The sequence below is a fragment of the Carya illinoinensis genome, chromosome 3 (assembly GCF_018687715.1).
Source record: "Carya illinoinensis cultivar Pawnee chromosome 3, C.illinoinensisPawnee_v1, whole genome shotgun sequence".
Lineage (NCBI taxonomy): Eukaryota > Viridiplantae > Streptophyta > Magnoliopsida > Fagales > Juglandaceae > Carya > Carya illinoinensis.
This window is the reverse complement of record NC_056754.1, coordinates 17,335,867-17,393,453: the sequence shown is the minus strand read 5'-3', so window position 1 is coordinate 17,393,453 and position 57,587 is coordinate 17,335,867. Positions and strand designations below refer to the sequence as shown.

General features: G+C 35.4%; 2 protein-coding genes and 1 long non-coding RNA gene across 5 annotated transcripts; 2 read left to right on the top strand and 1 right to left on the bottom strand.

The window, feature by feature from the left end:
- Positions 1-6,888: 6,888 nt before the first annotated feature.
- Positions 6,889-7,735, top strand: LOC122303043. The gene is made up of 2 exons (XR_006240591.1): positions 6,889-7,369; positions 7,477-7,735. It is a non-coding gene; the product is annotated as an uncharacterized LOC122303043 (long non-coding RNA).
- Positions 7,736-11,577: 3,842 nt separating this feature from the next.
- LOC122303544 (protein ACTIVITY OF BC1 COMPLEX KINASE 8, chloroplastic-like) lies at positions 11,578-32,621 on the bottom strand. 3 transcript variants are annotated; one of them, XR_006240757.1, is made up of 22 exons: positions 31,997-32,621; positions 28,558-28,693; positions 27,445-27,611; positions 26,563-26,683; positions 26,267-26,367; positions 25,693-25,791; positions 24,545-24,655; positions 24,361-24,440; positions 24,182-24,251; positions 23,702-23,775; positions 23,517-23,586; positions 23,309-23,397; positions 22,980-23,104; positions 22,152-22,232; positions 22,003-22,063; positions 21,858-21,912; positions 21,668-21,766; positions 21,494-21,583; positions 13,438-13,497; positions 13,223-13,346; positions 12,718-12,819; positions 11,578-12,013 (listed from the first exon to the last, which is right to left on the bottom strand). XR_006240757.1 is itself a non-coding variant. In XM_043115371.1 (21 exons), the coding sequence occupies exons 1-20, from the start codon at positions 32,456-32,458 to the stop codon at positions 13,230-13,232; spliced, it is 2,268 nt and encodes a 755-aa protein (XP_042971305.1). In that variant the 5' UTR covers positions 32,459-32,619; the 3' UTR covers positions 11,578-12,013; positions 13,223-13,229. The 3 variants fall into 3 exon arrangements, 2 of the variants coding, with proteins under 2 accessions (XP_042971305.1, XP_042971306.1); XM_043115371.1 differs by lacking the exon at positions 12,718-12,819 and having other exon boundaries at positions 31,997-32,619; XM_043115372.1 differs by lacking the exons at positions 12,718-12,819; positions 13,223-13,346.
- Positions 32,622-44,630: 12,009 nt separating this feature from the next.
- LOC122304566 (cysteine-rich receptor-like protein kinase 25) lies at positions 44,631-45,525 on the top strand. The gene is made up of 4 exons (XM_043116828.1): positions 44,631-44,728; positions 44,802-44,946; positions 45,058-45,112; positions 45,479-45,525. Exons 1-4 carry the CDS (start codon positions 44,631-44,633, stop codon positions 45,523-45,525), a joined length of 345 nt encoding a protein of 114 aa, XP_042972762.1.
- Positions 45,526-57,587: the final 12,062 nt, after the last annotated feature.

Here is a 57,587-nt window from a genome sequence, read left to right as displayed (position 1 = left end):
AGAAGTGGAACACAGCTCAGCGACATGCATATTAACGCCGTTAACTGCTCGGTGGCGTCAAGGTCTTCTGTCTAAAGAATTTGATTCGGCACTGCATGTGATGGATATGCATCACTCCTTATAAAAACAATTTTATTTTTTCACTCAGAAAAAAATAATATACAATTTCAAAAAAAAAAAAATGAAAATTTTTATTTATTATTTATTTTACCATCATTTTTAATGTGATTGACTCGTAAATTAGGTATAATAAATAATATTTAATATTTTAATATTTTTTACATTTCATAATGTGATTGACTCGTAAATTAGACATAATAAATAATTTTTAATATTTTAATATCATATAATATAAATAGAAATTTTATGTGTAATTATTTTTATATATTCTCTATGCACTTTACTAATTTGATTAATTACATTATTTTTTTAATATAAAATAATTATTTTAATCAATCACATAATAGAATACATAAAAAATATGTAAAAGTAACTGTATATAATAAAATTTATAAACAAATTAGTAAGAATATGATAATAAAAAGAATAATGAATAGTATTTTTCTTTATTTTTTTAAGTACACATATTTTGATTGGTCCAATTTAATGTTATTTCGACCCCCTTGGCCCTTTTGACTCTCTTCATGAGACGTTTAAACACCAACAAATTAAATCATTTGTCTTTGTTACGTAATACATACACAAAACAAAATATCTCAAGTTGGCAAGTTATTCCTAGCCTGCATTAAATTCGTATTTCTTTTAAAGTATCTTAAAAAAATTAAATATTTAAACTCATGCCTTTTGGATACTCTAATTGTGTAAATGATCCTTAAAATTATTATAGTGTCTTTAAGAATGACAAGATTGATAATCTAAATAAGGTCACGAAGCATATCTTTTTTGAGTAATACTATTATATTTTTTAATTTATATTATTCACTTTGTCTCATTAATATATCATAACGTGGTGCCACATGACTTATTTAAAATATATATTCAAAATAAAATGGTGTTTAAAAATACAAAAAGAGTAAGACAATTTCTAGATTTCCTCTTTCTCTTGTATCTTTGTGTTTTTTATTTATTTTTAGTAAGGCATGTTCAAGAGGTCAAAGTAAATAATATAAATTGAGAAATGATACTTACAGTCATGAGTTCGTAAGTAAACACCACAATCACTTTAAAAAAATGAATAAATATGAAATCTGCATGAAAAAAATTAATTTTTTAATAATAAATTCTATTTTTCTTCAAAAAGACTACATGATACGTACACATTTTATAATTATATGTAGCATTATTATGTTGAATCTCCAACAAATTAAATCTTCAACTTACTCATACGCTAACAAATCTCAAACATATAAGCTATTCCTCGTTTACATTGAATGAGTTTATAGATACATTTTTTAAATCTCAATCATTATTTTCAAATTTTAATTTTATATGCTAACTATGAATAAATACTAGAAGAAAATAATAAATATTTGAATTTTTTTAAAAAAATGAAAACGATGGTTGGTATTCAAAGAAGAAAATCTCATGGAATGAAAGTTTAGTAGAAAGGATAATTTTTATTATTCATTGGCTATCTCATTGCCATAGTTAATTTAATTTTTTATTTTTGTTTTTGTTTTTGTTTTTAAAGAAGAAGATAATAGTGAAGGTGAAGTGGGTGGTAGGGTAACAATTGAAAGGTTAGGGAATAAAATTGGATGGAACCCCCAATCCAAATAAGAAGTCGCCAGCCTTAGGGATTGAGGGGTCCCCACGTCTGGATTTGGGTTTTCTCGTACAATTTGTCCCAAAGAAGTAGTCCTCTGTTTGAACGGCTAAGATTCGCTAACAAAGTATGGCTCAACACATGGCATATCGAAGTCAAGTCGTGGCAACCACCATTAATCCTTGTACACGTTGGTAATGTCCTTTGCCTGTGCTTTAATTATTATTATTATTATTATTATTATTATTGTTATTGTTATTATTATTATTATTATTAAAAAAATGATTTATATACAATGTTTGGACCATAGGAGAATTTTTTCTCATAATTTTATTTTTAAATATTATTTAAATAGAAAATATTTTTTAATTTTAAATAAATATAAATTTTAAAAACTTCAAAACTAAAATTATATTTAAACAATTTTTTAACTTTATAATATTTTTATTCAATTTTTTTTCTATTTTCTCAAAATCTAATAAAATATCTTCATTCAAACTATTTCACTATTATTTACAAAATTCTAAAATAATCCAATTGTCCAAACATGCCCTTAGACTAACTAGTTCTATGTACTTTTTCTAAAAACAAAAGTATGAAAAATCTAGGATCTATATATAAAAAAAAATGCTAAATGTACTTAATAACAATTTACAAAAAACTTAATTCTCTATATATCAGTTATTGATATGTTAAAAATGATGAAATATAAAATTCAAAATTTAAATTTTAAAATAAAACTAACAAAATGAATCTGGTAAGTAAAATTATAAGTATATATAATACTATTCATAAAATAAATTTAAAGTCCCTTTTTTTAGAAAAATACGTAAAATTTGTACACTCTACGACTGTATCTATTACTCTTTTTTTCTTATGGAGATAAAATATATTTTCGTCTTTCACGACAAATGGGATATATTCGTAGGAAATTCAATAAAGAGGGTGGAGATGAAATCGGTTACAAACAAGAAGTAAAAATAGAATAACTGGGATTCTTTTATGTCAGCTTGAGATTCAATGCAAAAAGGTCCTTGTATGGACTAAAGTGATGTGCAAAGAGACAATGTTGCGGTGGAGGTCAGCATGAATCATATGAAGTGGTGCTGAAACTACGTCCCCATCAATGATTCAATGGTTTATATTAGCATTTTTGTTGTTGCTAAGGTCATTTGTGAAGGTAGAAGATGGAAAAATGACCGGCGACTATACTAATTTGACTTAAGTGATATCACAAACTTAACGGTTGATTTGATGTACGAGACTTAAGTTTATAAAAGAGTTTTATTATATATAAATAAAGTCACGTATTAATCTACGTATTAATATTAATTTCTTCATATTTAAGATTTAAATTATCATTATTTTCAATAAAATTTAATTTTTGTACCAATCATATTAACTTAATACACATATTAATGCGTAATTATACTTGTAACTAAATTTTTTCTTATAAAACGGAAAATATTAATATGTCTCGTGAGTTTACCTTCTCAACCGTTAATGATTAAAGAAGTAATTTTTAATATATTTTTATTTTTTTATTTTTTAAAAATATTTAAATATGTTAAAAATATATAAAAAATAAAAAATAAGATTTGTATTAGTAAACAAATCCAAAAAGTCAAAGCTGAGAAGCATGCTAGTACTATCCTTGTAAAATTGTTAAGTTATAAATTGACAGTGCTCGATCATTTTAAAAAAGTGGATCGATATAAATATTTTTACGCAATTTTAATATTCATAGCAAAAATTATGATCAAAATATTATTATATACACAACGTCCCTCCAATCCAAAATATTACGCCTCTAAAGAAAAAGGAGTAGCGGAAAATTAAAGAGTCATTTTCATGATTGCAGGTAGGAGACAATGCTGGGGAGCTTTTATTAGGAATGCCTTTTGGGATCCACAAAAACTAAGTACCATTTGCCTATGCATTTATTTGGACAATCTACTTATGGGACCTACACATTGGCTTTAGAAAAAAGGAAGACGGCTTTTGCTATTTACTTTGTAATTGCCCACTAATAAAACCTACTCTCTCAAGCTTTATTTTTAAGCCTAATCGGAGTCTGATCTCTGTATAGTTTCGTTTCTGAATGTCGAAGCAATTGTGTCAATGATTCTTCTTTATAGTTTCACGTGTACCTAAATTTTAGGTGTTGGGTTTGTAGAGCATTATTTATTCTTATAGCTATCCGATTTAATGATTCAATTCGATAATGGTTCGTTACAGTTTTTTTTTGTAAAGTTTCAACGAGACTTAGACCATAGAGAGCAGACTTGGGCTCTGAGAAATGTTTTTGCTTTGTGACTCGACAAACGTCAAATAGAAATTTTATTTGACGTTTGTGTGACAGATCGCTCAAACAAAACTCAAGCAAAGAGTTCGCTCGACATGTTACTTGAACGAATATTAGACAGAAATTTCGCTAAATGTTCACTCGAGCGAATAACACGATAATTGTGAAATTAGAATTTCCACCGCACAACTCTATAAATATGTTTATTATGAACAGTATAATCATTCTAAGCATTGTTAGTTCACCTCATAGTGTACTTTGACATTCCTTAAAAGAATAAAATCTTTTGAAACTCCGTGAACGTAGGCATGTTGTCGGATCACATAAATTTTTGTATTGTATGATTGATTTTTTATTTTGTTTAACTTTTCTATCATTATTTTTCACAACACTAGGAAGCAATAATCGTAAACTCTAGCAATGCGTGAGTTGGGATAAAGATAAATGGCCAAAATCATATCTCAACTATACAGTCATAAAACTCCAAAATTTCAATGATGCATATAACTTACTATTTCAAATCAACTACTCCAATATAATTAATCTAAATATTACAAAATCTCAAAATAAATATCAACCTTCCAAAATATCTAGTCGAGTCGTCGACAGAGCAAAGCTAAATTGCTGAATAAAATTCTACAATACCCAAAGTACTCTCTTTCTATTTAATCCACTGTGCTCACGTTGCCTTATACATACTTTCTATTCTTGATCCTATGTTGAAACATCCAAAATATCTGAAAAATTGTAAAGATAAAAGGTAAGTTATTAACAAATCAGCAAACAAAAAACATATACTAGTATATAAATATGAGCCTTTTCATAGAGTTTAGAATGCTGAACAAAACATTTTCACTTTAGAATGTAGATCCAAAAATATATTATCAGAATATCAAAGCGACGGTTCAAAATGTTCATATTCAAAAATCTTTTGGCATAACATAACTGAACATCATCATCTTATAATATCATATCATATTATATCATAGAATCTTATAAGAACAGAGATCATATTTAACTCTCGTGGTAGAGTATTGTTATCCCCAATGGCAAAATCAGGCAATATTAGAATCATTCATTCTCAGAATCCTGAGTGGACACACAGGAAAGGCCACGCAAAAAAATTACTTTGCTTCCAAAGTGGATGCACTCATAAATAAAGATGTCAGTACCAACCATAAAACATAATCAAAATCATCGGATCAAAACCAGAAACATAATCATAATGCCACACCAAAGGTTTTTCAAATGCCACATCATATTAAAATAGAGTACTGAACAAATTCATATTATTTTCACATAATTAAAACATATTAAGAGTATCTTCATATAACATGCACAAATTTTTCAGATTTCATATTCGCTCTTTTGTACCGTTCAGAAACAGAATGCCAAAATATTGGTCATGTCTACACCAATTAAGACAGAATATACTTTCCTATTTTATATTTCATGAGAAATGCAAAAAAAAAAAAAAAATAACTAAGGTTGTTTCAATTTTTGTTTCTTAACAAAATATGCATATTTTTCTAAAATCAACCTCAATTCATTTCGTTTATGTAAAATTTAATATAGGAACCCCACTTAGCTGAACTCTATTTTAATTTCTCTGAATTTATGCACAATCGTACCAAACAAACATCAATTGTTACCTATGAAGATTTCTAAACGTTACTAAAACTCTATAAAGACGTGCTAAAATTATCATTTAATTGGATACATATTAGGGAAATAACTTTAATAATTATTTTGTTATTACCAAAATTAATAGATTCTAATATTATTTAAATTCTATAATAACCTATCTACACTTTGAATTTACAACTTAATAAAATAATTATATCAAATTCAATTAACGTGAAAACTCGTTTAGTAATATAGACTTAAATCAAATTTAAAGTACTTAAAATAAAAAGTTAAATCTTATTATTTACTAATACAATTAGTTTTAAAATACTTAGTAATCTAATTTAACTTCGGTAACTATTTTCTGTATAAGTTCTCATATTTAAAAAAATAAAGCCCACAAAAAGAAAGTTTAATATAAAAACCAGGTCTAATATGGAACCAGCCTAATGGCAAGGGCATTTTGGGGTTTAAACATAAAGATGCATGGGCTCTTTGGGAATGCTGAAAATAAAAGGAGTCTGAAAATACAAACCTCTCCAGACCAACTTTTATACGGGTGATGATGAGGTTCATTCTAATATTCTCGAGCATGACATGACTCTTATTCGGTAAGGGTTTTGGGGCTTTTTCCCCCATATTTGCTTGTTATAATGCTCCCTTGTCTGAGGATATGAAGGACAAATGGGTTGTAGGTACCTTGGAGCTTTTCAATGGCTACCCCAGCGCAATCAATTTCAGTGTATTGTTTCTTATCATAGATTCAAAGTAAAGCAGATAAAACGCAATGGTCAATAAAAAAGCTCAACATAATAAAGCTCATTGGTGTAATTTAAAATAAAGTAGTTTTTTTTTTTTTTTTTTAAGTTTGAAAAAGTTGTAATAATTAGATAAAAAAAATTAAAAATTTGAAATTAAAAAAATATTTTATATTTGAATAATATTTTGGAAAGTAAATATCCGAGAATAATTGAAAATGTTGCAACAAAATCTTGTTTATTTTTTTAGATGAGATGAGTTAAGATAAAAGTTTAAAGTTGAATAAAATATTGTTAGAATATATTTTTTTAATACTATTTTTGTTTTGGGATTTGAAAATGTTACATTTTTTATTTTAGTTTGTGTAACAATTTAAAAAACTTACAATAATTAAATAAGATGAGATGGGAATAATTGTGAAAACAAGCATATGACTGCGGTAGTAAAATATTAGAGAGGCCAGGAGCAGAGAGAGAGAGAGAGAGAGAGTCTAGGGAGAAGTCATGTGGTAGACCAGACAAGTGACAAGTAGCAACTTCCTTGCCTCTCCCCCTCATTTTTCAAGTATATTTAGTGAGAAGATACCAAGATAGGCCAACCCATGCTCTTGAGGATTGAGCTTAATGCTACGAATGAGGAGACAGGCCAACAGAAATCACTTCAAAGTACATATATAAAACATTGGATGGGATTAGTTCAATTACAGAATATTGCACCAGGTAGATTCCAAGATCATGTCGGTTCTGTCTTCTTCTTAAGAGCCTCGTACATAGTAGAATTAGTGTAAGCCTGTTTTCACACCATTCACTACAGGGTTCAAAGTCAGTACCATGAGATTTTCAAAACGCTCTCTCTTTCTCTTTTTGGTTCTCTTTTACTGTTTGATATTTCTTGTTCAAGGGGAACCAAAGGCCAACAGATTGGCGGTGGGCTCCGCAGGGACTTCTGCAAATGTAGTGAGCTCTCTCTCTCTCTCTCTCTCTCTCTCTCTCTCTCTCTCTCTCTATCTCTCTCTCGCGTTTCAGTTGTTAACGACACTTTGATCATGGGTATGATGCAGGGAAGAGTTGGGTGTAGCATGGAAGTTGTCGAGTGCAAACAAGGAAATGAGGGGCCAGAAGATCAGAGTGTTTTTGAGAATGAGGATTATATCTACAGCAACTCTCTTCCTTAGATAAAACACCTCCTTTTAATGTAAATTGCTTTGAATGGATCATTCTGTAGCGTGTACTCCATTCTTGTCTGTCTTTGTTTTTACTTAGATTTGAGTAGTGCTGTCAATTGATTAAGACAATTAATCATATTTAAACTTGGTGTGAGCTTATGTCTACAGTGGAGTCTATTGAAAAATAGTCAATTCCTAATACACTAATACTCACTTCCTTAATCAATAAGCAAAAAAAAAGAAATTAAAAATAAATAAATGCATAAACATTGAGCGGTCAAAATGAGGGGGCAAGAGAAAGGCATAGTAGTATTATTCTTCTATATATACCCACCAAAGCATGACATCTGAAGAAGCGTATCCTGCTCCGATCACTCATCAAATGGGGTGATCTTGCGTAGAAAGTGATTATATAACTTTGTAGTTTCTAACTATGTCAAAAAAATGAACACTAGTAGTAAATTCAATAAAATTTGACTAAAATTTGACTAGAAAATTTACTTTTACACATTTAGCTAGTTATTTTTTAACAATACTAAATAACAGACTCAATAAATCTATCACTATTATATTATAAATATTAATTTTGACATTTTCACCAAATAACCCAAAAGCAGAATATTCAACACATCATACTCTATTTCTTGCCAAGAATTTCTCAGGAACCATACGAAAGGGAGTATTAAAGACAAAAATACATAGATCAACAATCGCGTACACGCAAACAAGTGTACATCGAGACACATATCCAATTACCAAAAGCACAGGAGATCACATCGCTTTAAAGAATAGATCAATGCAGCAAATGGATCTGGCGCATGAGACCGGCTTACATTGATCGACGCGCAACAGCATGTGGGAGAGGGAGTTTTATGCAATAATATAGCTTTATTGAATCCACTACAGTCTCTTTTTATGCAATCTAGTTAAACCTTGGCCAAATTTTGACTTTGTTGGTCCACTACTGTGCTCTAATGCCATGAGATAATCCTGCAATCTCTAAAATAGGGATGAAAATGTTACACAACATCCTACACCACACACTTTATATATTAAAATATTATTTTTTATTTTTTATTTCATTTTATTTTTATTAAACTAATTGAATTATTCTATTTATCATCTACACACTTCATATTTATTATTGAAAAAATAAAAAATAAAATAAAATAAATATGATGTATGAAGTATAAAAATGATAAGAAGAATTTTCGTTTAAGTTTGAGGAATGCTTCAAGGACTTCAGATTTTAGAATAAGAGAGTAAGTACTCTTTTCTGTAAAATGCACCGCTGCAGAGATCTAGATTTTTGACACGTGTGCAGAAGGCATATTCACTATAACCATCATAATGTAATTGAACTATTTTAATAAGTTTTAAATTTTTCTTTTAAACCCAATCACATGGTTGGATAGTGGAGAATGAAAACAATCAATCATATCCTGTCATGATGCAAGCATGACTTGCTGAACATTAAAATTACAGCTTTTGTGATGAACTGAACTTCTATTATTCAAGAGCTGCAGTCTAATTACAGGTACAAAAAATAATCAACTACTGAAAACTTTTAATGATCACGAGCCATTCTCTTGTGATTAACAATGCATGAAAAAGAAAAATGTCTGCACTTTCTTCCACTGATGGATGAGGTTTCTTCAGTTCTTTGGATTGGTTCTAATATGAGTCAAAGAGTGGCTGCTGTGGACGTACATGATATGCTTGTAGTTGCAGTAATAGTTTCTATTCGATTAATGGAAACATGTGAAGTCGTCCTATTGAATCACAGAAATTAATGAAAATTTTCCCAACATGTAGATTTGGCTCATCTTGAAGTTAACTCTAGCTGTTTGCTTTGGCCACAAAAATGTATTCTTAAAATACATTCTGCAGAAACAAGAGAAACCTAAGGCTTTTCCTATCTTAATTGCTCTTCCAACATATTTCTTGGTCGGTGTGAGTTAGGAGATTAATAATACAATATTTGTCCTCTCGTTTGGGTCCAGCTGACCTGGCTCCAAGCACTATGACAATGTTATGTCCTTGAAGATTCCCTCCCTCTCTCTTTCTCTCACACACCCACAGAGAGAGAGAGAGAGAGTTCTTAATAGGAAGAGCATGGGAACATGACCATCTGGGAATCTTTTGGATTTATGTACTTCTTTAATTGCATAAAGGACCCATTAAAACACTTTGGCCATTCATTCTTACGACTTGGGAATACTAACGTTTTTTTCTTTATTTAAAATTTCCATGAATGAATTTCAGGGTGATTAGAACATGTCATTGCCCCAATACCACTCATTTTTTTTCGTTTTTTAAAAAATATATATATATAATAATAGCAAATGCATGTGCCCTAAAACGGCTGAATACAGTCATTTTAAGACAAATGACCTAAAGGTCAGATGGTAGATTTGGGTGTTGTGATACTTTCGGTTTGAGATATACATTGGTAGCTACGCACTCAGTCCAGAGGTTGGAGGTCAAATGCCAGTTCTTATACTGAGCAGGTTAAAAGACAGTTCAGCGACTTCTACATATTGGCACAGCTCACATATCTGCAGCCATGTAACAGTGCGCTGGGTTTTTTTTTTTATTTGGATGAATTGAAACGTAAAGAAAATAGAAGAAAATGTAGGAGTTCAGAGAAAAAAATAATAATGGCCAACTTTGAAGGCGATCGACTTCCAAGAAAGATAAAATGTGGAAGACCTGAAATTTTCGTTAAGCTAATTCTCTCAATGAATATATTTACGTGACTGGAGCTAATTTTTACACAAGGTAAAATGAGTTTGATGGATTTGTATCTCCAGATTTTGGTTAAGGATTAGAATAAGATAGAGATATACATATAAAAAAATCTCTTGTTCCGACGAACGAATTTTTCGACTAATATTATTAAAAGTAATAAATATTATAAGATTCATTTGGTGTGTTTGTATATTCTAATTTTTATAGGTTAAACAAAGTCCATGAAAATCCAAATCCGAGCTTAACAGATTTTTAAGAAGTTAGTGCTAAAAGACAAGGACTGACTGGCCTCCAATAACAATCGGACAGCCGTCAGCTATGACGAAAAAAGGAAATTGCCTAGTTTGACATTGAGAACGTCAGTAGAAACAAGAAACGTAACGTCTTGTTCTTGCTCTTCTAAGATACCCCGCATCTTCACCAAATCAGCCTTCGATTGTGCTAATTTGTTTGGATAAATAGAAACGTAAAGAAAATGTAAGATTTTAGGGAGAAAAGAATGATAAACTTGGAAGATGATCAATCTCCATGAAAGAGAGAAAAGAACTGAGTTTTTTCATTAGGACAGAGTTTGGAGGAAAACTGTGCCCTTTTCATTAAACGTTGTGAATGAATTTTTAAATGGCTAAAGCTATTTTTTTACATAAATGAGCTTAGCTACTTAAAATACTACTAAAAAATCGGCTAAATTTTTAAGGCTAAAAGACTAAGGATTAAGTGGCCTTAAATCACAATCCCATGGACCAACGGTCCACTATGCATTTCAAGCCGACATTACCTTCATACTAATGTTGGATCAAGGTCTTTCAAAGACTAAAATATTTAATATCGGATGAATTTAATTCAATGATAAAAGATCATGCAACAAACGTTTATGACTTTTTTAATTCCATTGCAAAATTCATACCATTGAACTTTCAGAATTTTGAGAAATCCACCGAGTGGGTATACCAAAGAATAATTACAAAAGATCTTCAACTTAAAAGGCTGTGCAGCTGCAAGCAAGGGGAGCTCAATAAACAGACACTTGGCCCCAACTTTCAGATAAGAGCTCATGTGGTTGCCTACTTGACTGTTCGTAAAGAGTACTATTCTTTCCAAATGACATGAAGTATTCAGTGCAAGAACTCCATTTTGTTGCTGAAAGACTAGGGTAGCGAGAATAAAAGTTTTTTCAGCTTCTCAAGCATCATCACAATTCCCATCACAACCGTAAGTTGTAACTACAATTTCCATCAGAGAAGGTTGAATCAACAAAAAAGGGGGGGCGCACATTTTATTGAATCATTTTCTTATCTTACAAAATTATATAACACTGGTAGTCAGTAGATATCCATCCTGTAAAATATGATGGGGGGCTTCAATGCCAACATCTACCATTGAAATTGTTACAAATTTAACTCATTGGGGCTGAAAGCTGTCATTTATGCCCATCGGCTTTAGCTGACCTAATTACAATTTTGAATCTCCCTATAAGTAAGCATTTGAAGAATAAAGCGCAAATGTTCAGCCTTCGGTTTTTCCTATTTTAACATAAATCAAGAAGTCGGAAGTTCTAGCTTGTACTGATGGTAACATAAACCTTCATGATATGCTCCTTTAAGCTAACGTTCTTCTGTCGATTGAACAGCTGACTTGGGTAATCAGAGAACCTTATATGAGCTGGGTCTCCACTCTACATCTGCGATGAGCCAAACCAAAGGAACAGACGGCTTTGGTTCAAAGGTGAAGGTTGATAAAATAAATAAATAAATAAATAAAAAACATAAACACTTCACAGCAGTATCTATAATATAAGTCTAAAAATGTAGCCAGTAAACTGCTTCACACTTTAGTTGAGATCAGAAGAATGATTATAAAAAAAGGTCAATATGCATAGGCACATTCAAATAGCCATTAGAAAGTTTCTTTATCATTCATGCTGCGGTAAGGAAATAAAAATGAATTTACACTTCGTCATTGCACTTGTTGTTGGCAATGGCCAATTTTTATGATAATCAATAGTGGGTGAGTTGTCAGTAACAGATTTCTCAGGCAAAGAATGCTAGTAGATGATGGTTCTATAAGTTAAAAAGTTCAGGAAAAAAATAGCATCTTTGATGATCTATTTTAGTTGAAACTGTTTTATTCGGTAATATAATGAGCTGACTGCTTTACATCAGTCTTCAGTTTGAGAATGAATGACTACAAAGTAACTTGCTGTTGTTGAGGAACCAAATCTACCAGGCAGAGGTTAAACTCTACGGTAATCCAAATTAGGTTCACTTGATCTGCAATCTAACATTGCACAACGTTCTATAACGTAACATCGTGGGAAAACGAGATATTATATTTAGGAAATAAATTATCTCCACCCAGTTTGTCCACTTTCGTGCTAGATCTTACATGGTATGGTCTGTATACACAAACTTCTCCCATAAGGCCATTATCCCATGTGTATTCACATTCTTCCATTCCGTCCAGGTACTTCCAGGTACTTCCAATATGCTAATTTGCACAAATTCATACAACAGACAAAATGTCAAGAACGTGGAAAAAAGCCATTTAATCATTTCCTAGCTTAAAGACGCTCCCCCGTACAGCAATTAATGTTTTAAATACAAGCTCACAAGTTGATATCAAGGAAGTTGGTTATGAATCTAGATCTTGTCAAAGTTTGGACTGTTTGGGCACACATTACCGACACTCACGTATGCAACTTTTAAACTGCCTAGAAAGAAAACAAAAGGTAAAATTAAATAAATAAATAAAGAGAGGCTTCAATTAATATTAAATCATTTGCATATTTTGCATAAGAAATCAAGAAGATGTATCAAGGGAATTGCAGGTTGGAGATGATGCAAAGAACTGACATGATATACATACTATAGGATAAATGGGATTCACCTACCAGTTGCCTAAGCAGTTCCTGTCACCAACCTTTCCTGTTCGTCTAGTTTTCTGACCTTTATAATACCAAATAGAACTTGAAAGCCAAAAAGTGCACAGAAGGCATATGCTATAGTTGCAGGCACCTAAAAGAGAACAATTAAAGCACTGAATAAAAACTAAGCACACAAAGACTTGTTTTTCCGTAAGGAACAAAGATTAAAAGGTATAGCTTACTCTTATGGAGTTTAAATACAAAATTGTTGCAAGGTTTATCAGGCTCCCAGCTGCTACTGCCTGTTAATTAGTCAAAAGGAGATATATTCATAGAGTGATAACATTATATAGAGAGAATATGACAAACTTTTCTTCTGATTCATATTAGTCACAATACAAGATAATTCAGGTAAACTGACCATACAGGAAACTGAAATGTTTTGTTGCTATTTTAAATTGTCAGCCTTAAACTCGTTATCGTTACTTTGTTTTCACAATCTGTACATATTTTCTAGTGATATCATGCAATTATTACCAGTACAAATTTCCTCTTTTATCTTCCTTTTTTTTTTTCCTCCATGATAAGAATATGAGGTGAAAGGTAAGGACTACCATTACAAGAAAAAGCTTAAGCATTTTGCAAGTACACAACTTTCCATCTCCACGCACAGAATTATCTTTGATACAGTTTTCGATTTCCCCTTCAAAATAAACAGTCATTACCACATTTTTGTATCTCCACTGAAAGTTACATTATAATACCAATCAACATAGTGGTTGAAAAATGTTAGTAGACGTCCTTAGTTTGAGCTGCCAAAAAAGGGTGAGATTTTGAGTATGAACTCAGATACATCATTTTGATACTATGTTCAACTCCAATTATCCCAAAATATTGATTTTCGAAATTGACACACCAACTGGAAACTTCAGTTGCAATGTGCACACTGTGCTACCTGTGTCACAATCCGACTATCAAGATTGTATCATGTCATCCATTCTTTTGCCTATCTTAACAGCTGGATATAAAAGATGATTCGAATTGCAACTAAATTTTCGAATTGGGGTAGGGGTGCTTACCCGCACCCTACGGGGAAAAAAAACACAATAAAATATATAAAATAAAATAAAAACACACACACACAAAAACCGAACAATAAACAAAATACAAATAAAATCCACAACACAATACCTCCCTCAATGATTGGAATCCAAAACAACTTTTTTAAACCTAAACTACTAAAAAATAAACTCAATGACCCATGGATTCGGAGAGGAGCCAAGGAGAAGGAGCCGTTGCAGAGGAAGACAACTGCAAGAGACACACAGAGAGAGAGAGAACTGGGAAGGGAGGCTTCTGCACGGGAGGACGAATTTAGGGCTAACTTAATCCCCCACCCAAAAAAACCAATGCCGTTTCGGCATTCATTAAAAATAAAAAATAAAAAAATAAAAAATAAAAAAACTTCTTTACCAAAATGACGTCATTTTGGTAACAAAATTCTTTTATATATATATTTTGGAGGGCCAGCTCGGGCGGCGGGGTGTGGAGGGGGCGAGCCTCGGCCTAGCCCACCCCTGCCCTCGTTTCCCCTGTGGGGTGGGGTTTTCTGTGCAGCCCAGGTAGGGTCAGGGCGGGGGGCGATGAGGCAGCAGTAGGGCGGAGCCCCACACCCTGCCCTAAATTTGGGTGTCATTTGTCAAAATTGGTAGTTTGAAGGTTTCATTGCCAAAGAATTAATAGTTGGAGGTAGGGCTATCCACTAGAATTAAACTTCTAAATCAACTTTCCATTCTCAACTGATTCTTGGAATGCTGACAAGTTGGTTAACTACAAAAAATATATTTTCTTCTTCTGATGGAAGTTGAATCGGAATGAGTTTCTTCTTCTGTTTTCTGACCATCCTTAGTTTAAATATTTAAAAATCTATATATAATATATAGATTCCAATGATACTTGGTGGTTGTCGTGCCTTGATTATCATATCATTCTAATGACCATCCTTAGTTCAAATATTTAAAAATCTTGGTGGTTGTCGTGCCTTGGTTATCATATCATTCTAATGACCATCCTTAGTTTAAATATTTAAAAATCTATATATAATATATAGATTCTAATGAACTTGGTGGTTGTCGTGCCTTGGTTATCATATCATTCTAATGACCATCCTTAGTTTAAATATTTAAAAAATCTATATAATATATATATATATATATATATATATATATATATATATATATTATTCAGTTTGTTAGATTACTCTCATGTGGTGGATTATGGAGATCATATTTTGTATGCATTCACGTGGCTTCTAGCCAGATTGTCTACTTTAGTTTCTATCATGAGTTATCGTCGTATTCCAGTTGATTTCACTTGTTCATTTTTTATTGCTTCTTTGGTTGGTTGCAATGGGGTCACGTTGAAATTCCTTATCGATCACAAGTTATTCGAGTTTAAAAGGGAGAATGAAAAGTGGTGGAGAACCACTAAGAGAAGTCAATGTGTAGTGAAATATATTTCTATCAATGTTGAAGCAATGGCATGGTTGGTTTCAACAGTGACGGAATGTGCAGCCTCTGTGGGTTCCTCTGAGTTTCTTAAAACTCATGGGAAAGGGAATCAAGTGTTGGTGGTGCAAAGGTGTCACAATTACTATGGCAGGTTTTTTTGGTTATCAAAGTTTGGTCACAAGAAAAAGCACGGCCTGATTGTGGTACTAGAAGGGGGGAAGGGGGGAAGGGAAAGGGTTGGAGGAAGTTCGGCGAAACCTTGAAGGAGATGATATCACCACCCTCTGTTTTGAGTGAGAATAACATAGACAAAGCAAGGTCAGTCCCTGTTTCAAGGGCAGTAGATGGTTGGAAAGGCTCCTACGCAGAGGTGTTGAGCAAGTCTCAACCATCGGTGCAAGTGGCGAATAGGGAGGAGCGTGGGGGATGCAGGGGTGTCTTGGGGAAGAATCCACAAAATTTATTACAAGAGTATGTTTGTATTCCAAAGGGAGATGAATAGTCTTTAAAGAGGGTGCTATCTAGGGAAGGGGAGTTGATGTCGTGGAGGGCCATGCAAGAGTTGTTATTGGATTTAAACTTTAAAGTTGATTGTATGCTTAATTGGTTGGAATCTGGTAAGGGTTTGGGCCTTTCGGGCTATGAGTTTTCAAGTCTGGCCCAAGTGGATCGCATGGGTGGTGAGTTTCTGAAGTGGGCCGTAAGGGTGTAGTTTGAGAGGCAGGATCTTCGAAGGGTATTGGGTTGGGCTATGGTAAAGGTCAAAATGGGTCTAAGGGTTATGTATCGCCCAAAATTTTAGATCACATTCTCATCCACTTGTCTTCGAAGCCGATACATGACTTGCCAGCTCTATTTCCGGCACAGAAAGTTTCATCGGTAGCCGATGAACCTCTTGGTGGATCGGTGCAATTCCATTGGCCCGAGGAAGTAGAGGAAGGGGAGTTGGTAGAGTTTCATGATGGCAGGGAAGATTCAAATCGGGGGATCCGTAGGCCTCTTGTGCTCATAAACCCTTTATCTGTTGGTGTCTCCACGAGGGATCTATTTCCAAGCTTGGTAGAATAGATTAGGCCAGTGGAGGAGAGTCGACTACTGAAATTGGGTGGTAAGGTTGATGGAGGTTTCGGGGTTTCATCAGAGGAGTTGATTGGTGAGACGCAAATGGTTTGTTCTCCACAAGTTGTGGTGGAAGATTCCAACTTACAGATGGTTGTCAGTGAGGAAGAGGGAGACAAGGATGATTGGGTAGTCTGATTCCGTTATGTACTATTCCCCCTAAGGAAGTCCCTAAATTAACTTCGGATTGGGTACTAAAAAAGGTGGAGGAATTACAGGAGTGTGTGGGGATTTCCTATGAAGGTTTCGAATGGCAGTTTAAGGCCCTTCTTATCTCTATTGAAGCAGTACGAGCAACTGCTTTGAATTCAATAGCTAAAAAGGAAAGGGAGTTGAAACAATTGATATGTTCTATTAATTACGATAACAAGTAGGGAAGTGTTGGGAGGGACGGGTTGAAGGGGCGGGGGTCATGTTCATCATATGAAGCCTAGAATCCTTTCTTGGAATGTAAGGGGGATCAATGATGTTAACAAGCATCTTTGCATTAGATCCCTTCTTCGTAGCTAGAAAGTTGATATTGTTTGTCTTCAAAAGACTAAGCTGAGTCATGTTGATAGAAATATTATTCGTAGTTTGTGGGGTTGTTCTTTTGTAGGGTGGAGTTATCTAGCTCTGTTGGGTGCTTCAGGAGGAGTATTGTTGATGTGGGACAAGAGAGTGATCGAGTTGGTAGAGGATTGCATTGGGAATTATTCAGTGGCTGGTTCTTTCAAGAATATTGAGAATGGGTGGAGGTGGGCCCTTGCAGGCGTTTATGGGCCTAACGTAGATAGTGATAGAAGTTTTTTGTAGGAGAAACTAGCAGGTCTGTATTATTTATGGGAGTTACCTTGGTATTTGTGTGGGGATTTTAATATTGTTAGGTTTCCTAGTGAGAGGGCGGGAGAATCTACTTCAACTGGGGCTATGGAAGAATTTTCAGAGCTTATTTTTTATCTAAATCTCGTGGATCTCCCTCTGGTAGTCAGGACTTTTACTTGGTCTAACAGTAGAAAGTGGTCAAGGTTGGATAGATTTCTAGTCTCTTATCCTTGGGAGACGCATTATCCAGATTTATGTCAGAAGAGGTTGCAGCAGGTACATTCTGATCATTTTCCCATATTGCTAGATTGTGGTGGCATTCATGGGGGTAGGCTTTATTTCAAATTTGAAAATATGTGGCTTAGAGCTGATGGATTTGTGGAGAAGGTAAGGAATTGGTGGGCTTCTTATTCCTTTCATGGTACCCCTAGTTTTATTGTGGCAGTTAAACTTAAAGCCCTTAAGACTGATATAAAGAAGTGGAATATTGAAGTCTTTAGGCATACGGATGAGCAACAAAATCTTCTTTCGGATGAGTTGCATACTCTAGAGGTTAGGGAGGCTAATGAGGAGTCTTTGTTGAGAAAGAATGAGATGGTGTCTGAAATAGAAAGGTTTTGTTGATGGAAGAAATTTCATAGAGGCAAAAATCAAGGGTGATTTGGTTGAAGGAGGGGGACAAATGCACTAAGTTTGTTCACAAGATGGCTAATTCTCATAAGCATAATAATGCGATTGAGGTTCTTCATTCCGGTGCTAATGTGTTCCAATCCCCTGATGATATTCAAGATCATATTTTGAATTATTGTGAAGATCTTCTCAAAGAGACAGTGGGGTGGCGTCCTAAGCTTGATGGCGTAAATTTTGATCAGCTGGATTTTAGTGCAGCAAGCTGGTTGGAGAGACCGTTTGAAAAATCTGAAGTGCATCCGGTGGTGAGAGGTATGTGTAAAAATAAAACTCCAGGCCTAGATGGTTTTTCTTTGGCTTTCTTTCAAGAGTGTTGGGACATAGTGAAGGAAGATGTGATCCAGGTTTTTCATGAGTTTCACCTTTGTCACAAGTTTGAGAAGTCCCTTTATGCTACTTTTATTGCCCTCATCCCAAAGATAGCTGGTGCTAATGAGTTGAAAGATCTCAATCCTATTAGTTTTGTAGGCGGGATTTATAAAATTATTTCAAAGGTGTTAGCTAATCGTATGAGTTTGGTGATGGATAAAATTATTTCTAAACCTCAAAATGCTTTTGTTCGGGGTCGGCAAATATTGGATTCAGTACTAATTGCGAATGAGTGCTTGGACAGCCGAATGAGCGAAGGTATTCCGGGAGTTCTTTGCAAATTGGATATGGAAAAAGCATATTACCACGTGTGTTGGGATTTTCTTTTTTATATGCTAAGAAGATGTGGCTTCAAAGATAGGTGGTGTGGTTGAAACACTGTGGTTCGACTGCTCAGTTTTCTGTTTTAGTTAATAGCAACTCTTGTGGATGTTTTCAGAGTTTGAGGGATTTGAGACAAGGGGATCCATTATCCCCTTTTCTTTTCATTATAGTTATGGAGGCGTTGAGTCACCTGGTGGAGGTTGCTATGGGGGGAGGTTTTCTTGCTAGTTTCTCAATGGAAAATAATAGTAATGGTGCTTTATCCATACTTATTGTTTGCGGATGATACTCTTATTTTCTGGGATACTGATAGTGGACAGATTCAAGCTTTAAGGGCTATCCTATTGTGTTTTAAAGCAGTTTCGGGCCTCAAGGTGAATTTGGTAAAGTCGGAATGGGTTCCAGTGGGGGATGTGGAGAATATTAACCTTCTAGCGGATTTGTTGGGCTGCAAAGTTGCTTCACTTCCAATGAAGTATCTTGGGCTTCCATTGGGGGCACATTTCAAAGCAAAGAATTTTTGGGAGGGTGTTGTAGAGAAGGTTGAGAAAAGATTGTCGGGTTGGAAGCGGCTATATCTATCAAAAGGGGGGAGATGAACCCTTATTAAAAGTACCCTTTCCAATCTCCCTACATATTTTCTTTCTTTATTTCCATTACCGGTGGGTGTGGCAAACCGGATTGAAAATTTGTTTAGAACTTTTTTATGGGGTGGCATGGGGGAAGAGAATAAATTTCATCTTCTGAGTTGACAAAGGGTGAGTAGTCCAATTGTGTTGAGAGGCTTGGGGGTGCGAAATTTGAACATTTTTAATAAAGCTCTATTAGGAAAGTGGCTGTGGAGATATCAATTGGAAGGGAATTTGTTTTGGAGAGAGGTTGTTGATCGGAAGTATGGAAGTGATTGGGGATTGGAGTTCAAAAGGAGGGTAAGGGGACTTATGGTGTGAGCCTTTGGAAATTTATTAGAAAGGGGTGGAACAATTTTTAAAAACATATTAAGTTCAAGGTTGGAGAGGATGCAAGAATACGTTTCTGGTTTGGTGAATGGTGCAGTGAGAGAGCTCTTCATACTGTTTTTCCGGATGTCTTCAGCTTGGTTGGAAATCAGCAGGCTTCTGTCTCAAAGGTGTTGTGTCGTGCTAATGGGACTGTGCATTGGAATGTGATTTTTACTAGAAATGCACAGGATTGGGAAATTGATGAGATAGCAGGTTTTTTCAGCTTTTTGCATTCCCTGAAAATAGGAGGAAATGGGAGAGATCGAATATTGTGGAAACATACGGGGAGCAATAATTTTTCCGTTAAATCTTTTTATAAGGTGTTGACAGATCAACAACATATCTCGTTTCCGTGGAAGAGTATATGGAGGGTTTCTATGCCATCTAAAGTTGCTTTTTTTACTTGGACAGCTACTCTAGGGAAGATTTTGATGGTAGATAATTTAAGGAAACGTGGGATGATTGTAAGAGAGTGGTGTTTCATGTGTAAGAAAAATGGTGAACCGATTGATCATCTACTTTTACATTGTGAGGTAGTTAGGGAGTTATGGGTTGGCATTTTTAGTAGAGCTGGATTGAGTTGGGTTATGCCAAAGAGCGTGGTGGAGCTCCTAGCTTGGTGGAATAGGCATCATAATAGTTCTCAACCGGCAGCGGCATGGAGGATGATTCCTTTGTGCTTAATGTGGTGTTTATGGATGGAAAGGAATGAGAGGTGCTTCAACAACAAGAAGCGGTCTGTGGAGGAAATCTGGAATTTTTTTGTATCTTCTTTGGTTCAGTGGTTTTCTGCTATTGTACTAAAGGGAGGGAATGTTCATGAGTTTTTGTTTACTTTTCAGCTTTCTAGAATGTAATTAGGTATCTCTTTTGTATACTTCTTGTACAGGGGCTTCGCCTAGTTTCATTTGATCAATAAAGTTCTTATTTATCAAAAAAAGAGTAATTGATTATTTCATGAGGGCTGCAAAACACAGGCCCAAAAAAGTTGGGCTGCAGACTGCAAAAAAAAAGTGGCAAGTGCAAGGAACAACCAAGAAATTATTGTTGGGTCGCAAACACCCAAAAGTGGCCAACACGAAAAAGCCAACTCCAACAAACTTCCGAGCATATTTATTAAAAAAAAAAAAAAAAAAAAATCCTTTAGGTCAGAATTGCACATTGGAAATTTTATTTCTACTAAAATTTCCTATTTACTGATCAAAAAAAGAATTGGAATGCAATTTCTCTTTCGACATTGAAGGTACACTCCTAGTTGGAGGGGTTTGTGTAGTTTTCCCTTTTTAGTTTTTTTAATTTTTAGTCCTTGTTTTTGGTGAAGTAGGACTTGGATAACCAAGCACGGCAACAACCAAGTTTTATAAATTCTTCAGTTTATATTTGATGAGAACTGCAGATGAAGAAAAAATAAACAGATTCCTGTAAAAGTTGGTGTTGAAGACTTGTATAATTCCCCCAGATGATAAATTAGCTAAACTCACATTCCCTATTGTCCTCTGAACAGCTGCAACACGCTGGAATGCCCGCTCAGACTCTAATGTGCGAACTCGAAGTTTCAGATCACCTTGCTCCTGTAATAGATGGAGTAAGGGAGATCAATTTGAAATCCACAAGATCAACGAAATATAAGAAATCAAAGAACTCTCAATATATACCAATCGTTGGATAATTTCTGCAAGCTTTTCAACTCTGTCGGCCTGTCTGAATAAGTTGTAGAATGCACGGGATTGTCTATCCCATCTCTTTCTGACATCCTGAAATATTCATAAGATTCACAAGGAACTTGAGAAACATGCTATATCATTGTACAAGATAACAAGAGAATCAAGAGATTTTTAAGGTTGCCTTCAGGATAACTTCAACTCCAGCTTCCTTAAACTTTAACAACTCCAGTGCATAGCTACAAGGTAAAGCATCAAAGGAACGTCAGATGTATGGAAGATATAGCTTGCTAAATCTCAGAGCTGGCAGAGGCTAAGCTCAAACTCACGGCTTGGCAATCTCAGTGATATCAAATCGAGGGTCAAGGCCCTTCCCAATGCCATCCAAAACTGCAGAGATGATAACAGTTTACTAGTTGAGGTTCATGTGGCATGTACAATTCATACTAATCAAGCCATCAAGCTCTAATTATATTACCTGAAAATGCTCTAACAACAAATGTGAATGTGGCAGGAAATCGAAAAGGTTGATCTGCTGCAATGGCTAACAAATCTTCCCCTGTTAGGAAAATGCAACAATTAGCACCTCATGTTCATAGGGAACAAGTGAAAACCCTAGCACTTGCTTCTGAAGTAGATATTCAAACAACTGAGATGAGGGTCGAAAGTTCAAACATCAAACATAGGGCACAGCTATAAATATTTATATTATTGCATTCATACATATCCGGGCGTGTACACACATTATAAAAAACAAGGATGCATTACATAATCTTCGTTTTCATGTTAGCCACAAATAATTTGGATTTCTACAACAAAACCTCAAGCATTAATATGCCGAAGTACAGTTGCACTTGTATGCATCAAACAAGCAGAAAATTTCCTTATTCCAACACCAGAGTATGCCTTTATTCCATGTCTCAAATTCAACAAGACACAATTGACGGTACAGAACCTTCTCTAAAACCCAAGACTCCTCGTAAGACAGGGGACCAGTCTGGGAAGAATATTGAGGGAGTGGGGGATTGGTATTGAGGAGAAGCCAACCAGTTCTCATCTTATATGAGGGTAAGAAGCATAAGAGGTATGATAATTTATTGCTATCCCTGTGAACATGCCTACAAATTATAGGACCAACTTATTACTTGGGTCTTTACTAAACCAAATAGCCTGACATGGATTGTATTGATCAGGCCAACCGCATGCGCTTGGCTCTCAAAATCATTTCTCAAATAGTTAATACATTAGATACCTAGTTAACAAGTATAGAATCTATCATAGAAAAGATCTACACCAGGTGCATTACCAATTGCAGCCAGCCTTTGTTTCTTTTTCATTACTCTTTCCTCCTTGCTCAATGGCTTTTTAAACCCAGGCTCTATTGTTGCTAGCTCTCTTTCTTTTCTTTGTGCAGCAAGCCGCTCTTCAAAACTGCGAAACAGTCAATTATAAATTTACGGTCAGAGAGACTCAAATCAGGAAAAAATTTAGATGAGAATTTGGCAGGTTTGCTTTGTTTATTTGAGACAGGCTATGAATTTGGCAGGACTGCTTTGTTTAGTGATGCCTCAAGAGCTCACCAAACTATTAAAGAACTGGAAAAGTTTATACTCTCATAATTCTTCTCTACAGCACCTGTTGAGGAAAAACAGTGCTGTTCGTCTGACAGCAGTCATATCTCCAGTTGGCACAAGAACTCCCATTTGAATCATTGCCTGAAGGACCTGCACTAGCATAAGAGTTTCCACTAAATAGGTACATCACAACCAAGGATAGGAATGGCAATATCATTAACATATAGTAACTGTAATGATGGCCACCACCCTTGAGGAGAAATGATTACCTTATCTGGATTTTTTTCATAAACTCCGTAGAATGTTTCAAGCAAACCTTCTCTTATATTTTTACTGATACTGTAAGATACAGAGATAGAGTAAATGCACAGAACATCACCAAGGAATGTTAGAGAAATAGAATAAATCAGTGTATTCTTACAGTAGGGAAGACAATACAGGGTCCAGAAAATACCTTCCCATCATTCCAAAATCATAAAAAATCAACCTTCCACCATTGACATCATCAACCGCAATGTTTCCGGGATGCTAAAGAAAGGAATCAAAAAAATTTCGGGTCACATCACTGATAAATACATCAAATGGCAGGATCTTAAAGTATGTAAACATGACAAACATGCAGACCACAGCTTCCTCATTTGTAGATAAAAATATGCTTACCAGAACTCTCTATTATGATACTAGATTGAGACAGTCTATGAAATAAGGGCAAAAGACAAAAACAGAGATGTTCCAGACAATGCCCCAAAGTGGCAGCCGAGGGATTAACAAAACGATTTTCAGATGTTCTAGTACAAGGGTATTCTTGACCACCTCTTGTAATGCTTCATATGATTCCAATATTAGAATCCATTGAAATTCCATATCCTACTTAACTAAACATGCACTTATTCGCACCATGCATGCAATGAAGAGCAAACATGCAGGAACTCACAGGATCAGCATGGAAAAAACCATGAGACAGAATTTGTTCCAAGTACGATTCAACAGCATAGCGACCCAACCTAGAGAACACAGCAATAGAGTCATCAGGTGTTGGAAGTAAATCTTCTTTTCATCTGAGAAGCGCAAGAGTCGGTGGTCTCAATGCGAAAAGCTTGTATCTTGTTTAACCTTTGGCGATCAACACCCAGCTGATCCAAAGCTTGTATCTTGTTTATCTTGATCCCTGGAACATACTCCATTGTCAAAACCTGCATGCAAAAAGTTAAATGATAATAGTTGAAGGAAGTTAGATATTAACAGGAAAAAACACTAGCTTTAACTGGTTGAGGATATGATTACTGAAGGAATAAACCTGTGGTGTCGTATACTCCCAAAATATTGATGGAACTTTCACATAATCCATATTTTTGAAGTTACTTGCAAATAGTTCTGCATTTGCAGCTTCCTTGGTGTAATCAATCTCCTGAAAACTCAAAATTCTGGTTGCTAATTGAACAGAAAAAGAAGAAAGGAAAGTCTTAAAGAATGAGAGAGAGAGAGAGAGAGAGAGAGAGAGAGAGAGCTAAAACTTGAGAATAAGTTGCATCAATGATCTATTAGGGATGGAGTGACTGCAAACGAAGCGATGATCACAAAATGTGTAAAATGTTATGCATTTTGAATTGTAAAAGAGGTGAACTAAAAAGGCAAACAATGAAAACAATGTATATGTCCAACAAACTATGTCTAAAGCAGAAGTAAACCTGCTAGCTAAAGCTAGCTAACATCAAAAGATGAGGCAAGGACAAAGAGGATTCTTGTCAGAGTCAGTAGCACATTCAACTTGCCTTGTTGAGGATATAGGAAATCATAGAGCCATAGCAAATTTTCTCATCACTTATCCTGTTTTACCACAGCACTCTATGATACTTACATACCAGCATTCATTCACAACCTCAACACAAATTCTACCTTTTCTTCCACTTATCTTTGTCACATGATGGAATCATCTCAACCAATTTGCATCAAAGTTATCCTCAACACTGTTTCTAAAATTCTCTTGAAATGATTCGGGTTGGTATTACTATGGCGTATCCTTTCCTGGCCACTACTCTTCCATATCAATATCCTTGTCTCAGATTCATTTGGCATTATTTTTCTTTTTTTTGATTGGCACGGAGTGTCAGGGAACATCTCAACTAATCCCAGAGGTGCACAGGCCCTTGGCAAGGAGTTTCCCGCAAGTGTACATCGGGTGATTCAAAAGAAAAATCTCCCAGTCCGATGGCCCCTAGAGCTTGTTTGCACCCAATGGGATTCGAACCTTGGACCTTGGATGGAGCATACCACCAAAACCAAGGCCTTTACCACTTGAGCCTTTACCATTTGGCATTATTGATTTGTTTTTCCTTTAAGCATAGCAAACATCACAGCCATCCTATGAGCTTTAAATTTAGGAGAAAAGTTACGGAACTCCAAAACCCTAACTTAAGAACGATACAATTAAGGGAATATGACTACCTGATATAAGACACTAGCACACTCATCATAGATAGCAACCCAATCCCTCTTCGCGCCATCTGACTTTGGGTCAACCTTTTGGAGATATTCTGCGATTACCTGGAATATTAAAAAAAAAAAAAAAAATGGCCATAGTATTGATGCATGTCAGAAGAATCTAAACCCCTTAACATGTGTGAATACCAAGAAATAATCTAAACCCCTTAACATGTGTGAATACCAAGAAATAACTTTCAAACATATACATGCGTACTCCTTTTTTTCAGGATAACAGGGCATATCAAGTTGAAAAAAGAATCCAAATTATGAATGAGAAAACAAAAATCGCTTAGTTTAATACATATTTAAGCATGCTCATGTAGACTCATATGACACAGACACGTAGAATCCAAGTGTCGTTGGTTGTATTAAGTAATAATCTAATGAAAATTGTAAATTTCGCGAGACCAAAGAAAGTGAGGAAGGAAATGTATAGAAAAGAGGACCAAATCAAATATGATGAGTAGTGGGGATTTCACAATTATAATAACCCCTGAAAGAATAAGCATAGGATTTTAAGCCAATAAAAACTAACCCTCAGGTTTTTAAGGTCAATGTCAAAAAGATCCTTGAGACCAGGCCTTTGTACTTTAACAACAACTTCCTCTCCCTTCAATCTTGCACGATGAACCTGACCTGCATAAAAAAATTGTATTTTGATACTTTTATTTTTTTTATAAGTGATACTTAAATCTTATTAGCTTTTGCAATAAACCTGGAAAAGATTCTACTGTACATAAGATAAAACCACTTATGGAACACTTGAGCTAGGTTCATTTACTTTTGCACAAATTTCCCAATGACAAAGCATCAAAAGCAAATTAAGGTTACCAAGACTAGCAGCAGCTATTGGTTCATAGTCAAAACGATCAAAAATGTCATTCAAAGGAGCTCCAAGTTGTTCTTCAACTATAGACAAAGCAGTCTCCGAAGGGAAGGGTGGAACTTGGTCCTGCAGCAAAAAAATAATTCAGTTTTTATTCCTTGATAATTTGATAATACATGAACACTCATTTATATAGAGAAGCAACACACACAAATATGGAATTACAATAAATGAGGAAAGAAAATCAAATCTGTCCTAAAATCATATCAGCCACAAGTAATGCTAAATACAGTCATGTGTTGTGCAAGCACTGCATACTTCTTTTGAAAAAGAGTGTGGTCCACCATTAAAAAATTAATTTTTTCACGCGGGGCCCATATTTATTCACTTTTTTCAAAAGGAGTACATGGCGCTTGCGCACAAGCTCTCCTCTTCCCACCCTTCCCGAAAATTAGAAACAAGAAAAAAATACTGATGACACTCTTGCATGCTTCAAGTTCTCATACTACCCACATCAGTTGCTGAATTCTGTCAATATGAGGAGCTTCTATTGAGATAGTACTGTTGGAACGGGTGACCCTCTTCCCTAACCGTAAATTGCTACTACCTAGCTTTTCAAAGTTTGTAGCTTAGATGAGATCGCTAAGAGGTAAGCAGTAAGCTATCTCAGTCTCAGAAGGCTACAAAAGAAAAACTCAATTAAAATGCCAAAAAAAAGTGTTGTTAATGAAAATGTGTTCATTAATATGAGCAATAGAGAATAAAAATAAAAGCTTAAAAGCTGCTAGTAAGCAGCTAGAACCAAGATGGTTGATTCAGTCAACATATATTATCGAAACACACTATGGCACACACATGAACAACATCTAAAATAACACGACTTCAACCTGAAGTTCTGACAACTGATCAACATATTCTTGAGCAAGAATGTCCACCCTCGTCGAGAACTGCTGGCCAATTTTGATGAATGTAGGACCTAATCTCAAAATACTTTCTTTAAGCCACTTGGCAAGAGCCTGCCGCCTTGAAGCTTTCTTCTTTTCTGTCATTCCTCCTGCAACTCCACATCTTTCAAATCAGATCTAGATTAAACTACAAGTATTTTCATTCAATGACGGAAGATCAGAAAGTTCTGCATTACTTTTCAAATCATTGAGATCATAGGGTATGCCCTCACCATCTGGATTGACCCACATGACCTAGAGCTGGTAGTAGTATTTTACAGCCATCCCAACCAGAACAGGGTTTCAACAACTAGATGCACAACAGGCATACTAAGGTCTTCTTTTTATATGAAGTCTTGGGAATTTTGGGATGAATAGTGAAAAATGAGATGAAGTTAAAGGTCTATAGCTTTTTGTGAAAGTTGTGGATCCCACCTTGAAAAAAAGTTTGGATAGTGATTTGTGAGAAATAATTTAGAAAAACATTGTTATTTAAATTAAAAATAGAAAATAATAATTGGGGTCATCAACATTTGGCTTTTTTTATTGTTACGTATTGTTTTAACTTAATGGTATTATAATGTAATAAGTGAAAACATGTTGAGATGAGCAGTGGAATAGGTGTCTCTCTTGCATACTTCTTGTATACGTGGCTTGCACCTCTTGTGCATTTTAATAAAAATTTCTTACTTCAAAAAATAAAAACGAGAGAGAAACCAAGTTTGGTGATATAAGCCCTTGCAAATGTTGTACCATCTACCATGGGCTTCTGAACAGCTTTCTTGTCCTTGAGACTGATGAAATATTTACCATCAGTCATTAAACATTGCAAAAACCCGCACATTATTTATTAACTTCAAGTCATAGATGGATAGGTAGGGACACAATTTTTAAAGATATTATCAGGGTGACAAAATTGAAGACTTGTTTATGCCTATCATTATTTAATAAAATCATTTACTTAAAATAAAAATAAAAAAAAGGTCTTATTTATGAACAGAGCCTAAAATATATGCATTCAATTGTTTGAAAATTGATCCAGTAGTAGTGCCTGACCTCGATAAGAAAACTTTTGATTGTTCAGCCAAGCCTTAAAGATAAATGTCAGTACGAATCCCCATATTTCCAAGGTCCTCTGTATTGTTGAGTAGGTTTTAAATCTACTCCAGCGGCCACCAGGTGCAACAGAAACCTGCAAAACCCATATTTTGCCAAAAGATTATTCTCAATAGATGTGAGTCTAGATATCTGGAATCTTGTGAACTTATGTATATAAAAGCAACCTAAGAAAATAAGTAGTTATGCAACTGAGGTGAATATGAAAACCTATGCCACAACCATATAAAGTAGGCTCTGCCTACACATCCATGCACACAACATGGGTCCTGTCTTCCTTAACGATTCTGGTCATCTAATCAGCCAAGCCTTTCATACTTGCAACCGTTTTTCTTATTAAAGAGAATTCAACATTCCAGAAAGTCAAACTTCAGATCATGTGGATTTGAACAGATCACTTATACCTTACCACAGCATTACTCTACTGCTGAGTTAAAAGGGCCCTAACTTAATCTTCCTTAACCGTTATGGTCACCTTTTGTCCAATATAGTTGTTATAGGTTACATTATTTAATATATTTATTATGTTCCTTCCCAAAGAGTGTATAGCATAATTTGTATAATAATATTTCATACAACTAGAACCTTTGATTTATTATATTATCTATTTATACTAAATAGTTTAGTTTATTACATTTATCTTATGTGTTAGTATTTTTTAATTATAACTATAAGTTAATTTATTTTTATAAAAGTTATACCATAAGAATTTTTTAATCAAAACTATTTGGTTGAATAGTTAAATGGTTAAAGTTTTTTTTGTAAAATTTAAAAAAAAAAAAAAATATTAATCAAAAGATAAGATTCAGAATTTAAAAAAGAAAAAAAAAAAGAGTTCAAGCTAGATTAAATTTTACAAAAATAACTATAACCATAAATAGTTTTGATTAAAAAATTCTTATGGTATAACTTTTATAAAAATAAATTAACTTATAGTTATAATTAAAAAATAATAACACATAAGATAAATGTATTAAACTAAAGTATTTAATATATATATAGATAATATAATAAATCAAAAGTTCTAGTTGTATGAAATATTATTATACAAACTATCCTATACACACTTTGGGAAGGAACATAATAAATATATTAAATAATGTAAACAATAAATAAATTAATAATATATAATTAAGTACATAAAATATAACTAACATATAATAAATATAACACATACATATATATAACACATTAAAAGGTTCAAAACGGGCTCAAACAAGTCAAGTCAAGCTAATAAGAGTTTTATTCACAAGCATAAACCGAGTCGAGCCGAGTTTATACGAGTTTTGAGCGCTTAATATTTGAACCTACATTAATTGGTTTATTCACGAGCCTAAAGGGAGTTGAGCCAAGTTTCACAAACCTATATTTACTTTGGGCAATGCCTAAGGATGTGGTGGATCTACTTGTAGGTTGGTATGGATTGAAGGGAAGAAAGAATGTTGCCGATATATCGAAGATGATTCCTTCATGTCTGATGTGGTGTCTCTAGCTCAAAAGGAATGGAAGATGCTTTGAAGACAAAGAACGATTGATGGGAGAACTTAGGGATTTTTTCTTTAGTATTTTGTGTTTGCGGGCTAAAACTCTTGTAATGGATGATTTTAACTTCCTGAATTTGTATTAGCTTTTCTTTTGCTTTTAGAGAGATGTAGGTATTTCTTTTGTATACGTTCTATGTACTTGGACTTTGCCTATTCTTGGGAATAAATTTTCTTATTAATTAAAAAAAAAAAAAAAGAGTTTGCAAACATCTCGTTTATTAAATGAACCGAGTATACACGAGCCGAGCTCGAGCTCGAGCTGTTCACAAGCTACTCTGTTCATTTGCAGCCCTACTTAGGAGTTAAAAAGCCTATGTAAACTTCACGTGAAAGACAAAGAAATGATTTTTTAAATACCAGCTATGTTTCGTTCATTATTCTCTTCACCTCTTTATAAGATCAAAACACCACAATTGAGCGAGTAAGGTAACCCGCCAGGTGGATGTGTAATGTACCAATTATTTTTTGGGATAAGATGTAATCAACCGATAATGATGATGATGATGTGTTATAATCCTGAGGATTAAAGGTTTAACCAAATTAGTATCTAACAGTCCTAGAACTTTTGGATTAATAGTTGAGTCTTTAACAATTAGTATCAGAGCAAGGACCACATCATGGGTTCAAATCACAGAGGGGGCGACCTATAGGTTGGATTAAAAAAAAATTATATAAGCAAAAGAAGTTTTATTCAGTGAGTATAATAGGCGAAGCCCATGCACACAAGAAATATACAAAAGAAGCACCTAACTACATTCTAAGAGGGGGAAAGAGAAGATAGAAAAGTATGAGCATAAGCTCCATCAAGTCCTAATGCAAAAGACCATTGCAATAAAGAAAATACAAAGAATTTCCAGATTTCCTCCAAAGGCGCTCCTTATTATTAAAGCATCGCTCATTCCTTTCCCACCAAATACACCATATGAGACACAAATGAACCATCTTCCACACAGCAACCACTTGTTTAGAACTATGAAAACCCCATCTAGCACGCAAGCAAATCCACTACTTTCATCGGCATAACCCAAACCAGCCCAACTCTATTGAACACGCCATCCCACAATGCCTTTGCCACCACACAATGCAAAAGTAAATGATCCACAAATTCTTAATGATTTTTACACATGAAGCACCACTCCATATAACAAAACCCCACTTTCTCAAGTTATCGATAGTCAAAATGTTACTAAGCGAAGCTGTCCACATGAAGAACGCTACTTTGGAAGGCACATGAGACCTCCAAATTGTTTTCCATGATAAAGAAGAACAATGCTGGATATTCAGCACTTTGTAATAGGACACTGAACAATGCTGGATTAAAATGTCTTGGTAATTTGTATGGGAAACCTATCAAAAATTTTGTATGGGCATAGTGTTAAGTCATTGAATACTAATAGATGAGTGAAGCCGCCAAAAGGGAAATGGCTACCAACGGGTCAGTGTCGATAGAGTGGGCTGCTATGAACGTCGGATTTAGAAACGTGGTGGAATGTAAAGATCCTGAGGGTTAAAGGTTTAACCAAATTAGTACCCAATAGTCTTAAGACTTTTGGATCAATGGTTGGGTCTTTAACATGATAATACTAGAAACAACACCTATTTCTCTCAAAAGTTCCGTAGGGATGACACATTCCACCTAGACCACAACAACAACAAGAAGTCGCGAACATAGAGTTAGGTCCTTCAAAATTGAATCCAACACTCCACTGCTAAATCTAGTAGTTTAACAACCGAATCCAAATACACTAACGCCGCATTCACAAAAATACTGAAACAGCTAAGCAACATTTTTTCAGGTTCCAAAGAATTGAAGACTAAAATTAACACCAATTTACCTCAATGGATTCTTTCCCGATTCGCTTGAACCACGCATCTTCTTTACCAATCTCCTCTATCCTTCTCTTCCTCCCTTCCTCCTTCGACGCCGGATCTTCAACCTCCTCCACCAACTCCCCCGCGGTCACGCCATTCCCGTTCACATACTTCACCAAGCTCCCATTTCCTGGCGCAGACACGCCCACACTGCCATTCGAGGAGCTCTCAACCGGCACACCGTACCTAGAATCACCGGTAATAGCACTAGCAGCTCCATTTCCCTTGTTCAATTCCTTGATCAACTGTCTCTCTCTATCTTCGACCAGCGCACCTTCCTTACTCACGGCCCTAATACGAGTCCGAACATCGAGACTGCGCCTAAGGCCTCTAGAAAGGGAAGTTTTAGAGAGAAAAAGCCGGTGTGTGGGAGTTTTTTGTGGAGATAGTAAAAATAGCTCGGGCAAAGTCAGAGAAACTGCCATGAATTAGGGTTTTTTTTGCGCAGAGTAATTTCGACCGAACCCCAAACCACAATTTTTCATTGCATCATCGCATGCGTGAAGGAATCATGAATGCGAAGGCTTTTTGTGGTTGTTGTGTGTCAAGTATAGACGACGACGACTACAGATAGAGAGGCGAAAAAGAAACGGAGGGAATTAGAAAGGGGTGGAGGTGGATGGGACACGTGCCAAATAGAAAGATGAGGGCGTTAGGGGGATTTGGCGGAGGGTTCTGATTGGCCGAAAACCTTGCCGCGTTGTCTTGGCCACAAACGCTTCGTATGCATGTAACATTCTTTTGGACGCTTTTTGGCTTACGCGTCACTGTGTCAGCACACAAGTTCGCTCATCTCTGGGACGCTTGATTGATCTGTGGTCATAAGTTATTTTAAATTTTAAAATGATTATAGTATCAAAAATCAAATTTAAATATAAATATTCTAAATGAATTAATTAGGAATATAAAACTGGGCTAGATTTTTTTTTTATTTGATCTGGAATACGAGCGATTATTTGCTCAGATTGGACCCGAACGGTTAAAATGAGACTAGACAGTGTAATATATATGTCAAATCATTTCTTTCTGTTCTCTATGCTTACTAATGAGTTTAAAATGTGTTTAAGTGTTGAAAGTCTTGTGGCTCGATCTGGTTTCCTGAAGCGTCATCATTTAAACAGGCACGTGAGAAGCATGTTTCGTGCAATCTGAAGAGATGATCTGAGCCACTGGGTGTGAGACACTTATCGCATATCTGTTGCATCATATATATATACTCACTTATGTGTTGTAACCCTAAGAGGCAGACTCATTTTTATTGGCTGAAAATCAGAGAGGAAGAGAGGGAGAGAAATGGGCGATTGTTCTAGGTTTTTTTTTCAGGGCTTGTTCTTGAGTGAGAAATCCGTGCGATTTCTATGTGAGAAATGAGAGGGTTTTGTATCACCATGAACTGAGGCTTCTCTGTGATTATTGGTTTATCAATAAAGATCTCTGAGGCCATTCCTGCAGTGGATGTAGACCATTAGTGTCGAACCACGTATCTCGGTGTGTTCTTTCTATGTTTTACTTTTTTTTTTTTTCATTGTTCATGCTTATTTCCTTGCTAATTTTCTAATATATTTGCTCTCGATTATTTTGTTGATTCGTGCTTATATTGGATCTGGAAGCTGTTGTATATTCTTGTATATATATGTGTTGGTATTCTGCTGGTTTTGTGAACATAGTTGATAATCTTGTGGATATTGTGAATCTTGAGCATTTTGGTTTTGAGTCAAGAAACAGAAATATATTTGTTGAGTTTCAGAACCAAAACATATAAGGTTTTGTTATCTGTTTTTGGATTTCTTTATTAATAAAATCTTGGAAATTTTATAACTATAAAACATAGGTTTTATAACAAACAGGTATAAACATGATTACTGATCCAGTTATGTAATCAGTTCCTATTTTAAAAAATGGTTTTTATTTACAAAATGACATCATTTTCACTAAGGAAAATGACGCCTTTTTATTTGTTGCTTCAGTAATTTCTTACCATGCAGGCCCTTACTCTTCACTCTTCAGTATATTCACTCTTTGGCTTCCCTCTCTTTCTCAATCTCACTTTTCCTTCTCTTTCAACTCAAGTTGTCGAAACCCTAGCACTTGAAGTCTCAATCCGTTGTCGTCGATGAGAGGTCGCCACCCGTTCAGTTAGACTCTGGACTTCACTTTGACTTCGCCCCTTCGGTCAAACAATTCTCCTTCACGTGTGCTAGGGTTTGACTGTCACCCCATCTCTTACTTACTTCGCCTCCTCCTCCTCCATTTGAGCTGGCATTTATTACACTATAGTATGTTCCCCTCTCTCTCTCTCTCTCTCTCTCTCTCTTATTTGTGAATGAGAATATCAGTTTGTGTTTATGTGTTTTTGTTTGATTATGAGTGTTGGGTTTTAGTTAGAGGAATTGGATTTGTTTGTATGGTTGATTTATATTTCGTGGGTTGGAATTTTTAGAGGCATGGAACAGCTAGCCAACCAAACAAATTGTATCAATGTCCTCTTATTAGCATAGCATGTCCTTTTTTTTTTCCTTCTTAGCTATTGCATATCCAAATAATCAAGTAAATTTTGATCATAAAAGAGTAATATGCAAATGGAAAATGAGCATGTCACTCCGTAAGGGAAATGTCTATCCATGTCATATTGGTCAATTGGTGTAACACCCCTCTCCCCAATGAAATCATTTTTAAAATTTTTGGAGAACTGGTGTGTTATTAAATTTAAACTTAAAAACTTTTTCTTCTTAACAAGTGCCAAATACGAAAGATCCCATAAATAAATAAATTTAATCTTTATTAAATACTTAAAATCTAAAAGAGAGTATGTTGAAATTTTTAAAATTTTTGGGGAACTGGTGTGCTATTAAATTTAAACTTAAAAACTTTTTCTTCTTAACAAAGTGCCAAATACGAAAAATCCCATAAATAAATAAATTTAATCTTTATTAAATACTTAAAATCTAAAAGAGAGTATGTTGAAACACTTATTTAAATTCAATAAAGTCTTATGTGCTTATCAAAATAACTTATTAAAATTTAAATCATAAAACTGAGCATGACAAACTATCTAGGCCTCTGTCTCGTCTCCCTAGGCCAAATCCAGTTTTGCAGTCCCATCCTCTTAAATGTCATCACCTGGGGTGGTTTAAAAACATAAAAATATACAAAAATAAGTTGAATACTCAAAAAGCAACATATCATACAATAAACATAAGGTTTTTTGAAAAATATGCATACTCATAAATATATACGTAAATAACATGAACATTAACTTATATTTCAATTGTCATAAGCCAGTACCGACTGTTGACCCCCGTGAGTTAGGGCTAGTAAATCTAAGTAGATTCTGATTCCACTCATAGCTGTGGGTTGTGGAATTCATACATAAGGAAGATCCACTGGGTGCATGTTTGTCTTCATATGGTATCATTGTCATATAATAACATAGGTCGTTACAGATCTTATCATTCATAGTTCATCATAATTATACTTGCATACTTGTCATAGCATAGATTTCAGATGAAATCACATTCTTTCATAAAATTCCGTGATACATGTTTTCTCACATAAAATCATAATTTTTCATAAATATTTTAACGCATAAATCTTCACATAAAATCATGTATGACTTTTTATAAATATTTTAATGCCTAACTCTCATATAAAATCATAACTTTTCATAAATCTTTTGATGCATAACTAACTCTTTCCATAAAATCATGACTTTTAAAAAATCTTTTTATGTATAACTCATTTCATAAAATTATGAATTTTCATAAATAATTTAATGCATAATTCTTCACGAAAAATTATGGATTTTCATAATTTTATTATGACTTGGGTACGTAAAAAGTGGCTTACAATAAAGGGCATTCATTCATAATATTTTTATAAAAGACGTGCCATTTACCATACACGTGTAAGGATATGATCATACTACTTACTTTGTAATGCTGCTTCCTAAAATTGTTAACACAAAATCAATCACAGTGTTGAGCTGGGAGGTTTATAGTTTTTTTTTTTTTTTTGTTTCAAATAATGTAGGTTAGGGAGATATTTATAGAGAGATTTGGAAAAGGGAGATCACTAGTTTGAGTTGGACACAGTTAAAAAGTTTTAACGTGAAAAGGACTTGTAAAGTTGTATCCCTGTTGGAATAAGATGCCGACAAGTTCGAGTTAAAATCGATCACGATCATTCAAGAAGAGAGTTTGAATTTAAAAACATGATCTAGTAGTTCATTTAACGTAGGATTGATAGTGACTGAGACTGCATAAGGGACTTCAATCAGTGATGATTTTAAATTGAAATAAATTTATAATGCCCTTCTTTAAATTCTAAAATGAGTCGTTCAATAAATAATAAATGGGATTTAACCTAGTTATTGAGCCTAATTAAAACTCTTGATCAATCTCAATAATTTATCACTCGTAGACTTATCCAATGTGGCCCATTAAATATAATTTAAACCTAATAAAAATTATCAATATTCCAACCTTATAATTATTGGGCCGGATCATTACAATTGGTGACAATGGTTGTAACTTTGGTTTTAGTCTTACTATATATATATAAGTTTGGAGTCGTGCTATTTACAAATTTGACATCTAATACATCACTTATTTGAGATTTATGATATATATAGGATGAATCAAAATACTAATATTTTTTTAATGTAAACTAGTGCGACATGCTTCTACATAATAGCAATGTGTTTGGTATGTTAAAAAAGAGATTTGCAAATAAATTTATTCATAAGTCTGAAAAAAGGTTGTGTAAAGGGATTTTTCCCCTCCGGGCCTAAAGCCCAGATACAAGAAGCCTGAGCCAATCAAGCAAACTCTTGGTCCACAGAGGGCCCCCCGACCCTAAAAAGGGGAACAAGGGACACAACGCCCTGGTTCTCTCCTATGCCACCTAGCCCTAGAGGGTCTGAACAGGCAGGTAGGAGATATGTGCAAGGAACCCTTAATCCTCTGACAACAAGTAAGGAGGGAAGGGGGGATCCAACGTATCGCACATGCCACCTAGCATAACAGAGCAAAAAGTCATATTGCGCTTAATGCACCACCCAGAGAGCCACGCTGCATTAACAGAGCAGGGTGGGAGGAACTACAGAGGGGACACACCTCCCTAAAGTAGGGCATGGGCGTCTGACCCCATAAATAAGGTATATAAGATGATCTTCAGATACTATGAACTCTCTCTAAACTCTCTACTTACTTACTCTGCTTTGAGACGATAATGACTTTGGCATAAAAATTTTTCCAGTTTCCACCACAAATCGGGTTGTTGAAAGCTCAACCCAAAAACATGCGAAACATGACGTTAATAATGGTGCCGTATGTGGGATCACGAGACTTCACGTGTCCTTCGCATGCCCGCAAGAGCCCATTCTCACATGAATAAGGGACAAGATGAGATGACTGCATTGATACACATAGGAGTGAAAGTCGTAGAAATGAAGCAACAAATATGGGGGGAGAAGAAGGCACCTGATGGAACCACTGCTAGGTTGAAAGGTGAGGTGACGGCAATGAGTGTGCAGGTCTCAATAAGACTGGAGGGGGAGCCAGCACCCTCGGGGAAGGAGAAAACGCATAGGGCGTCCTCCCGCCCCCACTCGAATGCACCATGAGGTTTGAGATGAGCACGCACTTAGGAAAATGGAGCCAAACAAGCCGTTAGAGCTTGTCTTGCTAGACCCAAGCCATCCAGAAGCCACTGCCAGGATTGACACTAGTATGACCCTCGAGATGCAAGACCATATGTAGCAACTCCTAGTGGAGCATTAAGACTTATTCGCGTGGAGTCAAGAGGACATGCCAGGAAGCGACCCAAAAATCATGCAACATCATTTAAGTGTAGACTCCAAAGCTAAAGGGGTGAGGCAGATACATAGAAGCTTCAACATAGAGAAGAACACCACCATCACTGTAGATGTTGAACAGTTGCTTACGGCAGGATTTAAATGAGAGGCACACTACCTGGACTGGTTATCCAATGTAATGCTAGTAAAGAAACCAAGTGGTAAGTGGAGGATGTGCGTGGACTTCATCAACCTGAATAAGTCCTGCCCAAAGGACAGCTACTCGCTTCCTCACATCGACCTGATCGTCGACTCAACAGCAAGTCACCGCATGCTGAGCTTTATGGACGCCTACTTCATGTACAACTAGATCCACATAATCCTAGACGATGAGGAGAAGACGTCATTCATCACAGACTGGGGCTATACTGCTACTCAACCATGCCTTTTGGATTGAAGGACACATGGGCCACCTTCCAATGGTTAATCAACCGCATGTTCAATGACCAAATCGGGAGGTATATAGAGGTCTACGTGGTGGCCTACCCGTCAAAAGTGGAAACTCCAAGCAGCACCTAGATAATCTCTTAAAAGCCTTCGTGGTGTTGAGGCAGTACCAAATGAAGTTGAACTCGGCAAAGTGTGCTTTCGAAGTGGGGTCCAAGAAGTTCCTAGGTTTCATGGTTTCAAAACGAGAAATTGAAGCCAACCCGAAGACGGTGGAAACTGAACTCAATATGCCTACCCCTCAGAGCATAAACGACGTCCAAAAGCTTGCAAGTCGAGTAGCGGCCCTTAGGACTATACAAGAATTGAGAAAATTGACCAGAAACAGATCTGCCACTAGACGGAACCGGTCGAAACTGGCAGAGAACCAGTAGGCCAGTAGCAAGAATTATGTAAAATTGATGTCAACTCGTTAGGTCCCAGTTCTACCCAGTGAAAAACCGTTGAACCGGCCGATGTCATATATATATATTTTTAATTTTATACCTATACAGAAACGACGTCATTTCATTCATTGAAATGAAATGGCGTCATTTAAGAGCCTGGAAATAGAAAAAAAAAATTTAATGAAACATCATCGTTCCAAAACAAGATTAAATGAATCCCCCACCCCCATTTCTTCTTCCCGTCATCTTCTTCCTCAGTCTAGGGTTTTTGTCTCTTCTACAAGTTTTCTTCACACACTCATGACAAAGTCGTGGATGACACTCCTTTGTCATTGAAATGTAACGACAAACCGAAGACCACACCGATGCATGTCGAGACCAATACTCTTAGTTTTCTCTCCTCTAGTCGACCTGTTTCGGCCAGTTCTGAGCACCATTCTCCAACATCTATGCAGCGTCAGTTTGGCACCAAAACCGTGTCGATCCCATCGATTTTCACCCCTAGTGGCCCTTAATCGCTTTGTATCAAGATCCACTGATAAATGCCTCCCCTTTCTTCAAAGTGTTGCAAAAAGCCTAAAATTGGGATGAAGAGTGCAATCGAGCATTTGACGCCCTCAAAAAGTACCTCATCAGCCCTCCATTGCTTGCCCAACTCAAATGCAAGGAGGCTTTGATCTTGTACCTATCTGTCTCCTTGCAAGCCGCCTCTTCAGCCTTGGTACAAGACAATGGTGAGGTCCAAAGACTAGCATACTACACTAGCCGAGCCTATAGAGGAGCGGAGGCCAGATACCCCCATATAGAACAGCTCGCCTTCGCCTTTGTAGTGACTACTTAGAAACTCTATCTGTATTTCTAAGCCTACCCAGTCAAAATCATCACTAAGACCCCCTAAAGAAGATCCTACAAAGATCAGACACCTCAGGCAATGTTAGAAACTGGACCGTGTTAAGTTCGTACCGCACACCGCTATAAAGGGACAAGTGTTGGCAAATTTTGTGGCAGAATTCATAGGCTTCCCTGAGGAAATTGCATATGCACAACCTGTGAAAAGCCTTGTCAAGTCTTTGTCGACAGATCGTCTTGCCGGGCTAGAGGGGGAGTAGGAATGGGAGTGCATATAATTACGGACAAGGACGAGAAGCACCACTACGCTGTCAAGTTGGCATTCAAAACTATAAACAACTAATTCCAAAGGCCGAGAACCACAAGGCAGACAGGCTAGCAAAAGCAGTATTTGGGCAAGAGAGTGCCCCAATCCTAGAACTGACAATATTCAGGACTGTCGAGCTGCTCGCTGTAGGGATCAAAGTAATAGAGATAAAAGATGGGAGCACCAAAATGGGCTTCGAACATTATCAAATATTTAGACGCCAACGAAGTGCCCAACAACAAGTGGGGAGCCAGGAAGGTCAAGAACCAAGCAGCACGATACACCATAGTCGATGGGATCTTATATAGAATGGGATACTTCGCGGCCCTCCTAAGGTATATCTTGTCTGAGAAAGCCCAACACATGTAAGCATATATACACGAGGGAATTTGGAATGATCACTCTAGAGGAAGAGTGCTAACAGGTAAAGCAATGCATGTGAGATACTACTGGCTATGCACCTTAAGAGATGCGAAGGAATATGTGGGCCCTTTGCGGAGTAGGGGTTAGACCTGTTGGGTCCCCTCCTAGGGGTAAAGGACTAGTAAATTTCATAGTAGTCATAGTAGACTACTTCACCAAATAGGCAAAGGCCAAGGCGTTGGTGATGATCATGGCGAGCAACATCACACGTTTCCTATGGAAGAACGTTGTCTATAGGTTCGGTGTTCCCAGCAACATCATCTCAGACAATGAGAGGTAATTCGACTCCAACCACTACCAGGATTGGTGTTAGAACTTAGGAATCAAGTTCCGATACTCGTCCCCAGGACACCCCTAATCCAACGGGCAGGTGAAGGCAACCAACAAAATCCTTATAGGGATATGAAAGAATAATCTCAACAACCGAAAAGGGCGCTTCGGTGGAGGAACATCCCGCGGTTCTATGGGTATATTGAGTTACAGTAAGGACGCCAATGAGAGAAACCACGTTTACCCTTGCCTATGGCCACAAGGCCATGCCACCAATCGAAGTCAAGATCCCTACTTATAAGGTACAACACTTAAAACTAGACTTCAACGACAAACGACTTGAGGAACACCTCAACCTATTGGAGGAAATCAGGTGCGAAGCAGAGGTAACGATGGTTGTTGATAAGAAGAGGGCAGAGCGATGTTTTAATAGGAAGGTATGCCTAAGATCATTCAAAATTGGGGACCTTGTGCTAAAGTAAACAGGAACCACCACCCAAGATGAGGGAAAGCTGAGCCCTCAATGGAAAGGCCCCTATGTAGTCATCGACAACAACTGCCCGGGCGTCTATTGGCTTCTAGACTCCCAGGGGAACGAGCTGCCACACCCTTGGAACGTCGAGCATCTGCGAATGTTTTATCGTTAAAAACTTTATAATTTATAATTTGTAATTTGTCTTCCTGTGTTGTTAGCACAAACTCACCTAATGAGAATATGGCTTTTTAGGAATAAAGCATATGGGCCACTTTGGTACCTCTTCACAGGGTACCAAAGGGGCGAGTGTAACACCCTAGGCTACCTTACCCCTCCCACAGTGGAGTGCAAGCTAGTTCTTGGCCACCTGATAATTTACCTTTCTCGTGGACGTCAGACTGGAGCAGGTCCAATTCTAAATTGACTAAATAGACTATCTCCTGGCAAAGGTCACCAGGCAGGACTAGTCTCTGTGATAGCCTGACCTCCCCCAAAATAGAGAGCAAGTCTAGCACCATGGCTGCCTGAACTACTTACCTCGTCTTTGACATGGCAAAGGGCGGACCGGCTTGTCAACCTTCCTGCTAATTACCTCCTAGGGGAACCCAAAGGGGAGGGCGTGGTTTGAGGCAACCCTACCCCTCCCTTGGCAGAGTGTGGGCCTTCAACTACTTGATATAACTCTTAAGCACTACCTCTAACAACAGAACGTCTTGAGCTTATGTTACACCTCTTCAAACTAACTAGTTAGCAAGTATCAAAGATCAACTACACTGACAAATTCAATTTTCATAGCACGAGTTAGTACCCCCAACTTATCTTCCTCAAGGAGCACCAAAGGGATGTGTGTAATTCTTAAGGCTACTTGATCCCTCCCATGGTGAAGTGCGGGTTAGTCCTTCGACTACCAGACATAATTCAAGAAAGACTATCTTCTCTAATGGAATGCCCACAGTCTTCACCGCTCTTCATCATCTTCAGCAAAACAAATAAGGTTTGCAAAGTCCTAAAGTAATTAAAATTGATCAAGTCAACTCTTGCAGGTCAAGCGCACAGCTCCTACCCATATTCCCATCGAGGACCAACAGGCCAGTAAGGCCTCAGAACGACCTAGCCTTCCTCACGGTGGAGTACCGGCATGGTCTCTCGAAGACCTCCCACTCAGCCTCCTGAACAGATTACCTCCTCGAGGAGATAAAAGGAAAGGGCATGGCCAGAGGCATTCTTACCCTTCCCTCGGTGGAGTGCAGGTTCAGTCCTTTGGCTATCTGACACAATTTCATGGTGCCATCTTCAACAACATAGTTCATCGAGTTGCCACTTCGCTCCTCTAATTGATTAGGTTAGCAGGGAGCATAGTTCGGTCTCTTTCAATGGCCCCTGGCAAGGTATCTCGCCAACTAGGGAGCCAGGAAAGAGGAACTGGCCCTAGGTATCCTAACCTCTCTCCTCGCAAGCTGGAGGCCTTATCACCCCTCAAGGTGACTTAACTCCCTAAGTCCCTCGAGATGGGGAGGAGGGGGGGTCAATGTCCCTTGCTAAACACTCCCCCAAAGCACCTAGGGTGCGTATGCACAGGCATAAGAAAATGGAGAAAACAAACTTATAGAAGAGCCAACAAGGATGGACAAGTGAGAAGCCCAAGCCCCGCCAGGTCGGCTAGAGAAGTGACAAAAGAAAATGAAAAAAGTGATAATAAAGCGAGACGTGGGACATAACCGCAAAGAAGAGTGCTTGTACATTAATAACTGAGGTCTTTACAAAAGGAAGGAAGATTGTTACATATGAACTTTGCACAAAACTTTACAAAAGAGGAAGGGAAAGCAATCCCAGATACAAGGAGCCCAAGCCAACCAGCCAACCACAAAGGGCCCCCTGACGCTAAAGGAAGGGGAACACTAGGGACACACTACCCTAGTTCTCCCTATGCCACCTAGCCACAAAAAATCTAAATAGGAAGGTAGGCAATAAATAAGGGGAGCTCTTAATCCCTAGCAACTAGTAAGGAGAGAGTGGGATCCGACGTATAGCACTTACCACCTGGCAGAACAGGGCGTAGAGCCACATCGCATTTAATGCACCGTCCCAAAGAGCCACTCTGCATCAAAGGAGTATGGCGAGAGGAACTGCTGAGGGGACACATCTCCTGACACAGGACATGGGCATTTGAACCTAGAAATTAGGTATATAAGACAATCCACAAGTATTACGAACTCTCTACTTACTTACACTCTGCTTTAAGACGATACTAACTTTGGCAAAGGAGACTTCCTGACCCCCACATGACCCCCGTCTCGTGGTGTTTTCTTTGTGTGCGCCGACCCAAGATTGCTGAGAGCTCAGCATAAAGACTTGCGAAACATGACTTTAACAGGTTGGTTGTAAAAGAAATTATCTAGATATTGTAACTTCGGATAGATTTTCTCTCCAAGGAAATCGGGTTCTCTTTTTCTAAGAAAATCTTAACTGGCCACCACCTCTAAAAAAAACCCACCTGAGTACTCCTTCCTTCTCTCCCCCCACTTCTCTTCCCTACCTCCTCCTCCTCCCCACAAGGATTTCCTTCAAGTTTCAATTAGTTTTTTGTTTTCTTTTTTTGCCTTTTCATAATGGTTGAATACCAATCTACCGCATTTCTAAAGATTACTAATTTCTGTGTACAAACACCACTTCAAAAAATTAGTAGGTATTTCTTGTTGCAGTTTTTTATTTTTGGTTTAAAAACAGGGATTATAAATTGTATATATATATATATCAAAGCACCTGTGGTTTAGTAATATGAACGTGCATGGAAATATTCTTCAATTGTAATTAGTTAAACATGATAGATGAAATAAAACAATTAAGAATTATATAAGAAAGTATTGAAAATAATTTCTCACCATTAAAGCTCTGAATTGCATAATATTTATTATAGGTGCGTATGTTAATTGTGTTTTATGGTTAATTCATATCCTATTTTGTGTTTTTTTGGATATATATATTTCTGTTGATTTGATTTCTATTATATTTCTTTTTTATTTTTTTATGTTTGAAACAGATGGAAGGTAGTTTTAGTGGTAGTGTTGGTGGATCACCTCATATCTCGTTGGACATAGAGGAAAACACTAATCCTTTAGCGTTTCCTAGTTAGGTATTCATGAAGGAAAACAAGATGAGAGGTCAAAGAGTTTGTTTGACCATCGATATATGGACATTGGTGCAAAATAGGAATTATATATGTGTTACTTGTCATTATATTGATCGACATTGAGTATTGATGCAACTTAAGCATTCTTTGTTCGTGATAAGGGCCAGGCGGGGGCTATTATATTTTGTATATTGTGATCGCCATATATGATTTTATAAGAAGATTTTCAGTTATTATAATCTATATAAACTTTTCTTACTTTTATTAATGTAATAATATTTTACAGAAAAATATTATCTAGTCCCTGCGCATTCCATTTTTCCCCGCTGCATCCACCCAAACGTCGATCTCCACAACATTTTGCTTGATTTTTCCATTTTTTTCCCATTCCATTTATCAAGACTGAGAATAGTGCATAGAGATCTAAAAGCTAGTAACATCTTGCTTGATGCTAAGATGAATCCAAAGATATCTGATTTTGACATGGCAAGAATATTTGGGCAAGATGACTCTGAAGCAAAAACAAAGAGAGTGGTTGGAACATATGTAAACAAGTATGCAATTTTATTCATGCCTGCATAGATCTAATCCCTAAATACTGAAAGTTTTTGTTGAATTCTTATTCAGTGGATATATGTCTCCCAAATATGCATTGAGGGGAAAGTTTTTAGTGAAGTCTAATGTCTCTAACTTTGGAGTAATATTGTTAGAAATTTTGAGCAGAAAGAATAGTTTTTCTCATCATGGAAAAGCATCAAGCCTCATAGGATATGTAAGTTTCTATTCTACATGAGATCTTTGTCCTTAGCTTTTGTCTAAGAAGAACATTTCAAATCTGTTCAAAATGTAACTTTGACATTTCTTGTTCTTCATTTTTTTTCAGGTATGGGAAATGTGGATAGAAGAAAAATGCTTAGAAATTGCAGATCCAGTCTTAGGCAATTCCTATGACCCAAACGAAGTTTTGAGGTGCATTCATTATGTCAACAAGTTCTTGCGAACTCATCTTTTTCTTCATTACTTATCTTTTGGTTCTAGACATAATTAAATTTTGTGAATGAGTTTGTGAAGGAGACTCTAAAGTCTATTGATATGGTGATTTATACAAACTTGTTGAAAATAGAAGGGAAGTGGTAAATCTAGCCTCCAAATTTTGAATTGAAAACTCTGAGGTATTTAAAAAATATAAGATTTGTACATGCTTATTAGATCACTAAGCTTTATTGTTCTTATAGATGTTAGCTTTGAGTAGCAAGTTCTTGACAATTATACTTGGCTTGATTTCTTTGGTTGTGCATTATTAGGAGATGATGGCAGTGGGCAGGAGAGGAGAGAAGCTAAAGAGGGATGATGGCTCTAAAATTGGAATTATGGGAGGTATTCTAATACGTGCCTTATTTGCACAATCTTATTTGTTTTTTGGATTTTACACATTTGTTCTTTGTAAAGTTGATGTTTTGCATTGTGATGTAAACAACAATATAATATGCAGTGTATTGTATGTGTATTGATGTCTATTATTATTTAGTTTGTTTTATAAAAATTTCAATGGGTAATAAAAAGTTTAAAATGCCTATAAAGATATTCATTATATAAAAAATACATATAAAAAACAATAAATGGCTATTAAAGAAGCCTTTTAAAAAGTGTTAATTTTCTTTTTAAAAAAAACTTTTAAAAAGTGTTTTGATATCTTTTTTTTTATTTTATTTTAAAAAAAGGCCATTTAAAAGGTACTAAAAGAATTTTTTTAGAAAGTGAAAAAAGTTTTATTTATTTATTTAAAAAAATTAAAAAGTGTTAAAAATATATTTTTTAAAAAATGCAAAAAAGAAAAAGAAAAAGAGAGTATTAAACCCATATATCCGATTACAATTCGGATCTGAATTCAATATCCGCAGGGGTTTATCTGGGCAGATATCCGCCCATTTTTAAAAAGCCAAATCCATATATTCCTAGATATCCGGATTCAGTTGCATAACCCTAGCACCCACTCCTAAGATTTGTTCAGTCACTAGGGTTTAGGGATAGGGGATGTCCTTAACCTTGCGTCCTGGGGGTTTTCGGCCAGTAGTGGTGTCAGACAATTAGAAATCACCTTACTATCCAAATACAACCTAAGGTTTCAGTACTGTGAAAGAGCTAAGTAGCAGGTTTTGTAGTGCTAAGAGCATTCACATCTGATTCCCTAAAAGTTTTCCTAAATTTTAGCTAGAAATCACACATTCTATAATTTTATCCTAAATTTTATTCATATTTAAAAAACCTCATACATCTTATTTATTATCCTTTCTCTATTCTATTAAAATAATATTCTTCTATTCTTTCTTTATTAGTTTTTTCTCTCACTTTCATTTCGATTCTTAACTACTAACTCTTTTATCTTTTTATCGTTTTTAAATATCACATTCTACTAATTTTATAAATACTTATACAATTTTTTTCCCGGGATTTTTTTTGGGGTAGAATAATAGTTTTCAAACCAACACCGGTATTAAAAATAATAATTTTTTAATATATGCATTTTCCAACGTGATGATAGTTTTTAATATGATTTTGTCCGCATATATAAAGGTAGCATTTGATTTGCATTCGTCTAATGGGAACATTTTGTTCACAAAATACTTGATGACCATCCTGGTTCAAATTATCCTGCCATATTGATCAAGTCTCATCAAACACTTGTGACTTAACCTCCTCTCATTGAGTATTTAGAACTATCATCACAGTCTTACACCAGACATGCAACCACGGAGAATAGGCCTAAATCAATACCAAAAACTGCAAAGGACAAAGGTAAGAACTAAACACCAAGAAAGAGATATATTGTCATGAATATTGTCTACAACCCAAACATGCATCTTCCTATGAATGAAATCACATATATTAAAATGAATTATAGCAGTAGAGAGAATCCATAAACGTGGGATTAAACTGAAATAGTCTAAAATGCAAACCAACATAACTCATACAAAATGGCTGCCAAATAATCTATGCATAAATTGAAAGATCCAAATAATTCAAACCAACAACAACTCATTTAGTCTATGTAACAGTAATTCAAACCAACAGTAGCTCAATCCATGGGAATAATAGCAAGGAAAGCACCAAATCAATTAATAGCAAGGTGATATCAATTTGCTCAAACCAATAAATACATTCAGCCAACAAGTCCAAATTGTGCAATTCTACAACATTTAACCATGACATATTCAAATTTGAGTGTGTGCTGAATCATACAAAGATTCAATATTCATACATGTGACGCCCCCAAATTCCGTTTGGGATCGGATGGACATTTGAAGCGTCGAGACATGCAACACAAGGTTACCTGCCCCCGTTCATGACATATGAGATGCAATATTCCTAACATGCATCTAACATTATGCAATATTCGCAGCGGATAATTTTTTTCTTTTCTTTAGCAATACTATGCACCAAATTGAAAATATCCCAAATGCTTAAAACATACTTGATATATAAAGACCCATTGAACAACTAAGATCATAACACTAGACCAAAATGATTATGATCCAAAAAGTACTGGAGATGCAACTCCATCATACAAGTAGTAATTTACGTTAACTACTATATTAACATTGACGTTGCATCGCCGTTCAGTCGACTGTGTCTAGTTGGTCAGCTCTTGATTCTCCTTCAGGTCCTGTAACAAGATCTACCATTCGGGGGGAATGGTAGTTGGGACTACCACAGTGAGATTTGATTACAAATCTCAGCAAGTTAACAAACAACTTCCACACAGGCTAATGATGCATGAATGACAGTAAAAGCATAAATGCATAATCAAATTCATAAGTAATTAAAGCATAACTTAGCGTACAACATAGCATAATTGACATAACTTAAATTGAAACATGAACTGAACTTGACTTGACATGAACTTGATCTGAAACTTGACTTAGCATGAACTTGCTCTGAAATTTGAATTAACATGAAAAATACATACTCCACAGTTGTTGTGGCCCCATGTATTCTACACAAACTTGACTTAACATGAAAAATACATACTCCACAGTTGTTGTGGCCCCATGTATTCTACACAAAGTGAATGTACTCATGATGAAACGTGACTGGAATACGAAATGACTGAAACCCTGACGTAACATAACGTGACTTGAACATAACTTGAAATACATGACCAATTTGAGATAGAAACATTTCGTAACATGGCATAACATATAACAGACAACATATTTAACATGACATACTTGTAATGTATAGTAATACATGACAGAATATATTATGTAACAGATAAAAATTTATAACAGAATAAATTCTGTACAATAGACAATTACGTGATAACTTGGCATGGCATGACATATATGATAACATACATACATACACCGTAGTTCTTTTACTTAGCACACATACACAGTAGACTGCTAGTAAGTTAAAAGCTAACTTACCTCGATCTCCACGTTTCTTATTAAAACCTTAAGCGCGATCACGAGGAACTGTAATTAGTGATTCTAAAAGTTAGCACTAAATCACTAATAATTTGAAATATGGAAAAATACTAACTTAAAGAGTAAAATTTCTATTTTACTCTCTACATGTAGGAAAATGACCGTTTTACCCATAACTTAAGGATTTTGCATACTAACTCCAAAAGTCACCAAAATTTACATGCCTCATATAAATTTTATCCTCAATTCAAATATCAATTTAGAAAAATTTAAAACTAATCACAACTATTAAAACTCCATAGGGCCGAAATTCTCATATGCTATTTCTATTAATTTTTGTTTCCAACTTGTTTTGATCAACCTTTTGATCTATGACTTATAAATATGTGATCTTCAAACCAAACCATCACATGGTTTAAAAGGACGTCCTAAAACATATATAAGCTTCTAATTCAAGATCACATGGTTAAAAATTAACCAAAACATAAATTTAGCCAAGAACATCCACACTTTGGCTTATCTGAATATCTCTTTACATAAAATTTCATATATTTGAAACTAATATCAAATATCTTCAAAATAATAATATAACATGTATATAAGATGCTTAGGATCCTCCAATAAAATTATCAAAGTCATTAGAATAGGTTTAGACCACCAAAGAGTTAAACTTTCTCAAAACAGAAACTGTTTTTCCTCTTCCAGTTTCTAAGTTTCTAAATCTAAGAAAATTTTTCATCAAAACCTTTAATCATGCAAAAATCCTCAACCAATAGTCATATATACATGTTAAAAATACTCCATAAAAATTTTGGACCAATATCTATCCATTAGCTTGGTCAAAAACTCCAAACTATAACATACTCTCCAGATTCACGCCCAGAATGACCTTTCTATGGTTAAAAATACTTTTAACTGACCAAATGACCATGGAATGATACGAAAAATACATCTACGGAAACTAGACTCAAAGAGGAACAACTTATATGAAGGAGACTTTATGATAAAATACTTACAAAAACTTCGAAATGGGTGTGCAAAAGAACTCCTAAAAGCTGTCCGAGAGAGAGTGTTTGGTATTCTTTCAATGGAAAGCATAAATGAAGATAATTTCGTGGGGAGGGGTGGCTGGAGATACTTGTGGATAAGATATGGAAGAGATGAGGCTGAAGTGAGAGTTAAGTGTAGGACTCTCTTACCCGAAGTGAGAGTTAAGTGTAGGACTCTCTTACCGGAGTGAGAGTGGAGTGTAGGACTCTCTTACCTAATAATATCTACAAAAATCAACTCAAGATATTTTTACCCAATAATATCCACGAAATTAGCTTAAAATATTTTTATCCAATAATATCTACAAAATTAGCTTAAGATATTTTTATCCATTAATATCTATAATTTTGAACAGACGTTTCACCCGAAATTATGAAAAAATGTTATTGCGCCATAAGACCTTAAATAACCCTCCGAGTCTAATGGCACAAACCATAATACATTTTGACACTTTTAACTATCTCAAATAATCAAAAACACTTCTGATATCATAATGAGTAATAACACTAACTATGTAGTTAGCCTAAAACCTATATGATTAATGGATTCGTGAAAACTTATAAACTATTTACGAGGTTCCTAAAGTCAAGAGAAATTCCACAATTGAATTTCTAGCGGGCTGTTACAATTTCCCCTCCTAAAAAAAAGATTTCGTCCTCGAAATCGAATTAAATAAGAAATAACAATTTAATGAGGAGGTGTTGCTTACCAACCTACTGTCTATCCCGTATATATTTGCCTTTGAGATTATGTCATTCCTTAACTCTCTTACTTTAATCAACAATTAGATTATACTTCTTTGCACAAGGTTGGCCAAGTTGTAACGACATACTCTCCAAACCTAAAACTTTAAGTAAATAATCTTCCGAAACTCTTCTTTAGAAAAACATAGGTGATATACTTTAAATGTTCTTGTAAATACCATAGTTAGTAGAGAATTCATCAAAATTAAGCCGTTAACCTCTCTCTCTCTCTCTCTCTCTCTCTCTCTCTCTCTCTCTTTTAACAAAATCGGTGGCACTCTGTTTTAGACCAGACAACTCTGATCCGCATGATTTTTATAGGTCTTCTGTAGTTGTCAGGCGCCGCATAGCTATGACACTACTTTGTTCTTCTGTAGTTGTCAGGCACCGTAGCTATAATACTACATTGCTCTTGTCTCTTGTACAGAAATGCTTCACGAGAGATGATTCGTCATAATTTTTTCTATAAAAGAATTATTCAGTTCATCTTCTTTCGCATCTCATCTTCTTCACTTTTCTGAAATTAGTCTGCATTCTTACTCTGCAATCTCTTTCTGCTTTCTCATTTTGCAATGGCTCAGCAATCTTCTCATTACCAATACATGAGGTATTCTGCACCTCGTTCACCAGTTGTTTCTGCTTCTTCCGTAGGTGCTATTATGCAATCTAATAATGATCTGACTAATAAGTCAGAAAATGAACTTATCTACGAGCTTGTGAGTCTCGATACTCGATACTCATAAGCCATTGTCGCATATTCTCAGCGACTGTAATCCAGGACTGGTGGGGTTGACAAACTCCACGAGAGTATTTCTATCCTTCAGAGGCTTCTTATGGAATCCAACATGAAGATAGAAGTAGTAAAGCGAGAGAACAGAGATTTAAAATCTTTGCTTAACTCTTCTTTTCGAGTGGCTACTCCTTTAGATAGGAAAGGCATGTAGATTTTTGAAGAGCAAGAGCGTTTAAGGATTGAGGCAAAGAGCCTCAAATTTTTGTAATTTTGCTTTAAGATAATAAAATAAAACTTCACAAATATTCATATTTGTGTTTCTATTTTCTGGTAGATGTTTTATGTGCTCCATTTTATTTCTTTCAGAGATTTTCATATATATGATATGATCCAATGACTCATATAAATATGCATTTAATCATGCATATCCAAATTCTCGGTAATCTTCAAGTTAATAAAAACCTCAAGGAGTTTTACTGGTCTAGGACTAACTTACTTCTTTATAGTCGCAACAATCAGTCCTCTTCCTAGGTAGTACTTCGATAACTGACTAGTTAATAACTTAAACTTGAGACTTTCTCTCTTATGATTGTCATAACTCTTCTATCCATCATGAGTTATCACTTATTCTAACTCTAAATGATTTGTTCCTAATGTTCACATAAATCCTCAAGACTAAGATTTTACTCCCCATATAATAGTCTCCAGAAAAGAAGATCAATCTATGTATCCATAAAGATAGTGCTTTGCCAGAGATCATTTACTGGCGGCGTGGTAAAACTATTATCATAAATGAATCCTACTATGGCTAAAACTTCTCCTAATCAAATTACTCTTCCAAACACAATTTTCATCGTATTCTCAGAATCAAAACAATTCTCCAAATATGTAGAATACCATTCATCAACCCTAAATATCCTTTATCATATTATTAAAAGGTATTCTATATCTACATTGGTATGAACAATAATACTTCTAATGAAAATTGTTACTCTTACCACTAGGGTAGCAATTCAGCTTCCAAACTGAATTCTCAAGTACTACCACAATTTATAGAAACGATGACTCGTTTGAATCAAACAATATACAATTTACCAACCCCAATGACTTGACCTACTCCAAAATAATAATAATGCAATACTACCATCAATTGCAATCGGATCAACCTTAACTATGTTTAACCACACATAGGTCCTAGTAAAATACTAGTGACGATACCAGCTCCTGCAGTTCCTGGAGCGCCAGCATCTACATCTCTCTGAGTGACAACATATACTCTAATGGGTATGTGCACTTGTCGTAGTTGTGGATGTCTAAACACATTGGTCAGCAAACTTACCACCTCAGCTGATCCTTCATCCATCGGGGAATTCTGATCCTCTTGATTGTTATCTCCCTTAGGATTCTGAGGTATTCTACTACGAGTCATGTGTCATTTCTTGAAACACACGAGTATACGTATTAAAACCACATACTACCTTTCATACCTTAAGAAATTCAAGCCTAATGACGACTAAAATTTCAAGCCTAATGTTTGGTGCATTTCCTAAGGACATGTGGATTTACTGCCCAGAGACGTATTGCTCTGATACCACCCTGTGACGCCCCCAAATTCCGTTTGGGATCGGACGGACATTTGAAGCGTCGAGACATGCAACACAAGGTTACCTGCCCCCGTTCATGACATATGAGATGCAATATTCCTAACATGCATCTAACATTATGCAATATTCGCAGCGGATAATTTTTTTCTTTTCTTTAGCAATACTATGCACCAAATTGAAAATATCCCAAATGCTTAAAACATACTTGTTATATAAAAACCCATTGAACAACTAAGATCATAACACTAGACCAAAATGATTATGATCCAAAAAGTACTGGAGATGCAACTCCATCGTACAAGTAGTAATTTACGTTAACTACTATATTAACATTGACGTTGCATCGCCGTTCAGTCGACTGTGTCTAGTTGGTCAGCTCCTGATTCTCCTTCAGGTCCTGTAACAAGATCTACCATTCGGGGGGAATGGTAATTGGGACTACCACAGTGAGATTTGATTACAAATCTTAGCAAGTTAACAAAAAACTTCCACACAGGCTAATGATGCATGGATGACAGTAAAAGCATAAATGCATAATCAAATTCATAAGTAATTAAAGCATAACTTAGCGTACAACATAGCATAATTGACATAACTTAAATTGAAACATGAACTGAACTTGACTTGACATGAACTTGATCTGAAACTTGACTTAGCATGAACTTGCTCTGAAATTTGAATTAACATGAAAAATACATACTCCACAGTTGTTGTGGCCCCATGTATTTTACATAAACTTGACTTAACATGAAAAATACATACTCCATAATTGTTGTGGCCCCATGTATTCTACGTATAAATACATACTCCACAGTTGTTGTGGCCCCATGTATTCTACACAAACTTGACTTAACATGAAAAATACATACTCCACAGTTGTTGTGGCCCTATGTATTCTACGTATAAATACATACTCCACAGTTGTTGTGGCCCCATGTATTCTACACAAACTTGACTTAACATGAAAAATAGATACTCCACAGTTGTTGTGGCCCCATGTATTCTACACAAAGTGAATGTACTCATGATGAAATGTGACTGGAATACGAAATGACTGAAACCCTGACGTAACATAACGTGACTTGAACATAACTTGAAATACATGACCAATTTGAGATAGAAACATTTCGTAACATGGCATAACACATAACAGACAATATATTTAACATAACATACTTGTAATGTATAGTAATACATGACAGAATATATTATATAACAGATAAAAATTTATGACAGAATAAATTTTGTATAATAGACAATTACGTGATAACTTGGCATGGCATGACATATATGATAACATACATACATACACCGTAGTTCTTTTACTTAGCACACATACACAGTAGACTGCTAGTAAGTTAAAAGCTAACTTACCTCGATCTCCGCGTTTCTTATTAAAACCTTAAGCGCGATCACGAGGAACTGTAATTAGTGATTCTAAAAGTTAGCACTAAATCACTAATAATTTAAAATATGGAAAAATACTAACTTAAAGAGTAAAATTTCTATTTTACTCTCTACATGTAGGAAAATGACCGTTTTACCCATAACTTAAGGATTTTGCATACTAACTCCAAAAGTCACCAAAATTTACATGCCTCATATAAATTTTATCCTCAATTCAAATATCAATTTAGAAAAATTTAAAACTAATCACAACTATTAAAACTCCATAGGGCCGAAATTCTCATATGCTATTTCTATTGATTTTTGTTTCCAACTTGTTTTGATCAACCTTTTGATCTATGACTTATAAATATGTGATCTTCAAACCAAACCATCACATGGTTTAAAAGGACGTCCTAAAACATATATAAGCTTCTAATTCAAGATCACATGGTTAAAAATTAACCAAAACATAAATTTAGCCAAGAACATCCACACTTTGGCTTATCTGAATATCTCTTTACATAAAATTTCATATCTTTGAAACTAATATCAAATATCTTCAAAATAATAATATAACATGTATATAAGATGCTTAGGATCCTCCAATAAAATTATCAAAGTCATTAGAATAGGTTTAGACCACCAAAGAGTTAAACTTTCTCAAAACAGAAACTGTTTTTCCTCTTCCAGTTTCTAAGTTTCTAAATCTAAGAAAATTTTTCATCAAAACCTTTAATCATGCAAAAATCCTCAACCAATAGTCATATATACATGTTAACAATACTCCATAAAAATTTCGGACCAATATCTATCCATTAGCTTGGTCAAAAACTCCAAACTATAACATACTCTCCAGATTCACGTCTAGAATGACCTTTCTATGGTTAAAAATACTTTTGACTGACCAAATGACCATGGAATGATACGAAAAATACATCTACGGAAACTAGACTCAAAGAGGAACAACTTATATGAAGGAGACTTTATGATAAAACACTTACAAAAACTTCGAAATGGGTGTGCAAAAGAACTCCTAAAAGCTGTCCGAGAGAGAGTGTTTGGTATTCTTTCAATGGAAAGCATAAATGAAGATAATTTCGTGGGGAGGGGTGGCTGGAGATACTTGTGGATAAGATATGGAAGAGATGAGGCTGAAGTGAGAGTTAAGTGTAGGACTCTCTTACCCGAAGTGAGAGTTAAGTGTAGGACTCTCTTACCGGAGTGAGAGTGGAGTGTAGGACTCTCTTACCTAATAATATCTACAAAAATCAACTCAAGATATTTTTACCCAATAATATCCACGAAATTAGCTTAAAATATTTTTATCCAATAATATCTACAAAATTAGCTTAAGATATTTTTATCTATTAATATCTACAATTTTGAACAGACGTTTCGCCCGAAATTATGAAAAAATGTTATTGCGCCATAAGACCCTAAATAACCCTCCAAGTCTAATGGCACAAACCATAATACATTTTGACACTTCTAACTATCTCAAATAATCAAAAACACTTCTGATATCATAATGAGTAATAACACTAACTATGTAGTTAGCCTAAAACTTATATGATTAATGGATTCGTGAAAACTTATAGACTATTCACGAGGTTCCTAAAGTCAATAGAAATTCCACAATTAAATTTCTAGCGGGCTGTTACAATACAACTAACGAAATTGCTAAAATCTAGATATAATTTGCTGAAATAACAAACAATTTTCACAAACCAATTAGTGCAATGTCTCAGATTCAGCCATGGCATATACATTAGAGCACAAGTTCAAAGATACACAAAGAGACTAATGATTCATATCATAAAAGAATATTCTAAATAATATGAAAATCAGGTGAACTTTAAGAATGGGAAAAAATGAACTCATTCAAACTTTTTTTGACAACTTAATCAAAATCCTTTAAAATCAATCAATTCTATTAACTTATATATCTCAATTTTTTGAACAAGGTGGCTAAACTAGATGATAACTGAAGCTAAATAAATCTAACCCATTCAAAGAAAATCAAAGTGAGGTATAAGAAGAAGAACAAAAACAAATTATCCAAATCCAAACTAGGGCACCAAAAATTTGTTATCTTTGATTTTAGATTCTCAAATACATACAACCAACAAGTTCAAACTGTGCAATTCCACAACATTCAACCATGATAGATTTGGATTTGAATGTGCCCTGAATCATACAAAGATCCAACGTGTATACAACCAATAAAATTGCTTAAAGAATAAACAATTTCCTCAAACCAATCTGTGCCATGTCTTAGATTTAGCCATGCCAGATACATGCCTTGAGTGTGCCGTAGAGTATACACAAATCCATTATCCATTCAAACCCTATAGCACCAAATAAAATGTAGGGTTCTCGAATTTCAATGGCCAAGGATTGAAATACATACAACCAAGAAGTTGAAGAGGTAACACAAATGAAAGCCATGGCAGATACATGCATTGTGGGTCATAGATCCATTTCCATTCAAACCCTAAATCACTAATTTAAATGTAGGGTTCTCCAATTTTAGTGGCTAAAGATCCAAATACAATAGTTTAAGAAGTAAAAAATACCTCAAATTCAGCCATGGGAGATGGGGTTCAGAGTATGTGTTCGATTTGTGTAAGAGAGAAGGACAAAGTCCAACCATGGAGGAAATTGAGGGAGAAGAAGTACATTTGTGTGAGATAACAAGGGCACTTACATATATTCGGGTTGATGAAGAGAGACCACTGTCAATGGTGGCAAACAGTGCGAGATAGGGCATTCACAAATGAAACAATCGCGAGTGGAGAGAGAGGAACACGTGGGACTAACAACAGGAAAGAAAGGGTATAGGCGATTAGGGATGTACAAGGGAATTACTGTAGCTCCCCTAAATCGAATCCCTAATTTAGGGAATGAGATGTGAGGGGATTTTTCAGTCTCTCCTACATTTTTTTTTTCCAAATTTTAGAGATAACAGGTGTTTAGGAAACCAAGAGCGAATACTTGGTTTAGATGAGATGGTTTTAGATGAAAGATAAAATTTAAATAAAATATTATTATTATTATTTTAAGATTTAAAAAGATTAAATTGAGATTTGAAAAAAATAAATTATTTATTATATTTTATGTAAAAATTTATAATAATAAAATAAGATAATACTACTTCTCAATCTAAACCAGGCGGCTGTTTTTAAGAAAGTGGACAACAACTTTTATGCCGGTCCGGACAAAACCACGGAAGTCTCCCTTCCATTAATTCCTAGAAGCATGTGAAAGGTGGTCGACCTTAGGCGGCTTTTGTTTTGCACTTAAGGTATTGTCGAGTATGCGGTATTTGGAAAGTGAGAAGTTGGGTATCCACCATATCAGAAGTTGTGTTTATTTCAGATGAAACTCTTTGTAATTTACTTAAAAAGAAAAGAAACTCTTTGCAATATGTGTTTAGCCGACCGAGCAGAACTTTTTCCGGTCTGCAC

Bases quoted from the DNA above. Each gene is read 5' to 3' on its own strand.
- LOC122303544 (XM_043115371.1), bottom strand. From the start codon at position 32,458: ATGGCAGTTTCTCTGACTTTGCCCGAGCTATTTTTACTATCTCCACAA. The intron at 27,612-28,557 runs GTCAGGCACTAC...GTGGAGTTGCAG, and splicing joins TCAAAAGTTTTCTTATCGAG to GAGGAATGACAGAAAAGAAG. The intron at 21,767-21,857 runs GCAACCTTAAAA...TGAATATTTCAG, and splicing joins GAGTTGAAGTTATCCTGAAG to GATGTCAGAAAGAGATGGGA.
- LOC122304566 (XM_043116828.1), top strand. From the start codon at position 44,631: ATGAATCCAAAGATATCTGATTTTGACATGGCAAGAATATTTGGGCAA. The intron at 44,729-44,801 runs GTATGCAATTTT...ATTCTTATTCAG, and splicing joins GTTGGAACATATGTAAACAA to TGGATATATGTCTCCCAAAT. The intron at 44,947-45,057 runs GTAAGTTTCTAT...ATTTTTTTTCAG, and splicing joins CATCAAGCCTCATAGGATAT to GTATGGGAAATGTGGATAGA.